Source organism: Arachis stenosperma, chromosome 5 (genome assembly GCF_014773155.1).
Source record: "Arachis stenosperma cultivar V10309 chromosome 5, arast.V10309.gnm1.PFL2, whole genome shotgun sequence".
NCBI classification, from domain to species: Eukaryota; Viridiplantae; Streptophyta; class Magnoliopsida; order Fabales; family Fabaceae; genus Arachis; species Arachis stenosperma.
In genome coordinates this window covers 108,145,126-108,217,214 of record NC_080381.1, presented here as the reverse complement: position 1 = coordinate 108,217,214, position 72,089 = coordinate 108,145,126, and the positions used below count along the sequence as shown (strand labels likewise).

The following is a 72,089-nucleotide window of genomic DNA, read 5'->3' as shown; positions in this document are numbered from 1 at the left end:
AATTGGATTAATAAAAAATCGGTCATCTGGACAGTTCGATTGATGCTAAGAACCGTTTGGCGAAAAATTGGCATGAGAACCGGCTGAATTTGTCATTAACTGATGAATTGTCAGAATTGGCCAATTTTTTAAGCATTTTCCAGTTTGGTGGATACCCCTCAAACGACGTCATTTTGCTTAAAAAAAAGTTGAAATAAGAATAAGGTCTCTCTCTCTCTCTCTCTCTCTCTCTCTCTCTCTCTCTCTCTCTCTCTCTCTCTCTCTCTCTCTCTCTCTCTCTCTCTCTCTCTCTCTCTCTCATCAAATCCAACCCTAAACCTGCTTGGAACCCAGCCACCATCCCTCATTCCCTCTTAAAGTATCGTCGAAGAGGAATCTTCTCCGGTAGAGAGTGCCATCACCATCGGAAGGGATAAACTGTGGGTACCGTTGTTGCCTGTGGAAGGTTTGCTTAGCCCTCTTCTCATCATTCCTCCTCTTTCCCATTGCACGAAGCTTTACGTTGAGCTCGTGGTGTCGCCGTTGCGTAGGGTGCCATCCTTGTTGTCTCTTTAAGAGCTCTCTCTCTCTCTGTCTTTATTCGATCTCAATGCTGCTCTTTAAGCTTTCTCTTGCTCTCTGTCCGAACTCACTTCCCATTTCTCCGTCACCGTCACTTTCCATTCCTTCGTTGTCATGATTTTCCTTCCTCACTCGTCACCAGTAAGGACTGCAACTTCAATTTAATTTTGAGTTTTTGAGTTGTCTGAGCTGCTTTAATTTACTAATTTTTTGAGTTGCTGATTTTCTGAAATAATGGTTGAATTGAATGATTCTGTTGAATATTTTGTTACTCCGAATTGTCGATTTTTTGAAATAATGGTTGAATGAATGATTTCGTTGAATATTTAACTCCAAGTTGTTGATTTTTTGAAATAATGGTTGAATTGAATGATTTTGTTGAATATCTGTTTATTTTGAGTTGCAGATTTTTAAAAATAATGATTGAATGAATGATCCCGTAAATAATTTTTGCCGAGTTAATTTTGTTGATGGTTAATTTTTTTGGCTATATGTTAAAGATAGAACAATCACAAAATGATCATCAACCACAAGAAAATGCTTTCCAAAAATCTCAAACGGGTTTTTATGTAGATTGAAATACTTTGAGTAGTGCCTTTGAGGCTTTGATTATGATTTGTGATGACTAGTCTTTGATTAGTTGAAAATTTGTTTGTTAATGTTGTCTTCTTTGGTGATACAATATTATGTATTTGTTATTTATGTGTGTTTTGATTTTTTGTAGTTTTAACCTATAAATTTTAATATTTGAAGTTGTTTGTGAACTTTTAATTATGTGAAATTATGAAAATTTGAATTTCATTAGTTTCGAAATTATTAAATTTTTAATATTTTTATTTTATATTTAATTAAACCGATTAAACTCCGATTAGACTGGACATGGCAAGTGGCAACACTATCCGAATTTGTAGGTATCTATTTCGTCCCTACCTGTTCGGAGTGGGTAATTACCCACTCTAATGTGGAGCAAATTTTCTGTGGAGCAGGATCTTAGACGCGGCGGGACAGGACTAGTCAGATTTAGGTAATACCACCCCCTGTCTGCTGTCAGTATATATATAATATATAAAATTTTAATATATAATATAATAATATATGTAATATATATAAAATAATTAGTAAAATAATAAATAATATTATATTATATTTAAATTTTTATCTTAATTTATGTTATGTATATGACGATAATTATATAAATTTTAAAATTTAATTTTATTTGTTAAATTTTAATAATTATAAAGTGGGTAAGAATATGACGAGTTAAAGTTTAACTTTTTATTATGAACAAATTCTATGCGAATTATTGTAAGATATTTCTACCCACTCTATTATCACTCCTTAGATTAGACTATTGTACCATTGAATTAGTCAGTTTTCATTGATAGGTTCGGTTCTTACAACCTTTCATATTCTATTCAGAATGAGGGTAGTTTTGAAATTTCAGAACGAAGTGTGGCAGAGTCCGTTGGTCTTAGCTGAATGGACGATGGTACCGGCGCACGTAATAAAAAAGCCACCCTCCATTCGAAGACAACAATCGTTTGACGGTGACCCACGTCATCGTCCAGTCCCTTATCTCCACGTTGTTCCCTCTCGTTCCCCCGAGTTGATCAAACGGCTCGTATATGCTTTCCAATTCCTATATCAACGGTCCAGATTACCAGTTCTAGACCCTTCCACTCACTCCAACACTCAGAGTAGAAAGAGAAAATGGTCAAGTTTTAACCAGGGTTAGTTTGTTAACCATCCTCAGCGCACCGGGTTAAAGAACGTTCGCAGCGCGTGAGCCAGACTGCCAGAGAGCAACACAACGAGAAATAGCCCAAAAGAAAAAAAAGAGAAAAAAGGAAAAGAAAATAGAAAGAGATAAAAGGAAACGAGAGAGGGCTTTGTCTCTTCGAGCCTGTTTCAGTGTTGTGTTTTGCTTGAACGAGAAAAGAGAAATCCCTCCGAGTCAACTCGGACGAGTTGCCTCACCCATTTTTACATCGTAGCTTACCACCTCGTACTCGGTTCTACCGTCCTCTCTTCGATAACCCTCACGAATTCGCCGTTGATTTGTTTTTCTTTTTTCTCTTTCGATATTTTTTTTTTCCGTTCAGATCTCGGCATTGGGGGGTGTTCGGATTCCAAGATTCAGCTCAATCGATTTCGGGGTATTTAAATTTATTTTCATTTGTTTCGATTCCTTCAAACATTGTTTCTGTAATCTTTTAGAAAGTTTTTGTAACTTTCATTCTGTTGAAAAAGGAAGTTGGTTCGAAGCATGTCTCTTCAGCTCTTTTTTTTGGGGGGGTGTGAATTAATTTTTTCATATGTATGTTCGTTATAGCTTTCCATTTATAACCTTAAGAAAAATCTTTCTAAACTGTTTTTGCTGGTTCATTACGTTACATTTTTAGCTCAGTAATTAAGTCATTGGTTCATTCATTTAAGTTATTGCTGTGGTGGTTTCTCAAAATTGTTATTTATTGTGATTAATTTCCCTGCTTGAATTTTTCATGCGTGTGAAAAATGCGTAGTAATGTTTACTTAATGTTAAAAAACCTGAAGTTTATTAACGTTCATATTTAGATAACGGTTGTAGCTGATTTACTTATACTGGAGATACATCGAACTCAGTACTCTGTGTTACATGTTAGTATAATATTTCTTTGTGAACATTTAACTTATCATATGGTCCATATTATTTGCATTTAACTATGTATTTTGTGCAGGTTTTGTTTGTGGTTTTTGCCATGTGGGCATGATGGCCTACTAGATGTTGCATTCACCTAGTGTTACTAGCTGTTTCCCTTTTGCTTGTTTGGTTATTCACTTGCAAGGTTGGACTCTGTAATTTTGGGGTTGAGTGTTAATGATCGTTGGGGTCCAAGGCATTAGTTTCACACAATCATCATTGTCTCTCGAGTTTGGAATTTACTGTGGAGGGAAAAAGAAGAAGAAGAAGAAGCTTTATTTCTTCCACTGCCACCACCTTTGTTCCTTCCTCTGATCTTTGCTCCGGTTCATGTCTCGGAAGCTAGAGAGTCCTGTTCAGACTCAGATGGCTGTTGCAGTGATAAGGAGCCCACTTAGCAGAGAGTACCATGGGAACCAGACGGTGGGAGTAGGAGGAGGGAGACAACCTGCTGGGAGGAGGCGGGTTTTCGTGCAGACCGAGAAGGGATGTGTCCTTGGGATGGAATTGGATCGTAGTGACAATGCACATACGGTCAAGCGGAGGTTGCAGATTGCCCTTAATGTCCCGATTGAAGAGAGCTCACTGACATTTGGGGATAAGGTCTTGAAGAATGACCTTAGCGCTGTTCGCAATGATTCTCCACTGCTTCTTACCAGGAATCTAATGCATAGGAGCTCGTCGACGCCCTGCCTGTCACCTTCCGGAAGGGATATCCAGCAAAGGGACAAGAGTGGTCCGATTGAGATATTGGGACAATCGAGCCACCTTGATAGAATGAAACATATGGTTAATGACATAAGTAAGGCCATCAAGATGGGAATAGATCCTGTTCCTGTTCATAGTGGTCTTGGAGGGGCTTACTATTTCCGGAACAGCAAGGGCGAGAGTGTTGCGATTGTGAAACCTACAGATGAGGAGCCTTTTGCCCCGAATAACCCAAAAGGATTTGTGGGAAAAGCTCTTGGACAACCTGGTTTGAAACGGTCTGTTCGGGTTGGGGAGACAGGGTTCAGGGAAGTTGCAGCGTATCTTCTTGACTACGACCATTTTGCTAATGTGCCTCCTACAGCGTTGGTTAAGGTTACTCACTCGATCTTCAATGTCAATGATGAGGTCAATGGGAACAATTTCAGCAGGAAGAGGCTGGTTAGCAAGATTGCATCTTGCCAGCAGTTCATACCCCATGATTTTGATGCGAGTGATCATGGGACATCTAGCTTCCCTGTTGCATCTGTGCATCGTATCGGGATATTAGACATTAGGATTCTTAACACGGATAGGCATGCTGGAAATTTGTTAGTTCGGAAACTAGATAGCACTGGTGCTTTTGGTGAAGTGGAGTTGATTCCCATTGATCATGGGCTTTGCCTTCCAGAAACCTTGGAGGACCCGTACTTTGAATGGATTCATTGGCCACAGGCTTCAATTCCATTCTCCGAGGATGAGCTTGCTTACATTGAAAATCTTGATCCTGTCCGAGATTGTGACATGCTACGAATGGAGCTACCAATGATTCGAGAGGCTTGTCTCAGAGTCTTAGTGCTCTGCACCATATTCCTCAAGGAGGCTGCTGCGTATGGTCTCTGTCTCGCTGAGATTGGTGAGATGATGACCCGGGAGTTCCGCAGGGGTGAGGAGGAACCCAGTGAGCTTGAGGTGGTCTGTTTGGAGGCGAGGAAGTTGTTGGCAGAAACTGAGGAATTATCTCCTCATAGTGAGCCAGGTGACATCGAATTCCAGTTTGACATAGATTATGATGAAGATGGGTCAGGTTGCAACACAAAGATGGCAACAGATGATCCCTTTACTCTTACTAGAGTGCCTTTTCAATCTGGAGGAAATGGGCATGCACGCATCCCACTTTCAAAGCTTGATGAGTGCATCGAGGAAGGAGAGGAGGAAAGTGATGGAGAATCTCCTCAGGAATTAGTCACTCTTTCTTCTCAGGAAAAGATCTCAACTGTTTCAAAACTCTCCATGTCACTGAAAGGTACCATGCTAGGCGAGAAATGCCCCCAGAATCACCAGAAGCATTCTGGAGGGAAAGCCGAAAATGGGTATTTTGCAAATTCATCATCCGGTCATAGGAGTGCCAGCGAGCAGCTTCCTGCGAGTGTTAGCTTTGTGAAGCTTGCGGATTTGACAGAGGATGAGTGGACATTGTTTCTGGAGAAGTTTCAAGAGCTGCTGTATCCGGCATTTGCAAAGAGGAAGTCCATAACCTTAGGTCAGAAGCAGAGGCAGAGGCTCGGTACTTCGTGCCAGTTTTGAGGTTTGAGCAAATTATGTTGGTATCATAGAAAGAGAGGATGAAGAATAAAGCTGCTTATGATTATATAAATTTCTGGGAATGAAGGATTTGTTAGGAGTATTTCTGGTTTTACGAGAGATTTGGATATAGGAGAACTGCTGTAAATATTGCTTGGCATCTGCTAAGTGGTGAGACATTAGAATTTGTTTGTATTTTTTTATTTTTGTTATTTCATTTTTTCTTTACTTTTTTATTCTCCCCTGCACTTTTGTCTGATAAATAATATGTAGGATTAAAAAAAAAAGAAATCATGAAATGAAATTTTATGTATATAGTGAATGACATGTTCAATCTTTCTTTTAATCATATTTTCTGGGGAATTCCGTAGCTTACTTTCCGGGGATGTGGTTTAGGTTAATGCATTGGTTGACATAATTGTGTTTTTTATTCATACCATTGATCAAGAAGGGGGATAAAGACTCAATTACGTGAAAACTTCACATTTTTTGGGTGAGAAAATGCACCAATCTGTTTGAGTTTCTGGATATAGCAAATATCTGCATGTTTTTTATGGTGCAGCTTGTCAGCTAATAGTAGCAACCAAAATCAGTCTTCTATCTTTCTTAAACTTGCGAATTTGGTTGCAAATCCTCACTTCGAGTGTGTTGTATTTTAGATTTTCTGTTCTCTCTACCCAAAGAAATGGGTTGTGATGGATGGACCCTGGATGGGAACAATTAATGCAGAATTTATTGGATTTTCAGGTTAGGTAGATCCATTTCTTCTAAGTAATTTCTGAAGGACGAAGGTTTATTAAATTTTCATTTCATATATACATTTTTCTAAAGTAATTGCCGAAAGTTTAGATTCTTGTTGCTTTTGTTAATACATATAATGATATAATGAGATTAATAGTAGCAAATAGTTCTGCACAGGACAATATCATCATTTGCCTCTTAACTTTTGCATATACTAATAGTCTACATGTGTTGGATTAGTATTTGGTTGTCTACTAACTTTATACGTTGGTCCAATCTTTCAATAATTACTTCTGCCCAACATGTTTTTTACTTTGTAAAAATGTCATTTCTCTTGGCTTTTTTCCCACTAGAATTTATATTGTCAGGAATTTAATTAATTCAATTTGAGAAATTGTGATTGGCTTTTTGCTATTATTTGACTAATTTAGTATTGGTTAATAAGCTATTTGATGTTAACAAATTAAATCATTGAGCACGCTGATATGACCCTTTTGTCTATATGAACACGTTGATGATGCATATTTTCATTTGATATATAGCCCCCTTCGGTGGAGGGTATGAAATGAAAGGGATCAAATGATCGAAATTTAACAAAAACCAGGGGCGTTTTTTGTTGCCTTGTGCGAAGCTTCTTCGGAGTCCTGCTAAACCGGCCACATTTACTTATTTTTCGCTGACATAAATATGTGCTATATTACACTGCTCAAGACGGCTTATTTGCTCTCAAGTGGATCTGTGGCTGAATTCAGTTATTGTGTTGTACTTATTTTTATATAGGATGAGGGGGCCAATAACACATATAATATAAGATGTATTACAAAAATATATCGACAGAGAATATATTTTAAAATAAAAAAATATGTGTATACTTTTTACTAACGAAGTGGTCGATTTTTCTTATCATAAAATTCACCGATAATGGAATTTGTGTCAAATTTTTCAATAATTTTCTTTTCAATATAATTAAAAGACAATTAGCAAGAAATTCATCTTTTATTTTTTTCTAAGTTATTTTTCACAATATTCATAGTTGAAAAAAATCTCTTAATTGTAACAGTTGAAACAGAGAGAATTAATACCAAATGAATAAAAAAGACAAAAAGAAAAAGAATTCACTTCGTGAGATTTAAAAATTTTTATTTAATTAAAAAATATTAGTAATAATATCTTTTTCAAATTTTTTTAATATTGTTACTTATTTTTTAGATATTAAAAATTATTAATATTTAAATTAGATTAGACTTTTATTTATACTAGATTAAATACTAAATAATTTTTTAAAAAAATTAAATTATACATAATAACTTATTACTATTAAAAAAAGTTTGGGGGAGCCAAAGCCGCCACTCGCTCCATCATGTCCGTCCCTGGTTGCATGTCTTACAATTTTAACTTATCATAATAGATAAATTAATAAATATTTCATATAAAATAATATAGTATTTGGTTAGATAGTGTAAGAAAGATCTGATAAAGAACGAGACATAAGCAAAGATACGGGCATATAAGATAGCGATTGAAATTTGAAAACACAATTATTTATATATAAAACAATTATGGTATGGGTTTGCTAACAAATAATCAGAATAAAATATATATTAAAATATAAAATATACATTAAAAATAAATTAAATAATATAAATTTATACATAAATATATAATAATTAATTTAATCACTAATTTTTTTTTGCAGATATAGCATTTTTGATATATAAATGTTGTTTTCATCATCTTTGTTTTAAATTTATTCTAAACAAGGTATATAAATGTTATGACAGAATAGTAGTTGGCTAGAATACACCCCTTTCTGAGGGCACGTTAATAGATATATGTGAGACTAATTCATATCAAATTCTGCTTAAATTTGACATTGATCAAGTTTGAATTCCATTTAGATTTTTCGTTATTTCAAATGATACAAAATTCGTTCGCTCAAGGTTTGCAATCTAACTCAACTTCTTAGTTCTTGAAATTCTACTAATTTGATTGTCAAGAGTCTCCTGTAAAAACCTTTTTTACAATTATTCTATCAATTCTACTAAGTAATTAATAAGGGATACAACTAAATGCAGTCAAATAATAACTTTTTAAAATTTTTTTTGGGAAAGAACGTAAATTCGAATTATCATAAAAAAATATCAAAAATTAAATAAAAATAAAAATTTAAAATTAAAAAAAAAATCTAAAATCAAATAAAAATAAACATCCAAAATTATTGTAAAAATAATATTCAAAATTTAATAAAAATAAATCTCACACGTATCAAAAAGAAATAATAAAAAATTTAACAAAAAAGAGATATAAAAAAACTTAATAAAATAAGACATAAAAATATTAAGAAAAAATTCGAAAACTAAAACAAAAAACATATAAAACTATTAGAAAATAATCCAAAACCTAAAAAAAAAAGACACATAAAAAATTATCCAAAACAAACATATAAAAGATCATCCGAAATCTAGGAGAAAGAAATATCCAAAACAAGTAAAAAAAAATCATCTAAAGCCAACAAGAATAAGAAGAAGCACATCGTTGTAAAATGAATATCCAAAACCTAATAAAAAAAATTTAAAACGTAACAAAAAAATATCTAAAACCTAAGAAAAATGAAATATTCAAAATTATTTAAAAAAAAGGCTCAAAACCTAACAAAACGAAACATCCAAAATTATTAAAAAAAAACATCTAAAGACTAAGAAAAAAACATATAAAATATTAAAAAAATCATCCAAACCTAAAAAGAAAAACATCCAAAATATAAGAAAAAAAAATCGAAAACTAGCAAAAGAACCTTAAAAACCACAAAAAAAAGGAATATCTTGCACAAAGCGATGGAGGGGAGGCCGTGGCTAGAAAACTATTGCAAAAATGTGGCGGAGCACGGCGTCTTTTTTGTCGTCCACCAGCATCGGAGCACAACATGGTTGGTGGCGGGTCTCACTCGCCAGGTTTATGAGGCGTCGCCGTAGCATGACCGCGGCCTTCCAATGCATCCAAACGCGTGCGGCGTTGTGACATTCGCGGGGGAGGCGATGCAGCGACCAGTGGCAGGAGGTCTCACTTGCTAGCATGTGACATGGCGCGGTGGCGTGATTCGAGGCCTTCCTTTGTGCCCAAACGCATGAGGCATTGCGGTTTGCGGTGGAGGCATTGCGGTGGCTGATGGCGGAAGGAGGTCGTGCTGCATTGGTCGGCAGCACAAACAGCGGCACGGATGTGAGGTGGATGGATAGTGCGGCGTGCAATTATAGAGAGAGGGATACATATTTGTGTGATTTTTTTTTACCGTGAACAGAAGTGAAAGTAAAATTAGATTAATTCTATGAGGGTGCTGTTTTTTATTTGAGTACTGCTAGGGAGCCATGGACTATTGAATTACAAAATGAACATCACCTATACTATCCAAAATAACCGTCTGAGTACTAGGGATAATAAACATCTCAGATAATGAAACCACTCATCTAAAAAATTTAAACTTATTTTGAGGTTTACCAAGGATCAAACTCTTGACCTTTCAAATATAAAGTTTTAATACCATGTCATGATACCACTCATCCCAAAAGCTTCAACTAATGAAAAAAAAAATAACACTAATGGTTATATCTCTAATACTCCCTAAACCTTCATTGTACACATTGTACAAATATTCCCTTAGCTCCGTATACTTTCTCTTTTTATTTTTTTTTTTCTAGTTAATTACGTGCACTTTTTCTTATTCTATTGGTCATTGCCAACTGGAAGCCTGCTCCTCTCAATCATGAAAGAATTAATTTAGCCAAAGATCGAAGTTAGCACTTTTATAACTATAAATAATATTTGAAAAAAATTTAGGAACTAAAATAATTCAGTTATAACTAATAAAAAATTTTTTAATTTGATTTTATTTATATAACTTTTTTATCTTTTAGTTTTTTATCTCATTTTCTTATCACTTAATTTATTACATTATATCCTTAACTATTAAAATGTAACATATTATATATTAATAAGACCTTTTATAATTTAATTTTTATATATATTATTTTATTAAAGACTAATCATAATAATATACTTTAAATATCATTAATGTTAATTGATTTTTCTTCGTAATAACTACTAATTTATTGTTTTTTCATTGTTTTACGGTACCTACATAATATTGTAGAAGTTGAAGTAATCTAAATTTTAATTATCATTAATTTTAATTAATTTTTTATAATCACTAATTTATTGTCTTACTTACGTAATATTTGTTTCATATTTTTTAAAGTGAAATAATAATTTATTCTAATTTTTTAACACAAATATTTTTAAATTTTATCATAATTTGATTTAAAAATATCAAATACTTAAATTAATTTATTCAATTGACAAATTTACTCATAACATCCATAAATTTATACACATAACATTTATAATTTTATACTCATAACTTTCATAATTTCATATATATGATGTCCATTATTAATAAATATTTATAATTAATATTACCAAATTTCAAACTATATGTTCTATTATATTTTTTAAATTATTATCTCATATGTGTACTAATAGATTATGATTTTAATTATTTTAATATTTTTTATTTAATATTTATATGTATGCTTATTTATTGATTTTAGTATAATGAGTTAATAATTATTTTTAAAAATTTATTTCTTAATTTTTGTTTATATTTCATTTTTTATTTTTTATTTTCTAGTAGTATATATGTAAAATATGAGTTGTATAGTAGAATTTGTTAAATTTTTTTAATTTAGCATCCATAATTTTATATGTATAACATCTATAATTTTAAAAACATAATATCTATAATTAAAGAATTAGTGTTAATTTATTATTTATTATTTTATTTTGTAGGTCAAAAATTAATAATTTTAGACGTTTTTGATTTTCAATAAGTAGAAACTAATCAAATTTAAGATGTTTTATTCTTTTATAAAATGTATTGAGGTGATTTGAGATTTTTTTAGGATTAAAAATATCAAAATTTAAAATTTTTATTTGAAAAAAATCATAGAATTATGAATGTAATAAAAGAGCATTTTTGGAGATTTAATTCACATTAAATTTAGAATTGACTTTTAGTTAATTAAGTAAGAGAAGATAGTTATAAAAAATTAATTGTGTCAAGAGAATGGTCTGAGAAGATCGAGTCCCCATTTTACAAACGGTCAAGAGGAAGTGATGCTAATAAGCTCTTCAGGAGGTGCCACATAAAAATTGGCATGCTTTTGGCAAGCAGACACTTTTTAACGAACTCGACTGCTTCTCTTTATAAGGTCGGTCAGAAGAAGCCGGCCTAGATCACCTTCTTGGATAGCGATCGTGCTCCTAAGTGATTTTCACATATGCTATTGTGTACTTCCTCTAAAACCTCCTTTATGTTAGAGGTTGGGATGCACTTTAATAGAGGTGTTGATATGCCTCTTTTATATAGGACATTGTGGACCAATGTATAATTTTGTGCCTCCTGTATAAGTCTTCGAGCCTCTTTTTCGTCCTTAGGGAGGACATCAAATTTATGATAGTTGACTATAGGGGTCATCCATCCTAAATTTTGATTAGATACAGTCATCACATCCGAGATGTTATCTCCCTTTGATATTGATGGTGCATGGAGAGTGTTCTGGATGAGGGTTCTGTTGTTGTCCCCTGGTTTGGTGCTAGCTAGTTTGGAGAAGGCATCTGCTCGGGCATTTGATTCCCGAGTTATATGCCAAACTTCTCCTTCTGAGAATATTGATAGTTGTTCCCGTGCTTCCGCTAAGTATTTTTTCATGTTGGGGTCTTTGGCTTGATAAGTACTGCAAGTTTTATTGGATGAACCGTCTACGTATAGGCTCCATGTTGTTGGGCTTCCCCGACTTTCAATGTATTTAGCTACAAAGTTGGCGAGATACTCAGATTTGATTGCTGTCCGAGCTTTGCATCCCAAATTGAACTCGGATAGTTCTACAGTCCATTGCAACATCCTTCCTGCTAGGTTCGTCTTTTGAAAAATGTGTTTCATTGGTTGGTTAGTGCGGACCTTTGGGCCTAAAAATAAGGTCGGAGCCTTCGAGAAGTGAGGAAAAGAGCATACGCAAATTTTTCTATCTTTTGATAGTTTAGTTCTGCTCCTTATAACGCTTTGCTGACGAAGTAGACGGATTGCTGTCCGTTCTTATCTTTTTTGATCAAGGCCAAAGCTATAGCTCGGCTCACCAATGCCAGGTAGAGGAAGAACTCTTCTCCTGCTGTAGGTCGGGTAAGTATGGGGGGTTGACCCAAAAAGGCTTTAAATTTTTGAAAGGCTTTTTCACATTCTGGGGTTTATTCAAATTGCTTCCCTTTTATGAGAATTGAGTATAGGAGTAGCGATTTCAATGCTAATTATGCTAATAATCTGGAAGAGCTGCCAACCTTCTACTTAGTTGTTGAACTTCTTTGAGGCAGGTCAGGCTCTTCATGTTTAGTATGGCTCTGCACTTGTCTGGGTTTGCCTCTATGCCTCTTTGAGTTAGCATAAAGTCTAAGAATTTTTTTGCCTCTACTGCGAAGGTACATTTTGAGAGGTTTAGCCTCATCCCATGCTTCCTGATTATAGAGAACACCTCGAAGAGATCGGACATGAGTGTTGAGTTAACCTTGGTTTTAACAAGCATATCGTCCAAATATACTTCCATAAGTTTCCCTATGTAAGGAAAAAATACTTAGTTCATTAGTCGCTGGTACATCATGCCGGCATTCTTTAATCTAAAAGGCATTATTACGTAACAATAGTTAGCTTTTGGAGTGACGAATGAGGTATTCTCTTAGTCTGGTTTGTACATCGGGATTCGGTTGTATCCCGAGTAAGCGTCCATGAAGGATAGGTACCGATAACCTGAGGCTGAATCGACCAGAGTATCGGTACCTGGAAGGGGGTAGGGATCCTTAGGATAAGCTTTGTTGATGTCGGTGTAATCTACACACATCCTCCAGTTTTTATTCTGTTTCTTCACTAGGACCACATTTTCCAGCTAAAGTGCGTATTTTACCAAACAATTGGCCGATCTCACAAGCAGATGGAGAGAAACCAAGTTGCAGCAGTCAATACTCAACCACCAGCTCAAAAAGGGGTGAAAGCAGAGGAAGGAGATGATTGGGAGCAAGCCAATTATGTTGGAAACTCATCAAGACAACCCTATGATCCACACTCTAAAACCTATAATCCTAGTTGGAAGAATGATAAACCACTATTTCATAGTTTATCTTGTGCTCAATTGAGTGGATTTTATCAACTCTTTACCCACTTATTCACACTATTTGCATGGTTTTACATTTGCCTTCCTAATTATGTGCTTTGATTGAAAACATGCTTCTTTGGCCTTAAGTTCCCTATGTTTAATCCTCTCTTATTACCATTAGATGCCTTGATATGTGTGTTAAGTGATTTCAGGGATTACAGGGCAGGAATGGTTTAGAGGATGGAAAGGAAGCATGCAAAAGTGGAAGGAATACAAGAAGTTGAAGGAACTGCAAAGCTATCCAGCCTGACCTCTTCACACTCAAACGGTTATAACTTTTGCTACAGAGGTCCAAATGACGCGGTTTTAGTTGCGTTGGAAAGCTAACGTCCGGGGCTTCGATTTGATATATAATATGTCATAGTTTCCCTGACGCTAGGCGACGCGACCGCGTGATTCATGCGGCCGCGTCGCAGTGACGAAAAACCAGCGTGGCAGATTTCTTCTCCAGCGATTTCTGGGCTGTTTTCGACCCAGTTTTCGGCCCAGAAAACTTATATTAGAGGCTATAAAGTAGAGGGATTGCATCCATTCATAATCATGCTCTCATAATTCACAATTTAGGTTTTAAATGTAGTTTTTAGAGAGAGAGGCTCTCTCCTCTCTCTTAGGATTAGAATTAGGATTCCTCTTAAAGGACTTAGAAATATTTTCATCTTCTTCAATTACAGGTTCAATGTTCTTTTATTTATTTTCCACTTTTATTTATCACTTTAGTTGATTATCTGATGTTGCCAATTTGGCTTATGGATTTCTATGTTCAATCTAACTTCCTATTTGATATAATTTGAGGTATTTCAGACTTATGATTGTTTTCTCTAATTTATGTTATTGATGCTTGTTCTCTATCCAAATTATTTTTATTCAAGTAGATTTTATTCCCTTTTGGTCTTGATTAAGGAATCAGTAACTCAGGAGTTATCTTAGCTCAACATATTTGATAACTATTATCTTTGCTAATTGAACTAACTTCAATAATCCCAACCTTTTCTTAGGAAATAAATAGGATTCGAAGGTCAAACTAATTAGTCCCTTGACTTTCCTTTGCTTTAGCAAAGGTTAACTAAGTGGAATTAAGATTTAACTTTCATTATTATTGATAAGAATAACTAAGTCTGGACTTCCAATTTCTCATACCTTGCCAAAGGGTTTGCTTTACAGTATTTATTTATTTTAAGGGAGAGTCTATGGTGTGGATGTAAATAATATCTACATGTGTGGATCCTACATGGAATAAATGACATTCAAACACGTGTGCAGAGACTTTAGTGTGACAAGATGGTGTTGCATCATCTCTGCTGACAGCCACAGAGAGGCTTCAGAAGTTGTCCTTAAGTTAAATGTGATTAGCGTGCTAACGAAACAGTCTGCCATTTTATTATCATGGTTAACTTTTTTTTGGGCTTTTGGGCTTATAAAGAGATTTTGTTTGTAATGGGAGTAACGGACTTGGATAGATTATTTTGTTTGTTTTTGGTTTTCGTATAAGGTTTATAGTAGTTTTCCAAAAACATTTATATATAACCCAAATGAACCACAAGAAATACTCTGATAGAACAAAAAAGAATGTTGATAAAAATTTAGTTTGTGGTGGAAGAAAAAAAAGTTAATGCTAAAAAAAATCCTAGATACCAAAATCAAAGAAACATAGTGTGTTTCACCTCGTATACGGGAAAAAGAAACTCTATGTCACCTCTCACATGTGTGATTCACATCCTAAACGACGGGGCCTAACCTGAACCCTAGCGCCGCCCATCCCCTCCCTTTTCCATCGGCTAGTTATTGCCGTCATCCGAAAGGTGTCGTTGCTGCTGGAGTCGGCCCCAAGGAGACTTCCACCTTTAAGCTCGGCGTGGTCGCACAAAGAACGGAGCTGAGTTTCGTGTCGTCCCCAGTGGTAGTCATCTATCCTTCGTGCTTGTCTTGTTGTCGTCGATGAAGTGGTCTTCTTCTCGGAGGTGTAGTGATTGGTTCTCTCCTTGACATCTGCCGGTTGGTAAAGTCGCCCTCTCTGCAACTGTTTCGCCATTTGTGTGAGTCATTTCTATTAGTTAAATGTTTTATTAGTCACTGATTTCTGAGTTAATTGTGATATTTTTCATCTTTAATTGTCGGAGTTAATTTGTTGTTGATGTTAAGTATGCTGAGTTAATGGCATATGTTGTTGTTAATTTTCCTAGTTAGCAAGGATATGATTTTGTTTTGAGGTAATAGGGATCGACATTTGTTGTGAGTTAATAGACTTGAGTATTCTTTACTGATTAATTGATGCTCAATATGTTTCGGTTGAATTCATAGAACATGGTTTCTGGTTTGTTGTGTCCGTAAGGAAAAAAAAAAAAGAAACAATAGGGGCAGATGAGAGGCACGATTTTATTTAGGGGATCTGTGCGTGCTTTTAAAATAACTAAAGGGGATATTGTGGTCCGTTCGTAGTACAAGTAGCATAGATTTTTCTAGTGGTGGAGACGTTGCTTGTGCGGTTGGTTTTTATGGTTTAAAGTTGGAGTATGATATCATTGTGAGATTAATTTGCAGATCTGATTTTTTAATTGGGCACTCCATTGTGAACACTTAGATGGACGTCCCCCAAGTTGATGATGTAGTAAATATAATGTGTGAAGATGGAGTTGGTGATACGGAGACAGTTGATTATGGAGATGTTGTGGAACTAACGGAGGATGATATTTTAAGGAAGGTTTTTCGCAGCAAAGATGATGCTTACGAGTTTTATAAGAAATTAGGAAAATTTTATGGATTTGGAATTAGAAGGGGAGACATGTTCAAGGATGAGGAGGGTAATTTGGTTCGGAGAAGATTTTTTTGCAATAGAGAAGGACAGAGAGATAAGAAACATTATAACAGGGTCGATAGAAAGAGGCCGCACAAGCCGAAGACAAGGACGAATTGTGAAGTGAGGATGTGTGTGTATCTAGATAAGGAAAGGTCGCTGTGGAGGGTGAAGAAAGTCATTTTGAACCACAACCATGAGATGACGCATCACGAAATGGTTCATCTAATTCCAAGTTTTCGTTACATGACGGATGCTACGAAAGCACAAATAGAGGGATTTCAAGGATGTGGAATCTCAACATCGAAGACAATGCGGTATATGGCAGGCATATCTGGAGGGTATTCACTTGTAGGGTTTTTGAAGAAGGACGCCTACAACTACGTTGATAAGAGACGTTGTGCAAGGATAGCTGATGGAGACGCGAACGCAGCCATAGTGTACTTGGAGGGTAAAGTTGATGCAGACCCGACTTCGATGGCAAGGTATAATGTGACGGAGAATGAAATGCTAGCCAATTTATTCTGGGCGGATGGTGGCAACAGGATAGATTACCAATATTTTGGAGACGTATTGGAATTCGACTCAACTTACAGGAAAAACAAATACAAGAGGCCATTGGTGATTTTCTTAGGGTGCAATAACCACAAGCAAACATGTATTTTTGGGTTTGGTTTGGTATTAGATGAGAGTATTGCTTCATATACATGGCTTTTGGAGAATTTCTTGGAGGTCATGTGTAACAGGCAGCCGTCTGTTGTTGTTACGGATGGCGATGATTCTATTCGAGAAGCTGTACGAGTAGTTTTTCCGAATGCAACGCATAGGTTATGTGCTTGGCACTTTGAGAAGAATGTGACGTCAAATGTGAAGGATGAGAATTTGCGTCAGCTATTTAATAGGTGGATTTATGCCGATATGACGGTTGAAGACTTTGAAGCGGAGTGGGTCCAGGCTGAAGCTAATTATTGCTTGAAGGGTGCAGTGTGGTGGAACCAAGTGTATGGAAAGGAGATGTGGGCAAACACTTTCTTGTGTGAGAAATTTTGTGCTGGGTATCGGACAACTTCACGGTGCGAAGGGATAAATTCTGTGTGCAAGAATTTCCTTGAATCGAAACATAGTATGTTGGATCTTGTGCAGAATCTGGAACTTCTTGTGCGTGAGTATAGGAATAATGAATTGATGGCACAGTTCAGGTCCATTTATAGTGTGCCGGTTATGACGACCTCGTTGGAGTCCCTTGAGCATCATGCGGCTTCTATTTACACAAGAGCGATATTTGGAGATGTAAAAAAGGAGATTGAGAGTGTAGCTTCAGTTAACTTTGTACGTGTGAAGAGGTCGTTGACCACCAAGGTTTACACAGTTGAGGAGTATGGTCGTCCTGGCCTTAATATCATGGTTTTATGTGATAAGAATATGGGAAAATTGGAATGTCGTTGTAAGTTTTGGAGAATTCAGGGGTATCCATGCAAACATATGTTTTTTGTAATGAAGCATGAACACTTGTTGGCAATACCTGGTAGCCTAGTGTTGAAGCGTTGGACAAAAGAAGCAAAAGCATTGGAGGCATACGTTGAGAAAACTGATGATAATTGCGATAGAGGCTTCTTGCTTCGCCATGGAGCACTTCATTCAGCATCACGTTGGTTGTTCTTTTTAGGTGCTCAGAAGATTAGTTTATTCACTGTTGCTTTGGATGGGATTCGTAGCCTTTGTGCAACCTTGGAATCAGAATTTCTCAACGGTGTCGATGCAACGAATTCAAATGCATGCGGTGAACTTCGAGATCCTATAGTCGTGAGAACAAAGGGAGCACCAAAGCGTCAAAAGAGGAAGGCGTCTAAGAGAAAGTGTGCCACGTGCAACAAGCCGGGGCACACTAAAAGAACTTGCAGAGAGGGAAGACCTCGTAAGGGGAAAAGGCCTCGACAAGATGAGTTGCATTCGGATCTATCTAAAGCAGTACAACGTGATGAGGTAATTTTGTTATCTATATAAAGTGCTTTTCTATAAATTGTGATGCCTATTAAGTAGCTCCAATAATTGGTTATAACGGCTATTTCTTGAATGTTTTTGTTTTTTTAATATTGTTTTCATTATTTTGGAGTTGGTAATTCGCCTTTATTTTGTAGTGTGCTAATCTGGACGTCATTGGATCGGATGACCAAAGGATTGTGGAAGAAGAAGGGTTCGCAGGTAGGTCTGTTGGAATGTCCCGGGTAGATTCCATGACGACTGTAGCGTTCGGCAAACATTATGGGCAGAATTCGTTCAGTACTGAGGATGTTGTTGGTCCATGTCAACAGGTGCGTATATGAATGCATAAACAGTTACTATGTTAGGCTAATATGGTTTGGCATGAGGAGTGTTATGTGCTAAGGAGTGTTTTCTGACGAATGACATAATTTTAGGTGCTGGAAATTTTACACAAGAAGGGCAGAATAGTTTAGCCGAATGAGTATTTGGTTCGAGGTTTCGTTATTGTGTCGTGGCATGTTGTCTCCGTAAGAAAAAGAAAGGATAAGCGATGGTACGAAGAAGCCTGTTTAGCTAGTTAGATATTGTGTTCAACATGTTTGGAATAGTTACTTTTAATATTGGTTGATATGAACTACAGCTACGGGTATGATGTTGTCGCGTTGCTTTTTCCTGTGATGTGATGATATTGTTACCAGGATCATGCAAACTTCATTGGAGAGTCAGCTGTTTGAGTTTTATTCCTGTTTTTCTTATTGACTCTGTTGGCGTTGCATCAGATAGAAATCTAAGTTTGAATATGCTTGTGGTTAATATTGTTCATCACAGGTGTTTAAAACTTGTTTTAGGTTTACTCACACACATATCTTTATCACTATGTAAGTTTACTCGAAGAACCTTATGCAACCTCATTTATCTGCTGTTAGGATAACGTGTTCAAATGAATACTTAAGCGATTATAAAAATAAAATAAAATTACCCCTGTACGAGAGGATGTTAAAATCTTTTTCGGGTGCGGGAAATCATTGTAGTAAGGGTTAGGGTGTGTACATGTGTATAAACGAGTTACGCGGCAAAACTCTTGAAAATTATTCGTCGGTTCCATTCCACTTTATAAGAATTTATCCTATTAAAGGCCCTCTCACACCAACCACCAGGGACGGATCTAAGAACAACAATAAAGGGGCACTTGCCCCCACTGTATTTTTAATTTTTTTTTAAAAAAATATAACTATATAAATGTATTTTGCAAATTATAAATGCCAGTGTATTATTAGTCGTTAATGTGCCAATTGATTCATTCCTTTATTATTACATGTGTACAAAATTTATTAGTTAGGATAATAAGTTATCTATAATTTAATTAAAATATTTTAAGTTCCGGTGTCATTCTTTTATTATTAGATGTGTATAAAATTTATAATTAGGATAACAAGTTATCTATAATGTAATTAAAATATTTTAAGTTATGGTGTCAGGAAAAAAAAAATTCTTATAAATTATATATAATGGATAGTATTTTAGGAATAATAGTATTCACTAACTCTTTTTAATTTGAATATCTTCATATAATTAATAATACGTAACCAAATTTATTTGACTATATATGTTGTTTCCCCTAATTCTATAATTTTTCTAGATCCGTCATTACGAACCACCGTTAATGATTTTTACGAACAAGGTATCCAAACTGAAACAAAGCAGATATAATTGACGACGGAAATTGTTCCCGTGATATTAGTTACGCATCCATCTTTTTCAAAACATCATAACGGCCTAAGGTAGTAAAAGGTGCTTCCTCCCAATGGAGGAGCAGGATACAACAATGAACCTCATCAAGTGCGATGAAGTAAACCAAAAGAGATAGACCTAACATAGCCTCTTTATACCAACCAATCAGCCCATTGGTGAGTGCATGCTGGTTGGATTTAAAGGGGTATTCAAGAACCTATAGTCTTGCTGTATTATCAAAACAGCCCATCACTGGAAATCAAAAAACAAAACAGAGTTTATGCCTACATTCTATATGGTAGGACTTGCAGTTACTTCCACTTGGCCAGTATTCTTCTTGGTCTTCCTGTCTGAGCTTCTACATCTTTTATCCCAATACTCCACCGCCTTCCGACCAACTTCAGCTCGAATGGGGTTGTGTCTCCCCACAACAAGATCAACCGCAAGCTTCATTCTTGTATGTGCATTAACCGTCTAATAACAAGGCAAACATTCCATGCAAAAAATGTATTATCAACTGTTTCTTGCACCCGTAATCATGAGACATTAATTGTGTTAAGCTTTTACCGGAAGAACATAGTCACTCCATAAGTGGGACTGAATCATCCATTGGGCGACCCACACCCCGCAGTCGTTCCTGCCATTCATTAGGCATCATAGGCTCGAGATTGATTAGTCCAATAATAAAATATCTTGGCTACTGCATGAAATTTTACAGGAAAACATGTACTATTCCGAAAGGCATTTACATTGTCAATGATATTAATGGATGTATATGTTGCAATGTTGTTCCGGCGACCAGAAAATTTTTTAACTGTTAAGCTTAAGGAAACAAATATGTTGATATAAGTAAATTTAGAAATTAATGAAACAGAAGCATTATAAACACATTCTATTTCAAAGAAAGGAGTAGATTCACATGTAAAAACTTGACCCGATCTCGTCCAACATCTCTAGCAACGTTAAATACGTGGGGAGAGAACTAAATAAACGAGACGCAAAAAAACTTACGATCCATCAGCTTGTTGTCCGATCTCCGGATCCACTATTTCGTACGTTGACGGCTTGTGCATTTCATCCGGGGTTCCATCATAGAAAACCTTGTCAGCTAACAAATTCTCCAAGAAAAAGGCCTATTTCATCGAAAAGAGAGGGTGCATCAATTTATGCCAACTAGTTGCATCATTATCACCTTCAAAACAAACGGAGATTACTAACGCGTACCACGTATAGCATCTGATCTTTACGGGCCTTTGTAAGCCTTGAATCTTTCAAAGAGTTTAGATATATCAATTTCCAGTTGAAGAAATCAATAATCATAAGGTACCAATGATCGTCCACATGGAGGGGAACGTAAACCTGCAAACGGAACATGAAATCTAGGACGGTTGTTTCCGTTTAAGGAAAAAAATCATAAAATCATAACTAAGCCAGGTTATTTACCTTGAAAAGTTTGTCCGCCTTTCCCATGAATTTTTCCTTAATGTACTCCAAGGTTTTTGGGCAGTAATTTGTTGGATTCACCGCAATTTGCTGCAATTATAACAACTCATTTACAGATACTATATTACACATACAAGAACGGTCGTGCATTTCTCACCTGGAAAGAGGTGGGAAGCCACCACCTCTTGAGTACCGACTCGGACATAGCGCCTTCCGAGCACATGATTGCAACCAGGCTTATCACCTACCGACAGGGATGCCAAAAAACCCATGTTAAATCTCAAGCCAATCGGCAGACATTGTGATGTAGTAGTTTTTTTTTAAAATAGAAGGCTAGCATGAGGAAAAAGTGTCTCTATTACGTCGTCCATGACCCTTTCTCGAGGACAGAGTGTGTGCAGGGCACGCCTGTCTCCAAGGCAGTGCTCAGTTGACACGAGGACCTCGCTATTATCCAGATTGCCAGAATCGAAAACGCAGAAAATGTCAACGAAAAGGTTAGCCAAGACTTGATGCAGTTCCGGCAGCAGGAAAATCAACCGAAACTAATACAAAAAAAATAAAAAAAAGAAACAAATCGGTGCATGTGCATAACCTAACCTCTTTGGCAGATCTTTTGCAAAAATATATGCCGCGACTGCAAGTTCCATCCCCACGAACTCCATCCCCTCAGGCGGTTGGAATAGTAACTCCATACACTGAGAATGAAAACTAGTTAGGCAGCAAAGACCCCCAAGGAATCACAAAATGATGTCTAAATTTACTAATCATTTTACGATGACAATGGTCATACCCCAGGCGTCTCAGCACCATCCATATATGCATTAGAATGAGTGTAGTATGTGAATGGGGGTCCATGGCCATCTTGGTGTACCTCCGTCATGTCATCAGTTGCAGAATCCTCCTCAAAGTACAGCTTTCGCTAAACGACAACACCAACAATGAAAAACACATCATATAAATACACAAGGCCATATTCATGCAACGGTATCTACATAGAACATATTATTCATAATACATGACATGAGACCAACCATCGCTAACCTTAAGGGAGGTATCTGCCATCTTCGGCTTCTTCAATTTCAACTCCTGCGTCTTCCTTGATATGGAGCGGGTCTCTGTCTTCCTGCTTGCGTTGCTGGTCCTCCGCACTCTACGTGTATCTTTAGCCGAAACGGTCTTTCCATCGTTTGTATTAGTTGGCACCGAGTCCTCCTTGGTGGAGACGTTCTTTATCAAAGCTCCGAGAACATGGCTGTGACCCTCGACCACTTCTGCCAGTTTCTTGATCTGGTCTCCATGAGACTGCAGCGTAGTCTTCGTTGTTTCCTCCTCCCTATTCAGATGCTACAAGCGCAAGGAGTCAGTATCTCATAAGCACATGATGTAGCAATAAAAGATCATCCATGGTGCAACCCCCATGCCATGTACATGTCAGTAGTAAATAAAGTTGACAACGTAAGAACTCATACCTCCCTAATGCTCCAAAGGAGCTGCAACACTTTCTGGTCCTGTGTTGTTCCATGTGCGCTGGCATTCGTGGGTCCTTCCCTGCGGCAAAATTTGAAAAAAAGTCACACATAGAATCAACTTCTATCACAAGTCAACGTAACTATGCTTGTACAAGATAGAAATGTATACCGGTCAAGCTCAGATTGGGAGGCCGGAGTATCTTCGCTAGAGTTTATAACTTCCTTCCCCTTGCCACCGGATGGGACACTATTTTTCTCCATCAATGATATGACCAAGACGTGTAGCTGATGTGTGCCAATAGAGTAAGGTTGGCTGAAATTGGATTTAGTCCCCCAAACCCTGCATGCATTCTTGTACTGTCACGGTAAGTGAAGCAGAGTGAATGGGCTTGGACCTTGTTCTTCTTGGCCCAATGAAATCAAATGAGGCCCATGAAGAAGTCTGGCCTACGTATAGGGATACTTCATCCGTATCATCCTGCCTAATCCTTTGATGGTGTAGAAGTGATTTATTTATTTAATATGATTAATAATTTTAAAATCCATATGGCAACACTCTCTCAACTTTTGTATTACCTACCTACCTACCAGGAGGGTAAGGTTGCGTGTGAAGTGCCGTTCTTTTAAGTGTATTGTCCCATCAATCAAACTCACCCAGCTTCTGCATATGCGCCCCCATCAGTCAACAAATCACATCCATTCTTCACAAGAACGTGATGTAAAGAGCTCATCACCAAATCACTAATAGCACCCTATTATTAAATAAATAATCATGGACCGTTAACCATTGGTTCAAACTCATCAATCCGACCCTTTCATAACTTAATGTTGTCAAGTTAAGGCATTGTAATTCTTTCAATCTGCATCACTGATGCTAACGTTAACCAACTGTAGTTCCCACCATAGTCACTTCTTGAGTTAATATTCAGGTGGTTTAAATGAATTAATATTTTCAAAATAAAAAATTATAAAAAATATGATATATAATTATTAATAATCTCGAAAAGTAATAACTAACGATTTTTTGCTTCGCACTTCCTATAGCTTAATAAATTTAAATAATACGAGAACATAAAGATAATATGAAAGTCGCAAATACTGTTAGTTTTACATTGAAGGAATTAGTCAATTAATATCCAATGAAATACGGATAAGCAGTTGTTAACAATAAGCTGCGAATAAAATGATTAATAACTATATTATGATTTTAATAATATTTCACCAATAAACACTCAAACTTCTTGATAGATTTTATATTTTATGGTTTGTCTCAACTTATTTTTATTAAGGGAATGCCATAATTGATTGGAAATGATACACTATATTCGGCTAAGAAAGTATTTAACCGATATTTACCAACATCACTGAAAATTTTCTAATCTTCATAACAAGTGAAACTTGATTGTAATTACTAATCACGCAATAAGTATGTTAACATTCAACTTTCTTCTGCATCAAACTCTTGTCTGGAAACAAGTCATAATATTTTTTTGCCAACATAAACACCGACTAACACATGGACAGAATAACCACTAACACTCCAACCCTTTGCAAGATCTGATAAACACAAAAGGAAAGATTAAAAACAGCATACTATTCATCTAGCATTTCCCCAAACATTTCAACTTGTCCCCTAAGATCTTCATTTTCAATCTCCAACGAACGAATACGTTCATTCAATCTGTCAAATTTCTCTTTGTTGACTTCATTCAACTGCTCCGTGAGGCGTCCAACAACGCGATAATTGTAATCACGCACAGCATAACCCGTCGTAGACAGAATCTTCTCTACCATTGTGAATGAAACTTCTTGACGTGCAGAACGCTCGTCGTAGCACAACGGACCATGAGCCACAAGATCTAGACCTTTGCTATTGTGGGGAAGAAACACCGTGAAGCCAAAAAGTAGATTATCACCAGCTGAGTCGACTTCATGAGGAACAAAAGTCGGGACACCAATGTGAAAGAATACACACGCTCGCATCAACATCAGCTCCATGTCTTCTACATGCATGAATGAACTCTCTTTAACTGGCTCCATCACTGCACGGCCCACATCAATAACATGACGTTTCTTCCGGAAGTTAAAAATATCTCAATGAAACCCCAGGTACATGCATGATAAAAAAAACTTATGCAAAACAGCTCACCTCCCTGTCGATCGGGATTATCGGCCGCACCACCGTGCTGGCTGTTGGCTCTCGCTACTCCGGAAGATGTTTGTTGAGAGGAAGGGAAAGAACAGAAGGCCCCTTCTAACAATCTTGATGATTTTTTTTGACCGGTTGAATCAGGCATGTTGGCTGACGGGTTGGAGGATCTGAGGCGTTTCGCAACCATGCAACAGCCTCCGACAAATCACGGAAGCCACGATGTTCACTGTTCCGGTAGCCGTTCACCTGTTAGTCACACTCCTGCCATGATCTATACACCCCGGGAACACGACCCCGGCGCACCGCATAGAATGGAAACCGACCACCGTCACTGCTCATCTCCAAGAACGGGTACAATCCAAAATATCTATCTAAAGAGGAAAGGGAGAACAGGGGAGGAAACAACACCGGCACAACTTATCCCCTCACTCTCAGCCAATATTAAGTCATATATACTGCAAAATAAAGGCATTTACGTGTTTTTTGAAATAAAAAAAAAGGAAAAAAATGTTCCGGAATTAAATTTCTCCATACTTTTGGTGTTAAGTATCCTTTAAAACTGTTCCAAAATATTATATACTTACCTATATCATTTAATTTAATTTATTGTCTTCATAACTTCATAATTTCATATGGGTTACAATTAAGAAAAAACTACAATTGAAAGAATGCACTTATTTTTAATTCTTTCTATACAAATCGAATTATTAAAGAAAAAAACCATCTTTTAGTGAGAGAAGAAACGTAAAAGAAGGAAATAATAACTAACCATGATATTTGATTAAAAAGTTCGGGAAATTTTATGTTTTTAAAATTTAAATTAATCTTAATTATAAATGTCTCTCCTAAAGAATGGGAATATCTTTCAATTATAAATTTATTAAACAATATTTAAGGCTGATCAAAGGTTGAATTTTGTTGTACAAGTAGAATTTTCATAAATTATTTATGTACTCTCATTAAATTATTACATTTGTTTTCCTTCTAACACAAACATATAATTTTTTTACTATCTATTCATAATATGATTTCATGATCCTGTTAACTAAAGTAAATTGAACAAAAGTTTATAATAATAACAGTAAAAATTACAGCACACTAAAAAGGAGTACTAAAGGTACTAGAAATATACTATATAAAGAACATTATAAAAAATTATTTGATTTTTTCCAATCACTAGCAAGGCAAGTATTTACTGTTTTTTATAATTGTTAGTCAGTGGTGGAGCTTACTTCAGCCAAGGGGGCCATGGTCCCCCCAAAATATTTTATAAAAAATTTAGTAGTACTTTTTCAAAAGATAAAAAATAGTTCAATTGACTTAAATACTTTACTATGACTTACAGTATCTAATAAGTTCAATAAACAACACCCTCTCTATCTTCAAGTTCAAATATAAAAGTATTAGATATTTCTTATTTATTTAATTTAATATTATTTTATATTTTACTATTTATTTAATTTAATTTTCTATATGATAAAAAGTAATAGAATATTCAATAAGTATTAATATTATTCTATTTGTAAAAATTCATAAAAAAAATTCAATAAGTATTATAAATTTTAAAATTTGACCTTCTAACTTCTTCTTTACATATTTTACAGGATATATATTCAAATTTTTATATAAATTAATAACGAAAAATTATAGAATTGATACATTTTTTAAGAGGAAGGCTAATATTTAAGAAGGAGAACATATAACTTTTACAATATCAACACCTGTGGATAGTTCTTCTACTTTAATGAATCATGAAGAAAGTGAGATATAACCTTTAAAAGTTAAAAAATTACATCTTATGACTTTAACTTTAACTTTTTGGAACGACATCTTCAAAAACGGTTTTAAATTTGGCAATATCACCCAAACCAGAGAGACGAGCTTAGACGAGCTTATCTTAAATGGAATCCATATAAAAAATATTTTGACAATTATTTTCTATCTGGCCCCTCCAAAATTTTGTTTCAAAGTTCCGCCACTGTTGTTAGTGCTAACCTCATTTACATTATGTAAATTTTTAATTAAAAATATACTTTACCAATTTTTATGTATAATTTTTATTTTACAATATACCTATTCATTTCATTATAAAATTAATTAATAAGATCTATTCTAATATCTAAACTTAATGTGATCAGATAATGTTCTTGATTAGTTTTGCCGGTGTCCTGCTAGTCTGTCCATGAATGTCTTCAAGCTTCTCGTCGGGATGAGTTATACATCCGCAAGGAGAGAACAAGGGGGTGGGTACCTGCAAAATACACTCTGACGCTCAATAATTACAGAGGTCAATAATTACAAAACCTCGGGTGAGTTATTGGTTCATTGTCAATGTAAGCACTGCTCATTCCTTAATATAGCAAACAAAATCCTATTTTTCATTACTCTATGCTATTTTTGAAGACTGCAATCAGACTTCATTCGTATACACAATCCACATTTATCCACAAATATTTTTTTATTTGACAAAAAAAATTTAACTTTTAACCCATTCACCACTAATAGTCCTAGCCTGTTAGTCCAGCACTCCAAAAAAGATTACATCTCAGTCTAGTAAGATTTAATTTACGTAGCCTATTATTCCATTCTATCAAAAAAATTAGACCTTTTCTCTCCAATAATTAATCTACGTTAGTGAGATTATTACCGTTCACTAATCCAACCAACACTGGAAAAAACAGCACATAATTACTGGTTGGGTTAGTGAACGGTAATAATTTAACTTACGTAGATTAATTATTAGAGAGAAATGGTCTAATTTTTTGGGTAGAATAGAGTAATACGCTACGTAAATTAAATGTTACTAAACTAAGATGTAATTTTTTTGGGAGTTTGGAATAACAGGCCAGGACTATTAGTAGTGAATGAGTTAAAAATAAAGTTTTTTCACAAGTGAAACAGAATTTGTGGATAAACGTGAATTATGTATATTACGGAACAGAAAACAGGATTCGTTTGTTATATTAAGAAATGAGCAATGCTACATTAATAATGAACCAATTGAGTAGAATTTTTTAATTATTGACCTCTGTTATAATAACGAAATGAGTTTTTTTATTATGATATTCATACTAGAAAATAATTTCAACTATACTTAATGTGAAAATTGAAGTTAATTTTAAAAGAAGGAAAATCGACAAATAAATATATCTACATTTTCACTTACATAAAGAAAAGAATACGACTTTTATTATAGTAAGATAATTGGTATTGAAGTTACATGTAGATGCAAGAAAAAATATGAAGGTAATTACAAATGACTCTATGCCAAACCTAAAAAAAATTATATCATTAAAATCGAAGTAGTTAAATTCTCTTATTGTGAAGTACCAAAAAGAAGTCTCTTAAATTAGTGCATGATATGTAAAAATAAATTTAATATTAACTTTCATCAAATTACTGTGGAGAGATGATATTTTTATGTGTGTGCTTGTATTAGGTTATATAAATTCGCATAAAATTGATTTTACAAAAATGATTTTGATGAAAAATTTATGTTAAAATAATTTATGTTTGGTAATTTTTATGTGAAAATAGATTATAGTAAAAAAAATTATTTGAATTACGACCCTGAAAATCACTTTTACATAAAAAATTATTATAACAGACCTCAACTTAAATTAATTTTGTATATTATCTGATCATATTAGATTTAGATATTTGAATAGTTTTTATTAATTATTTTTATAATGAAATTAATATTTATATTCTAAAATAAAATTAATACATAAAAAATGGTAAAATATATTTTTAATTATAATTAACATAATTTAAATTTCAATTATAAAGAAAAATTAAATATTTACCTTCGTTGTCATTGGAATAAATCAAATAATTTTTTACGATGTCTTTTTTATAGTATATTTTTAATACTCTTAATATTCTTTTTTACTATGTTATAATTTTTTTCTATTATTATTATTTACAATTAACTTTTTATTCCATCTACTTTATTTAGTAGGATCATTAAATTATTTTATAAAAAATTAATAAAAAAATTATACGTTCGTCTTAGAAGAAGAACAAATTTAATAATTTAATGAGTGTGAATAAATAATTTCTACTAGGGGTGTAATCGGTTCGGTTTGGTTCGGTTTTGGACCGAAAACAAACCGAACCGACCTGATCGGTTGAATGTTAATATCAACCATTCGGTTGGCTACTTTTTGGACAACCGAACCGAACCGAACCGAACCAACAGCGGTTTGGTTCGGTCGGTTTTTTCGGTTTTTTTATACCTAATAAATAGAATTTAAAATATCATAAAATAAAGTTTAAAACCTTCAATAAACCAGAATAACAAGAGTATATCACATCCAAATTCAGTACAAATTCAACTTAATTAAATATAAAACAAAGGCAATTAAAAATGTCTAGCAAAACAACAAAAATAAACACTCTTTAAACCACAACAGTCACTTTAAAACAAATAAAAACCAAACAGCCAATCAACCACCATGCTTAATCTGAATCCACACTAGACTCATCCTCATCTTCACCGGTTGGTGCAATTTCTACAAAAATAAAACAAGAAAATCAATATAGATTATAAATATAATATAGATTATAGATTATAAACATAAACCATGAAAGGAACTACAAATTTTTAACATCCTTTTCAACAATTCCAAGTAGCAATATGAAATAATATGCAATTTCACTTTTAAAACCATGACAGATAAAAAACAACTTTCAAAACCATAATGGAGTACAAAATTAGATGATAGATAATTTTAAAAGATGTGAAAAGAAATAAATTTAAATCTTTTAAGTTTATTTATCTTGTATCGAGTACATATTAAAATTATAAATTATAAATTTTTAATTTTTTTATTAAATAAAAAATTTAAAATTTTCAATTAATAATAAATTTATCATGTGCTTTAAATTATGTACTCTTCAAAAATTTATTTACATTACATGTTTATATACAACGAAGATTAGTTTCAAATACTTGTTCCTAATAAAATTTCGAATCCTAGCGAGGTCTTTTTAGAACAACCAGCTTTGAAAGTTTTAGAGAAATCATAAGGAACTATATTCCCATCTTTAATGATCAAATAACAGCCAAATAACTTCAGCGTAAACAAGCTCTTTGATTATTAACATAAATATTTTTACATTTTAATCAATGTAAGGATGTTGAAAAGACCAAAGGAACCAGTAACACTTCACCCAATTTAATTTGTGTTCAAAGTGTTTCAACAATCATATATAAAAGGGCTTCAAAGTTACTACTTTTCTGTTCATATATTTGATAGAGTACACAATATTTTTGCAATATAGAAATGGATTCTACTATCTTTATTCAACCACATAGTCATGCAAAAAGTAAATTCTTTATCGCCAACTACAAAAAGTAAAAACAGATACCAAGATCAGATTGCATAATAACAAAGAATTTTCTTGGAATTGAAGTTCATAGAACAGATTCTATGCAGTTTGTCCCAAACAAAATATATAATAGACCTTCTATCAAAATTGGGAATGAGTGAAGCTAGTCCAATGCCTATCTCAATGATTTCATCCCTAAAATTACTATCAACTGCCACTTTTAGCCAGTTCATGCATAGTCCACTAAAACTGAATTCTAAAGCTTGACAGCTGGTGAAGTAGAGATCACATGGGTTTAGAATCTACTTCAAAAATTAAACATCAAACTTCATATTACCTCACAAGCAATGTATTCAATGAATGTCTTTATTTTTCATCCAGGAAAAAAATTAAAATAAAAAAATAAAGCGATGCATTATCTGATTATCCTGTGAGTTCTTGATGCAGCCAATACAAACAGAATTTCTAGCTACATAATTTCTAAAAAACATAACCACAAAGGCACAAACAGAATTTCTCAAAATCATAACTACAAACAGAATTTGTAAAAACAATTGTTCAGTTTAAATCAAGCACAATATCACTAAACAGAATCTCTAACAATAATTGTTCAGAATTTCTAACCTCTGAAGAAGACATTGTGGAGTTGCTTTCTGCAGGAGATGGCTTGGTGACAGGAGTGCTGCTCGGCGCTCGATTTGAACTGCGACGGCCACTGGAGTCTTGCTTGGCGACTGGACTGCTGCTCGGTGACAGGACTGCTTCTCGGTGAATGGATTGCTCCTCGACGATGGCGACCCAGCGAGGCAGCGACGGCAACCCAGCGACGGCGACCCTGCGAGGCAACCCTGCGACGGCGATGACTGAAGACAAGAAGAGAGGAAGAGAAGCTAGGGTTCTCCTTCAGGGTCTCCTTCTCTCGAGCATGGTGGAATCGAAGGTGGAACTGTGGAAGTGTGGAACCGTGGAAGAGAAGAACAGAGGAAGAAAGCTAGGGCTTCAGATTCATTCGCGTAAAAGAGAGGAAGAAGGCTACGGTTGTGTGTAAAGTTGCCCTTTTATACCTAGGTTAAAGGGTAACTTAGTAAAAACACACTATTGAACCTTCATTTTTCGGTTCGGTCCGGTTCGGTTCGGTTTCTGCCGAGTCAACCGAAAACCGAACCGAACCGATCGGTTTGCTTCGAAAAAAACAAAAAAAAAACCGATTTTTTCGGTTTTCTAATCGGTTGTTGTAAAATTCGGCTCGGTTCTGCGGTAATTTTCGGTCTGGTTCGGTAATTTACACCCCTAATTTCTACCATGCATTAACTTTTTTTTTCTTCCGGCACATACTAAACTTTTATCACAATTTTTTTTTTGTTCTTCCAAAGCATTTCTTATGAATAATTTGGGTAATATGTAGATGTTTTTACTAAAGTATCATAAGACTTATACTAAAAACAAAAACAAACAAAATAATCTACCCAAGCCCGTTAATCCCATTACAAACAAAATCACTCTATAAGCCCAAAAGCCCAAAAAAAAGTTAACCATCATAATAAAATAGCAGACTATTTCATTAGCACGCTAATCACATATAATTTAAGGACAACTTTTCGAGGCCACTCTGTAACTGTCAGCAGAGATGATGCAACGCCATCTTATCACACTTAAGTCTCTGCACACGTGTTTGAATGTCATTTATTCCATGTAAAATTCACACATATGGATATTATATACATCCACACCACAGACTCTCCCTTATTTTAATTACCATTTAAATTATCTGCTATATTCATTCCTCACTCTCAACCCCAAAATACACTTTTTCATAACCAACAATAAGGACATACATCCCTGCAATTCCTTGAGAAGACGGCCCGAGGTTTAAATACTCGGTTATCAATTTATTTAGGGGTTTGTTACTTGTGACAACCAAAACGTTTGTACAAAGGGATTTCTGTTGGTTCAGAATCTATACTTACAACGCAACTTTATAAAATTCTTTACTAGCAAAAATCCTAACGTCAAAATGGCGCCTTTGCGGGAGAATTGCAAACGTGTGCCTTATTATTGGTTATTGTAAATATTTTTTATAGAGAAAAAAATATTTTTTTTACTTGTTTATTTGTTTTCTCTCTTCCCTCTTTTTTCTGATAGCTATTATGAATTCTCACCCCTCTCGCTTTGAGTTTGGTTCTAATTTTGTTTTAAGGAATGTAAGCTATAACAGGACTATGCATCAAGGTCTAAGCAATCAAAGATGGATAGAGCCACGGGGATCTGATAAACCCTTTAGGCAACAACATCCTCCTAGATATCACGGACAAAGACCATTTTACAATGCATGCCCAACTGATAGATTTGGTGGACCGCCTTGTAGCTACCAACAAGCCCCACCCTGTGCTCAGAGACCATCCTTTCAACACAACCTCAATCCACCATACTCACAAGCTTCTTTTCACCATTCACTACCACATGATCCTTATCCACCCCAACGCCAATCCAATTACTCCCAAGAACCACCACTCCCCATACACCATGCCCATGTCCATCAAAGCCAGAATCACAAGTTCGCCTGGAAGAATTAGTAAACCGATTTAATGCAACCCTTCATCAACTGGAGCAAGCAATAAATCAATTATCTTTCAGACGTTCGGACACTCAACAGACTCCCATGGCTTCATGTAGAGAATCTAATGAAGAATGTATTGTGAAGAAGACAAAAGAGACTCCAGTGGACAGCATAGAGCATAACTTCATACTGGAACAAGTAGAAAACGCTGTCATTGTAGAAGAAGAAGAGTTGGTTGAAGATTTAGGAGATGCTGAACCTCCATGGGAATACAGAGTCATGGAAGACCCCGTCAAGGATGTTACAACTGACGCTAAAAAGGATGTTGCACAACCTCCAATGTGGATATCTTATGTAGAACTGGATGGAGTAACTCAAGACGCATGTTTCTTTGATGATGATAGTCACCAGTCAAGTCCTCCTAGTGATGAACTTGCAGCCGCGAGTGAATTCTCTGAGACAGAAGAATCTTCCCCAAGTGAATACGAAGATGATGTAGAGGTCGACTTTTCTCAACCTCCTATTTATGACTCAAGTGATGAGGAAAATATGGAAGACTTTGACCAGGACATGGCTGGAATGGAAAAGGTTTGCAAGGAAGTGGAGGAATTCACTGAAGACCACAAAGGAGTAGAGCTTGCAGAACCACTAAAAACATTGATCCCAAGGCCACTACCAACCAACACAGACTTCAAGTGGGTAAAATCCTTGACTCTTATCTTTATTTTTCCATTTGAATACGGTTTACTTGAAACAGATGGCCAGCTTAGAGTTCTCTGCAGCTTTAAGAGTAAAAGGGAAATGGCTCGCACTCAGAGCTGGTATACAAGGTTCAATAAGGTTCCACGCTTCAACTCGAAGTGCACGGATTGGTATCATGTTCAATCGAATGGATCTCGGAAAACGTTTGGTCATCTTGGTGAGAATCTAATTTCCAAACCGCCCGGATGGAAAAGTATAGATCAAAACGAAAGCGGATTTGGAACCAAAGTTTGGGATCCTGAAATATATTATGATATTCATCACCCCGGGAGCCTGAAAATCTATTTGAAGCTGCTCAGAAGCTTCACATGCCTAGTTTGGGACCCCGGAGGCTATTGGCATTCCAAGCATTGGTGGAGATTTCTGGACGAATTCAAGCATAAGCCACCATAGCAGGAAGCTCATCTAATGTCCAACTTAAGGACTTTAACTAAAAGTGCTAGGTGGGAGACAACCCACCATGGTATGATCGTTTCTGTTTCCATTTTATTTCATTTTTGTTTATTTTATACTGTTTATTTCTATTGAACCTGGATGCTATTCATAACATTTGCATTTAGCACTGCATACTGCATAATTACATACCTGCATAAAAAAAAGCCACGCGACGCGACCACATCAGCGACGCGTCTGCGTCGGAAGGAGAGGGGAGAAAATAAAAACGAACAGAGAGTCACGCTGGAGCATGGCTGGAGGCGTGCCAGTGGCACAAATCGTCCCACACGACTGCGTCGCTGACGCGTCCGCGTCACATGGGAATAATGGCCTCCCACGCGACCGCGTGCCCCACGCGGCCGCGTCCCCAGATTTTCGACGGAAAAAGGGTGCACAACAAATTATTGTGCGAGAGTGGTGCTGGATTGATGCTGGACGCACAATCCCTATCACGCGACCGCGTCGCCGACGAGTCCGCGTCATTCCTTTCTGAAGCCCACTCACACAATTGCATGCCCCACGCGATCGCGTCACCCCAAATTTGGCAAAAATAAAAATTCGAACAGAGAGTTGTGCGAGCGCGAGGCTGCCCTCGCGCCAGCAGCATAACCTTAGTCACGCGTCCGCGTGACCGACGCGACCGCGTCGACTGAATTAAAGCGCAATCACGCGAACGCGTGCCCCACGCGGACGCGTCGCTTGCGCCGCACAGCTCAATCCTAATTTGCCAAATATCTTATCTTTTCTTCCCCAATCCTAATTTTCCCTCCCTCCTCTCTTACTCACTTTTTTCCTTCTCATTCTTCTTATCTTTCATTTTATTTATTTGCATATTTCATTCATTGCATTTTAAATTAGTGCATATTTTTCTTTTCTTTTCTAAATTTTTTATTTTTCCTTTGGTGTTGATTTTCTTATTTAACTGTTGCATCTTTTCTGGTATAATTTTTAGTGACTTGTTTTACAATGTTAGGTGATGCTATTTTTCTGTCAATGTCAATCTTTTATGATACCTATATTCCTTTTGCATTGACATGAACTTACATTGTCTTTCATTACCCACTCTCTTCCCCATTGTTGTACATTTTGTACCATTGGCATGCCATGGCTTCTATTGTTTTCTCACATACATGTTGAAGCTTCCATGTAAATGAGACCCTTATCATTTGGCATTAACCCATCCATACTTCATTTATTTTCTTATCCTTATTTCTGGGTTACTTTTCTTCCCTTTTTCGTTCAGGATGGCCACCCAGAGGGAAACCGGAAGACGTTTACATGGGGAGACAAGCCAAGTCCATCTGCACAATCTTTGGAGAGAAGCATCAGTTGGAACAACCTCCGCCCACCTGTACATCTCAGCATGCACCGAGGACGGTGCAACCTTAAGTGTGGGGAGATCGATACCGATCTCTATAAGTTAGTTAGTCCTTTCTCAACACCAATTTTTGTTTTTCATTGTTGTATTTCCATGTTTGTTTCTTTTTATGCATATTTTACCACTTGGTTAAAGTAATATTTTCTTTTTCAAGAAATTTTTATAATATTTTACTAATTTGAATAAAACTTTTTGAAAAACTTGTTTGAAGAAATCTAATTTTGGAACATAGTTTAGAGCTCGAACACACAAAACCAGTGAGATTTTGAGCCTATTTGATTGGTTGCATTTTATCAACCAATATTTTATTTTTGGTGTGTATTTTTCTCTCTAAAATTGTGATCTTTGTCTTGCTTAATTCTATATTTCCATTGTTTGATGTATGCATGCACTGATATGATTGAGGCCCTTGTTTTACTAAGCTTACATACCCATATGGCCTTACCCTTTCATTATCCATTGCAAACCAATTTGAGCCTAATATACCCATTTGTTCTTTACTCTAGCTCATTACTAACTTTAAGCGAAAAACAATAATGACCTTAATCTGAATCCTTGGTTAGCTTAGACTAGTAAAAGTGCTCATGATTTAAGTTAGGGGAAGTTGGGTTTGAAAATATTTGGTTTGAATAATTGGGTGTTGTATATTTTACTGAAAATGTGCAAAATAATGGTTGAGCACATATTATTGCATTCAATTCTTTAATCATATGCATTGAAAAAAAAAAGTGAAAAAAAAAGAAAAAGAAAAAGAGCAATTAATAAAAGGGGACAAAATGCCCCAAAATAAATAGTGAAATCAATGCATATGAGCTGTACTTAAAACTTGGAATGCATAAATATGTAGTAAACACAGTTAATGGGAAGTTAGATTTTGTATTTTAATTAAATGAATTGTCTTAAGTTAGGTGGAAAGTTTATGTTAATTAAGGATTCAGATTTTAGTCCACTTGGCCAAATACAATCCTACCTTGACCCTAATCCCATTACAACCTTTAAAAGGCCTCTTGATTTGTGTATTGGTACATTAAATTTTTGTTGATTGTTAGATGAAGAGCAAGCTATAGAAAGCATGATTAGTAGAGAATTGAGAGAATTGACCCTAGACACTTGAGAGTTAGAATGATATACACCACCAAGTAAGGGTTCAATGCTTAATTCTATGTTCCTTGCTTTCATGAGCTATCTTCTTACAAGTTTACTTGTCTTTTATTGTATAATTTGAATTAGCGAAATCTGATTTATGTTTGTCTTGAAGAACTTATTTATTTTTAACCAAGTAAGTAGAAGCATTGCACATCTAGTTGCATTCATATAGATAGGATTGTATTTCATATTTTCTATCATTTCTCTTCATCTTTATAGCTTCTCTTGAGCTTAGCATGAGGACATGCTAATGTTTAAGTGTGGGGAGGTTGATAAACCACTATTTCATGGTTTATCTTGTGCTCAATTGAGTGGATTTTATCAACTCTTTACCCACTTATTCATACTATTTGCATGGTTTTACATTTGCCTTCCTAATTATGTGCTTTGATTGAAAACATGCTTCTTTGGCCTTAAGTTCCCTATGTTTAATCCTCTCTTATTACCATTAGATGCTTTGATATGTGTATTAAGTGATTTCAGGGATTACAGGGCAGGAATGGTTTAGAGGATGGAAAGGAAGCATGCAAAAGTGGAAGGAATACAAGAAGTTGAAGGAACTGCAAAGCTATCCAGCCTGACCTCTTCGCACTCAAACGGTTATAACTTTTGCTACAGAGGTCCAAATGACGCGGTTTTAGTTGCTTTGGAAAGCTAACGTCCGGGGCTTCGATTTGATATATAATATGCCATAGTTGCCCTGACGCTAGGTGATGCGACCGCGTGATCCATGCGGCCGCGTCGCAGTGACGAAAAACCAGCGTGGCAGATTTCTTCTCCAGTGATTTCTGGGCTGTTTTCGACCCAGTTTTCGGCCCAGAAAACTCATATTAGAGGCTATAAAGTAGAGGGATTGCATCCATTCATAATCATGCTCTCATAATTCACAATTTAGGTTTTAGATGTAGTTTTTAGAGAGACAGGCTCTCTCCTCTCTCTTAGGATTAGAATTAGGATTCCTCTTAAAGGACTTAAGAATATTTTCATCTTCTTCAATTACAGGTTCAATGTTCTTTTATTTATTTTCCACTTTTATTTATCACTTTAGTTGATTATCTGATGTTGCCAATTTGACTTATGGATTTCTATGTTCAATCTAACTTCCTATTTGATATAATTTGAGGTATTTCAGACTTATGATTGTTTTCTCTAATTTATGTTATTGATGCTTGTGCTCTATCCAAATTATTTTCATTCAAGTAGATTTTATTCCCTTTTGGTCTTGGTTAAGGAATCAGTAACTCAGGAGTTATCTTAGCTCAACATAATTGATAACTGTTATCTTTGCTAATTGAACTGACTTCAATAATCCCAACCTTTTCTTAGGAAATAAATAGGATTCGAAGGTCAAACTAATTAGTCCCTTGACTTTCCTTTACTTTAGCAAAGGTTAACTAAGTGGAATTAAGATTTAACTTTCATTATTATTGATAAGAATAACTAAGTCTGGACTTCCAATTTCTCATACCTTGCCAAAGGGTTTGCTTTACAGTATTTATTTATTTTAATTGCCATTTAAATTATCTGCCATATTCATTCCTCACTCTCAACCCCAAAATACACTTTTTCATAACCAAAAATAAGAACATACCTCCCTGCAATTCCTTGAGAAAACGACCCGAGGTTTAAATACTCGGTTATCAATTTATTTAGGGGTTTGTTACTTGTGACAACCAAAACGTTTGTACGAAGGGATTTCTGTTGGTTCAGAATCTATACTTACAACGCAACTTTATAAAATTCTTTACTAGCAAAAATTCTAACGTCAAAGAACCACCCAAACTTTGGGTGGGGAAACCAGCAAAACCAGACCCAAGATCATAGGCCCCAAAACTTCAACTATTACAACAATTCCACTTACCAGCACTCCAATCAAAGACCATACCAATCCCCTCACAACAACTCTTACCAGCCTCCATATCAAGGACCAAATAGCCATCCTCAACCTCCAAATTCCAACATACCGCCACCATCTGAGGATAGACTATCCCGAATTGAGGCCCTGCTTGGAAAACTTTGCAAGGAGTTTCAAGACAACAAAACATTCAAAGAGGAAGTAAGGTCTAATATGAAGAATCAGGGAGATATCATCAAGAAGCTTGAATCTCAAGTAGGATACCTTTCTCAACAAATTCTCAAGTAAAAATTAGATTTCACGTATAACTACCGGCAAGTATATCGGGTCGTATCAAGTAATAAAACTCACTAAGAGTGAGGTCGATCCCACGAGGATTGGTGGATTAAGTAATTTTTAGTTGAATGGTGATCTAGTTAGGTAGACAATTTATGTGATTTCTTGACATATTCAACATGAAAGTAAAGTGCAGTAATAAAAATGAAAAGGAATTTAAATAGATGAAATTAAAGAGGAATGAAAAAAATGACTGGAAACGTAAGAGCTGAAACTTAAAGTGTAAGGAAATAAGAACTGAATTGTAAATGACTGAAGCTTAAATTGCAAGTAATTAAAGAATAAATGTAAATGGCAGAAATGGTAAAGTGTAGGAATGTGAAATAGGGAATTGGGTACTGGGTAATAAGAAATTCAAAAGAATAGAACTAAAGATTGATGATAGGTGAGATCACTAAGGATCAGAGATGTTGATTTCTCAAGAATTAATGGTGATTAATTCCTTCACAATCATGAAAGATAGATCCATGTCAGATTGTAAGTAATTGGGTCCCAATCTCTTGGTGACTCAATTTCTCTCAACACAATCAATTGCCACTCTCGTGATCTAATTGGTCATGAGAAGAGATGAAGTTCAATAACTAATTCTCAATGCCACACAACTCTCAAGATCTCAATTCAGAGTGGTTACATCTCACATACCAACCCAGAATGTATTAATCAAGAGAATTATAAGAGGATAAACTCTAAACTGATTTCTGTGACTCCTTTCTCAAGTTCATCACATAATTCAAATAGATTCAATTCCTCTCTCGATAGTAATTGAATCTATGAAGAACAAGAGTTCCCTCTTAGAATAATCCACTTGAATTGAGAGGAAAAGAAGAGTTAATAATTCATTGAAACCAACAGAGCTCCTCCCCCTAGTCAAAGTGGGGTTTAGTGATTCATAGCTCTAAGTTCAAATTGAAAATTGGATTCAGCATCAAAAAGGAAAAGAGATTCAAACTCTAACAGAATTGAAGCTAAAAAGTAGAGCAGAGTCTCAGCAGAAAGTAAAATGTAAGAAGTACAAAAGAGATCTAAAAGAAAAAGAGACTCAAAAGAAGATCTAGAAGAAGTCCTTTTTGATTCAATATTCCCCCTTTTATACTGGTTTAGTGGCTTCTTCAATTGTACTTGAAAATTGCTTTAATTGGGCCTTTTTGTTTTTACTTAGACCGATCCAACTCCAGGAGAACGTAGCATGCTTTATGAGAGCGGAGCATTTGCACACCCACGCGTACGCGTTTCCTACGCTTGCGTGTCGATGACATCTCAGTACTTATCACGCGTATGCATCCTATATGCATACGCGTCTTTGCAGCGCTCTCCAAGAGAGCATAGCACTCACGCCACGAATGCCCTTCCACGCGTACGCGTGAAAATCTCACTTCCACGCCGGTGCTCCATCCACGCGTTTGCATGTCTCTTCCTAGATATCAAATCCATGCGTACGCGTCGATGGCTAAATTTGAAATCCAACTTTCAAAATTATTGCAGGCACTCTTGGTTGAAGAACGCTACTCCTACCCACGCGTACGCATGGCCTTCCAAAAATCACCACTTCTATGTGCACGCCCTATCCATGCGTTCGCGTGTTCCTTCAAAAGTGCAACTTTCACGTGTACGCGTCACTCACGCGTACGCGTCGATAGTAAAACTTCCTTGGGTGAAGAACGTAGTGCTCTTTGAAGGAGAGCGTAACATTAAGAACCATGCTGCAGGAGAATATAGCGTTCTTCAAGCAAGCGTAGCGCTGAGTTATTGAGCCCTTTTCCCCTGTCTTGGTCATAAAACAAAATAGCAACATATCAAAGCTCTGCCTCTTAAGCTATTGCATGAAATTGAGCATAAAATCACTTAGTCCTTGACATATTAGTGCATAATGAGAACTTCATTCAAGTGCTTGTTTATTTTGAATAAAATGCATGAAATTAAACTAAAACTAAACTAACTAGCTAATCTAACAATAATGCGAATGCATCACAACACCAAACTTAAAACCTTGCTTGTCTTCAAGCAAGAAAATAATTATGCACAAAGGTTTCTTTTAATTGGAATGGGTTGAAGAAAGTTTTTTAATGCCTTTGTGAGTGAAGTGATCAAGTGATAGTGTGGTGAACTCTGAATGATATGCTCATGCAAGGATTCTAGTGATTGTTAGTCCCTACATTTTGGAAGTATTAGATCTTAGGACTTTCATTCAGATGATATCATGGAAATCTCTCTATAGATAATCACCTTGAGGTAGCTTTTATTTTCTAGCATTTTTTTTCTTTTTCTGTATCTTGGCCTCAACTCTAGGTGTCATGTCTCAAAGTGGCTTTTTAAGATAAACTTTCAATCAATACTCCCAAACCAGTTGGTCTAAGGTATTAGGTGTTGAAGCACCCCTTAGGATTTACTTGCTCAAGCCTCTCTCTTTGATACAAATCCACCACATGCATTTAATTAGGACATTCTTCCTAGTAATTGATGCTTAGAGCCTTGGACCTTTTTCTTTGTTTTTCTATTTCTTTTTGTTTTTTTTTGCTGCTTCTTGAATCAATGGATGTTTGGGACTTTCCACAATACTTTTCTAAACTTTATTTCCTGCCTATGAGCTCCCATGCAAGTTTTCACAAACATGCAACCTCAATACACAATCATACAATCAGAACCACCACTTCTCTTAATCTTTTGCTTGCCTCAGCATTTTTAAAATTCTTTAACCCTTCTTTTCAAAGAAATGTTCTCTGTTTGCAATTTTTTAAGATATTGTGTGCAAGCAATTTTTTTCAAGAGTATGGTGCTGTGATATATCAAGCATCATGGTTATTGAACTATAAAGAACTATGCTAAACACACATTTTAAGTAGATGAGTATCACACAAGTAACACAACCAATCAGCAAAATACAAAACATAAAAAGCTTAATTGAACATAGAAGAACATGAAAACTTGGAAGGCATATCATTTTTCAGATATGCATCCTCCTTATTTACTAAGATTATGAAAGGAGGTTCACCACCTCTAATTTTTATGGTCCTTCCATTTGCTTGACTCTCCTTTCTTCCCTTTGTTCTTTGACTCCTGCTTTTTCTTCCTCCTTGCTTCTTCTTGTTTTTCAATTCGTTCTACTTCATCCCAGACTCCAGCATCCATCATGTGTTGTTTCATTCTCTCCTGATTTCTTTTTGCTTTGGCTGTTTGTGACTCTCCTAATTCAGGACATTGTGAAAATGGTCTAATCTCCTTATTTAACACTGGCATGTTGGTAGTCAGGTAGTTAAGCTTGGCTTATGTATCTATCTCATATTCCACTCTATCCAAGTGCCTGGCCTATCCAGCTGTGTGATATATATTTTTTCAGCACAAAATTTTTTGGAGATATCCTTCAAGCTGATCCTGTCGTTCAGATATTTTATTGAAAGACTCTTGGAACTGGTTGGCTTGTACCCTGTGCTGATCTAGTAGTCTTACTTGAAAGTCTCTTTGTTGATCCATTGTTTTTAGCTAGAAATTCTCTTATCGCTCCATCATTTTCAGCTGGAAATTCTCTTGTTGCTCCATCATCTTCATGTATTGCTCTTGTTGTTGCTCCTGAGTCCTCATATATTGCTGAGATAATTCTTCAATGGCACCCTGGATTTGGCTTAGATCAATTGTGCTAAAAGCTTGTCCCTCTTCCATTTGTGTTCTCCTCTTTTTTCTTTGAGGTCTCCTTTCACTCTGAGTGTCAGTGGTTCCTTCCATCCTCTGCTTGGTAATTGCCCTGCCTTTCTTCACCCAGTCTGTGTCTGCATCCTCAAAAAGCACCCTTACCCTATTGCACAGACGCAATATGGTGCTTGGGTGGCCAAGTCTTATTGATTTGCTGCTGTCTTCAGCTAATTCTTGAATGTTGTTTGCTATGAGCTGTGGGACATTTATTTCTCCCTCTTTGAGTATGCAGTGTGTCATGATCGCTCTCTTTACTGTAACTTCTGAAGTATTTCCAGTGGGAAGTATTGATCTTCACACTATTTCATACCAACCCTTGCCCTCAGGTGAGAGATCAATCCTCTTTAAGTGGCTTGTATCTCCATTTAAATTTCTCTCCCAGTCTTTGCCTTCCAGACATATACCATTTACTAACTCATCAGGGTCATTCTCGCCCTTCATTCTTTCATCAAAACTGAGCTTTCTGAAAGGTATTGCTCTTATTTGTTGAACCCTCATGATTGTTGCTAGGCTGAAGTCTACATCTACTCCCCTCACATAACTCTTGTAGGGGGGAATGGTTTTGCTTTGCCTTACTACATTTGCATAGAACTCCCGTATCATAGTTACAGTTATGTCTGTGAGAGGTTCTCACAAGAGTTCCCATCTTCTCTTTTCAATTACTTTCCTTATTATGGGTATTCACCTTCCTTCAATTTGAATCCAATCTCTAGAATGAATTCTTTCTCCTCCATCCACCCATGATATTGTAACTCATGAAATTGAGATTTAAATATCTTTTTATCATAGTTAGGTGGTTCAGCTTCAGCCGGTTGCTTCCCTTTTCTTCTTTTAGAACTTGGTGAGGCCATTGAATAGAGAAGGAGGAGGCCGAATCCACAACACCAAACTTAGAGTGGTACTTGTCCTCAACCACAAGAAGAGTTATGAGCAAAAGTGAGAAGAAAAGGGCTAGAAAAATGAGGTGTATGAACATTGTTGGCAGTGGTGAAGTGGGATTAAGAAGAAAATCTTGGACAAAGCAAAGCTTAGAAAGAAAAGAGGTGGAATGGGCACGGTGTCATATTCTTGGTTTGGAAGAAAAGTGATTTAGATTGTATGAGGAGATTGTATGAATAAGGTGTAGCCATCTGCAAGCTCAGTCTTTTCTAGTTGCTCCCACAGTCTTCTCCAAAATCTTCTTCAGCTTTCTATTTGCAAGCTCAGCTTGGCCATTTGTCTGCGGGTGATAAGGTGTAGCCACCTTATGAGACACTCTATATCTATGAAGAAGGGTGTTCAGATGTTTGTTGCAGAAATGGCTCCCACCATCACTTATGAGCCCCTTTGGTACTCCAAACCTGGTGAAGATGTTCCTTTTGAGAAATTGCAAGACCACATTGGCATCACATGTAGCGGTAGTGATGCGCCACTATTTCGTGGCACATCTTGTGCTTAATTGAGTGGATTTTATCCACCATTCTCACACTTATTCATACAATTCGCATGTTTTACGTTTTCTTTCCTAATTTTGTGCTATGATTGAAAACATGCTTCTTTGGCATTATATTTGCTAATATTAATCCTCTCTTATTACCATTCGATGTCGTGATATGTGCGTTAAGTGTTTCAGGCTTTACAGGGCAGGAATGGCTTAGAGAATGGAGAGGAAAGCTTGCAAAAATGGACGGAACACAAGAAACTAAGGGGATAACCATCGAGCATCGACGCGCACACATGGTTCACGCGTGCGCATGACATGAAGAAATTTGCATCGACACGTGTGCATGCCTGATGCGTACGCATAGATTGGAGTCTTGCAAGATGACGCGTGCGCGTGCTTGACGCGAACGCGTGAAACGCCAAAACGACCAGCGACACGAACGCGTGACTGATGCGTATGCGTGACATGCGCGATCTGTAGAATTAACAAAAATCACTGGGGGCAATTTCTGGGCTATTTTTGACCCAGTTTTCGGCCCAGAAAACACAGATTAGAGGCTACAAAGTGGGGGAATGCATCCATTCAATAATACAACTTTCATTCACACAATTTTAGGTTTTAGATGTAGTTCTCTAGATAGAAAGACTCTCTCCTCTCTCTTAGGTTTTAGGATTAGGATTTCTATTAGTTTTAGGCTATTTCCTCTCAATTCTAGGTTCAATGTTCTTTTAATTTAGTTTCTCTTTTATTTGTTTATGAACTCCATGTTAGATTTGATTTCTTTATTTAATGCAATTTAAGGTATTTCATATTTATGATTTTAATTTAGCTTTTTACATTCTTAGCTTGTGTTGAGTAATTGGAGACACTTGAGTTATCAAACTCCTTGTTGATTGAAAATTGGAATTTTTTGCTGATTGATTTGAATTCCCCTAACTCTAATAATTTCTTAGGAATTGACTAGGACCTGAGGAATCAAATTGATTTATCCACTTAACATACCTTCATAGTTATAGGTTGACCAAGTGGGAGAAAAAGCCAATTCTCATCACAATTGATAAGGATAACTAGGATAGGACATCCAGTTCTTATACCTTGCCAAGAGTTTTTCTAGTTATTAATTTATTTTCTTGCCATCTAAATTCCTTGTTCAAACCTTTCAAAAAACCCAAAAGATACTTTTCCATAACCAATAATAAACACACCTCCCTGCAATTCCTTGAGAGATGACCCGAGGTTTAAATACTTTGGTTATTACTTTTATTAGGTTTTGTTACTTGTGACAAACAATCTTTTGTACGAAAGGATTCTTGTTAGTTTAGAAGCTATATTTACAACGTAATTATTTTTGTGAAATTTTTTACCGGCAAAAGTCCTCTTGTTAGGTAGTTATAGCCTCTACCCATTTGGAAACATATTCTACAGCCACCAATATGTATTTAAATGTGTAGGATGGAGGGAAGGGACCCATGAAGTTAATTCCCAATATGTCAAATAGTTCCACCTCCAAAATGTATTTCTGAGGCATTTCATTCTTTCTTGTCAAGCCCCCTATCCTTTGGCATTTGTTGCATTGACATACAAACTCTCTGGCATCCTTGAAGATAGATGGCCAATAGAATCCACTTTGAAGGACTTTTGCAGCTGTCCTCTCAGCCCCAAAGTGTCCACCATAGCTTGAATTGTGATAGTGCCATAGAACATTTCTCATTTCCTCTTCTGGTACACACCTCCTGAACATTCCATCCGGGCACCTTTTGAACAGAAATGGCTCATCCCACAAGAAAAATTTGGCTTCAGTGAGCAGCTTCTTCACTTGCTGCCTAGTGAAATCTTGTGGAATACTTCTTCCTGCCTTGTAGTTTGCCATATCTGCAAACCAAGGAGCTTGTTGCACTTGGAAAAGATGCTCATCTGGAAATTTCTCATTCACAGATTATGGTGCATATTGATTGATCTCTTATGGTAATCTTGACAAATGGTCTGCAACTTGATTCTCACTTCCTTTCCTGTCCCTCACTTCAATATCAAACTCTTGTAATAATAGCACCCACCTGATAAGCCTTGGCTTGGCATCCTACTTAGACATAAGATACTTGAGGGCAGCATGGTCAGTATACACTACAACTTTTGAACCAATCAAGTATTGTCTAAATTTATCAAATGCATATACAATTGGCATGAGTTCTTTTTATGTGGTGGTGTAATTTTTTTGTGCTTCATTTAACACTTTGCTTGCATAATAAATGACATGATGCAACTTATCCTTTTTTTGTCCTAATACAACACCAATGGCAAAATTACTTGCATTACACATAAGTTCAAAAGGTAATTCCCAATTTGGGGGTGTGATGATTGGTGCTGTAGTGAGTTTACTTTTTAAAGTTTCAAAAGCATGCTTACAGCTATCATAAAAAACAAAAGGATTGTCAACCACCAACAAGTTGCTTAGTGGTTTAGCTATTTTTGAAAAGTCTTTGATGAATCTCCTATAAAAACCAGCATGCCCCAAGAAACTTCTCACTGCTTTCACATTAACTGGCACAGGAAGCTTTTCTATGTTCTCTATCTTAGCATTGTCAACTTCTATACCCTTGTTTGAAACCTTATGCCCAAGAACAATTCCCTCAGGTACCATGAAATGGCATTTTTCCCAATTTAACACTAAATTAGTTTCTTGGCATCTTTTCAAAACAAGGGTTAGATGATGCAGGCAAGTATCAAAAGAGTTACCAAAGACAAAAAATTCATCCATGAAAACTTCTAAAATTTTTTCTACCATGTTAGAAAATATGGAGAGCATACACCTTTGAAAGGTTACAGGGGCATTGCAAAGCCCAAAGGGCATCCTTCTGTAGGCGAAGACTCCAAATGGGCAGGTGAAGAAAGTCTTTTCTTGGTCCTTGGGATCCACCACTATTTGATTGTATCCAGGGTATCCATCCAAGAAGCAATAGTAAGCATGGCTAGCCAATCTTTCAAGCATTTGGTCAATGAAGGGGAGAGGGAAGTGGTCTTTTCTTGTGGCATCATTCAGCCTTCTATAATCAATACACATCCTCCACCCTATCACTGTCCTTGTGGAAATGAGTTCATTCTTCTCATTAAAGATGACAGTCATGCCACTTTTCTTTGGCACCACTTGAACTGGGCTCACCCAAGAGCTATCAGAAATTGGATAAATGATTCCAGCATTCCATAATTTCATTACCTCCTTCTAAACTACTTCCTTCATGGTTGGGTTAAGCCTCCTTTGAGGTTGCACCACTAGTCTTGAGCCTTTTGCTAGCAAGATCTTGTGCATGCAAATAGCAGGGCTTATGCCCTTGATGTCATCAATTGTCTACCCTAAACATGTCTTGTGGGTTTTCAACACCTTAATCAGTTTGGCTTCATCTTGTGTGCTTAAGGATGAATTAATGATCACTGGAAAGTTATCCCCTCCACCAAGGAATGCATATTTGAGATGAGGAGGGGGAGAGGTTTCAACTCTTGCTTTGGTGCCCCTACTTTCTTAACTTTTTTTGAATTTTCCAATGGTTATGTCTCTTTTGAGTCTTCATCTTGTATGTCTTGAACTTCCTCCTGATCTTCATATTGGTTTGCTTCAAGTGCTTCTTTAACTAGAGTATCCACCATGTCAATTCTCATGCAATTATCTTTCTCAGTAGGGTATTACATTGCCTTGAAAATATTGATAACCATTTGCTCCTCATACACCCTGAGAACTAACTCTCCTTTCTTAACATCAATGATTGCTCTATCAGTGGCCAGAAAAGGTCTTCCAAGGATGATTGAGTTATTCCCTTCCTCATCCATGTCCAAGATCACAAAATCAACTGGAATATAAAATTTCTAACTTTCACTAATAGGTTCTTCACTATTCCATTTGGTATCTTGAGAGATCTGTCAGCAAGTTGTAATGACATCCTTGTAGGCTTAACCTCTTCTATCATCAATTTCTTCATCATGGCAAGAGGCATTAGATTTATGCTTGCTCCCAGGTCACAGAGTGCTTTATCAATAGCCATGTTTCCAATGGTGCATGGTATAAGAAAGCTTCCTGGATCCTTGAGTTTTGGTGGAAGTCCCTTTTGAATGATTGCACTACACTCTTGGGTAAGGACCACAGTTTTTTTCTCCTGCTAGCTTCTCTTCTTGGTAATCAATTCTTTAAGAAACTTTGCATATAATGGCATCTGCTCTAAAGCTTCATCCAATGGAATGTTCATTTCAAGTTTTCTAAATATTTCTAAAAATTTAGGGAATTGTTGGTCCCTCATTTCTTTGTGTAGCCTCTGTGGGTAAGGGAGTTTGGGTACATGGGGCTTCACTCCTCCTTTCTTTTCCTCTGGTTGTGGCTTCATGACTTCCTTGCCTTTCTTAGAGGTTTGTGCCTCTTTATCATTATTGTGGTCCATTTTGTCCTCTTCTATTGGATCTGTTGAATCCCCATTGATGTCCTTTGTGTCTTCTTCAACTATTTTGCCACTTCTCAACTGCAAAGCTTTACATTCCTCCCTTAGGTTGGGGATTGTATCACTTGGAAAGGAATTAGTTGACCGTTTAGCTTGTCTGGCCAATTGTCCCACTTGTCTTTCAAGATTCCTCATCGTGGCCTCTTGTCGCTCTTGTCCTTTGATTAGGCTCTCTTGTCCTTTGGCTAAACTTTGTGTGGTCTGAGCAAGTGATTGTGTGGTTTGGGTAAGGGCTTGCAAGGTCACTTCAAGATTTGAGATACTGGTTTCATGATGGTCAATGGGTGGAGGTATGTTGGGGTATGATTGTTGTTGCTGGAAGTTGTTTGGGACATATGAGGTGGGTATTTTGTAAGTTGAATGATGGTGTGGAGAAGTTATTCTGATGAGCTTGTGAATTATTGTGGGCTTGTTGATATGTGTTTTGTGGTTTCTTGTATTGGTTAGTGTTATTGGATGAGTGATTTTGGTTGTTTGTGCTGCAGGAGTGGTTTGAATTGTGGTTTCTCTGCCATTGATTTTGATTATCACCCCACCTCAAGTTAGGATGATTCCTCCATGATGAATTGTATGAATCATCATGAAAGTCATTTTGAGAAGAACCTGTGGTGTTATACATGTACTGAACTTGCTCTGGTTGCTGCTCAATGTTCCCTTCTTCACTTTGGCCCCACTCATTTGAAAGTTGACTTGCTGTGTTCACTGCAGCTAATTGAAGTCCATCTATTCTCTTGGCTATCATTTTTATTTGTTGTTGAATTTGTTTGTGCATTAGTTTGTTCTGTGCGAATATAGTGTCTACACCCTCAAGCTTTAATACACCCTTCTTTGAAGTTGGGTTGCGTTGCCTTTGAGAAAATAGAAGTACTGATTATTAGCAACAATGTCTCTGGGATTCTGAGCTTCTTCGGCTGTCTTCATCAACTGGAGAGACCCTCCTACAGAGTAATCTAAAGCCTTTTGTGCTTCTAGAGTCAGGCCTTCATAGAAATTCTGAAGTATTACCCACTCATTAAACATATCAGGTTGGCATCTCCTTATCAATGTTTTGTATCTTTCCCATGCCTCATAGAGTGACTCTCCATCCATTTGTGTGAAAGTCTGCACCTCTGTTTTTAACTTGATGATTTTCTGAGGTGCGTAAAACTTAGCTAGGAATTTGCTCATCAAATCTTCCTAATTATTGATGCTCTCTTTGGGAAAGGTCTCTAGCCATTGAGATGCCTTATCACTCAAAGAGAATGGAAACAGCAGTAGCTTGTATATGTCTGGATGCACACCATTTGTCTTCACAGTTTCACATATCTTCAAAAAGACAGACAAATGTTGATTTGGGTCTTCAAGAGGACCCCCCTCCAAAAGATCAATTGTTCTGCACTAAAGTGATGAATTGAGGTTTTAACTCAAAATTATTGGCATGGACATTTGGAGTGAGTAGCCACAGTTCCTTGGGTTAGGAATGGTATATGAGGCCAATACTCTTCTAGTAGGTGGTCTGTTGTTGTTAGCAACCTCCTCAGCTGGGTTATGCATATTATCCTCCAACAAACCAAGTAGAAACTGTACACTCTACTGACAGAGTGTTGTTAGATAGTTAGATGACACAAAGTGTTGAACATTTAATGTGCTTTAAACAAAAGGAAAGAAAAGTGCCTAATCTAGACTACCATTCTCTTAATCATTGTTAATCATTACCAATCCTCGGCAACGGCGCCAAAAACTTGATACGTAAAAATTAGATTTCACGTATAACTACCGGCAAGTATACCAGGTCGCATCAAGTAATAAAACTCATTGAGAGTGAGGTCGATCCCATGAGGATTGGTGGATTAAGCAATTTGTAGTTGAATGGTGATCTAGTTAGGCAGACAATTTATGTGATTTCTTGACATATTCAACATGAAAGTAAAGTGCAATAATATAAATAAAAAGGAATTTAAATGACTGAAATTAAAGAGGAATGAAATAAATGACTGGAAACGTAAGAGCTGAAACTTAAAGTATAAGGAAATAAGAATTGAATTGTAAATGACTGAAACTTAAATTGCAAGTAATTAAAGAATCAATGTAAATGGCATAAATGGTAAAGTGCAGGAATGTGAAATAGGGAATTGGTACTGGGTAATAAGAAATTCAAAAGAACAGAAGTAAAGATTGATGATAGGTGAGATCACTAGGGATCAGAGATGTTGATTTCTCAAGAATTAATGGTGATCAATTCCTTCTCAATCATGTAAGATAGATCCATGGCTGATTGTAAGTAATTGGGTCCCAATCTCTTGGTGACTCAATTTTCTCAACACAATCAATTGCCACTCTCGTGATCTAATTGGTCGTGAGAGGAGATGAAGTTCAATAACTAATCCTCAATGCAACACAACTCTCAGGATCTCAATTCAGGGTGGTTACTTCTCACATACCAATCCAGAATGTATCAATCAAGAGAATTATGAGAGGATAAACTCTAAACTAACTTCTGTGACTCCTTTCTCAAGTTCATCACATAATTCAAATAGATTTAATCCCTCTCTCGATAGTAATTGAATCTGTAAAGAACAAGAGCTCCCTCTTAGAATAATCCACTTGAATTGAGAGGAAAAGAAGAGTTAATAATTCATTGAAACCAACAGAGCTCCTCCCCCTAGTGAAAGTTGGTTTAGTGATTCATAACTCTAAGCTCAAATAGAATACTCAAATTGAAAATTGGATTCAGCATCGAAAAGGAAAAGAGATTCAAACTATAATAGAATTAAAACTAAAAAGTGGAGTAGAGTCTCAGCAGAAAGTAAAATGTAAGAAGTACAAAAGAGATCTAAAAGAAAAAGAGACTCAAAAGAAGATCTAGAAGAAGTCCCTTTTGATTCAAATGTTCCCCCCTTTTATACTGGTTTGGTGGCTTCTTCAATTGTACTTGAAAGTTGCTTTAAATGAGCCTTTTTGTTTGTACTTGGACCGATCCATCTCCAAGAGAATGTAGCGTGCTTGATGAGAGCGGAGCATTCGCACACCCACGCGTACGCATCTCCTATGCTTGCGCGTCGATGACATCTCAGTACTTATGACGCGTACATGTCCTATACGCCTACGCGTCCTGGCAGCGATCTCCAAGAGAGTGTAGTGCTCAGGCCAAGAACGCCCTTCCAGGCGTACGCATCATTCACGCATACGCGTGGATTGCACAATCTTACTTCCACGTCGCTGCTCCATCCACGCGTTTGCATGCTTCTTCATAGATATCACATCCACGCGTACGCGTCACTGATGCGTACGTGGCGATGGCTAAATTTGAAATCCAACTTCCAAAAGCATCGCAGGCGCTCTTGGTGGGAAACGTAGCGCTCTTTGTTGAAGAATGCTGCTCCTACCCACGCGTATGCGTCATCCACGCGTACGCGTGGCCTTCCAAAAATCACCACTTCTACGCGCACGCCCTATCCATGCATTCACGTGTTCCTTCAAAAGTGCCACTTTCACGCGTACGCGTCACCCACGCGTACGCATCGATAGCAAAACTTCCTTGGGTGAAGAACATAGCGCTCTCTGAAGGAGAGTGTAACATTAAGAACCATGCTGCAGAAGAATGTAGCGTTCTTCAAGCAAGCATAGCACTGAGTTATTGTGCCCTTCTCCCCTGTCCTGGTCATAAAACAAAATAGCAACATATCAAAGCTCTGCCTCTTGAGCTATTGCATGAAATTGAGCACAAAATCACTTTGTGCTTGACATATTAGTGCATAATGAGAACTTCATTCAAGTGCTTGTTTATTTTGAATAAAATGCATGAAATTAAACTAAAACTACTTAAACTAACTAGCTAATCTAACAATAATGCGAATGCATCAGTATTCATCCAATCATTCTGGGGTGACCATTCTTGGCCACAGCTAGAGCACTCATTGATGTTGAGCAAGGGGAGTTGATATTGAGAATACATGATGAGCAACTCACATTTCATGTCTTCAAGCCCTCACACGAATCTGAACAAGAGAACAAAAGCCTAAAGGATGATCACAATGATGTATTCCCAGAGGAAGCAAGTAATGAATCACAAGCAGAGTCTCTAAAGACATCCTTGTTGGAAGAACAAGAAGCCAAAATGGTACAACAATCAAAGTAGTCCAAGGAGGAGTAGAAACCACAAGATTCAAAAAAGACAATCAACAAGGACCCTCCTGACATAAGAAGTGCTGAAGTACTACTTGAAGGAGAGAAGAGAATCGGGAAGAAGGTGCCAAGGGGATGAAAAAAAAAAGAACATCCCTACAGAGAATTTCTCTCCAGGGGACAAAGTGATATCGATCCACCTGCCACTAATCCCACCTTATCTTCCTATAATTCCTTCTCAGCTACCTCAAGTGTACAAAATCAATAAAGTCCTCTCATTGGAGCATGTAGAAATTCTCAAGGAAGGAAGTGGTGATAGATTCACCATGAGAGGGGGAGGACCTGAGACATTATGATTATCTTCCTCCCTGACAAACAACCACTGTCAAGCTAATGACGTTAAAGAAGCGCTTGTTGGGAAGCAACCCAACCAGATGTAACTCTCTTTTCTTATCTGTTTCAATAAAAGATTTAAGTAGATTTTCCCTGTATTGCAAGGAGTAAAGTTTGGTGTTGCACACCAAGGTGATTATGTCATGAGTCAGCAATTCAAGAGGGAATGCGTGATACTAAGTTTGGTGTTCCACCATAAATTTTAATTAACCACATGATGACCCTCAACAGCATAACTAATCACCAACTTCAAACAATCATATAAGTCACTTGACTTTGCAATTCTCTTTTAGTTTTATCTTTTTTTTAGAAAAATGAAAGCACATGATGTTGCATTGCATGCATACAATTCATTGCACACGGAACTAAGAGAAGAATTAAGTTTGGTGTTCACACACCAAATTGAATTCAGAAGGTCACAAATATACATGCATGCTAACCATCTCTCAAGTGCTTGGGGAACAAGCAACTTTCAATATCTTTGCAGGTAGTCATTTCATCTCTTGGACGGAATATGCACCATCATCTAGAGAGACAAGAGAAAGAAACAAAATCCAAGGAAGATGATGACAAGGAGTGAGCAAGTGAATACCAAGAGGTTGTGTTGTTACTTGACTGTCTCTAGTCTAAACATGTTAATTGGAAGTCTAAATGTACCCCTGCTGATTACTATACCTGTGTTTACATTCTGTTTGTTTACTTTCTTTTATTGTCATTTAAGTGTGCTAGTCTAAGCGCTTGTTTCATTTTCATCTTGCTTAAATGTATGCTTTGTCCCCTTTTGATTGAATAAAAGAAAATGATTGTAAAACAGAAAGTGTAATAGTCCAATTTGGTCGGAAACAGAATAAGGGTAAGTGGTAGTACATGTTTGATTATTTAGCAAGTTTACTAATAAAGATGAAGAGTAGAATGTCCCCTTTAAGTATAAACTTAGCTGCTGTATGTGAAACCTTAGTGAATAAACATCCTTGGAAGAAAGAAAGAACAATAAAGAAGGGAAGAAAAGCCAAAGTTGGTGTCAAAGTTGGGCCACCAACGGCCAGCACCAACGTTGGCAATAAAAAGGAAAGAAACATATAATAAGCTAGGCACCAATAGCTTAAACCTTAAGACAGATGCCTGTGGTGTTTTTGTACTAGGATCTGCTTGGATGATTAGGTTCTAAGGAGTGTTTTAACGCTTGGTAACTTGGGTTAACTAACTCGGGATTATCAACCAAAAGTCCACTATCAAGAGCAACCAAGTTACAAGGCACTTAGTGACCCAAAGAGGTGCTGGGCATCAATGTCTCTAGAATTGATTTGTGAGCCAAGTGTCTGTGGTGTGTATATGTTAAGGAGAGGCTTGAGTTAGTAGGTCTGAGGGGTGCTTCATCACCCAACACCTTGAGCCATCTGGGTCAGGAGTGTTGACTAAAAACTTATCTAAAAAGCTGCCTCAACAGAGAACACTAAGCTGCAAGAAAAAAAAAGAATAAGTTTCTAAGAAAAATAAAAGCAAAAAAAAAAAAATCAAACACCAAGGATCAATGAATAACAAGGTTTCATAGAAGCACATTAGTTAGCACTTAAAGGGACATCTCACATTGGAAACCAATAAGAGTTGTGCTTCAAATATGTCCTGCATGAAACCCCATGAACCAAGATTGATTGCTTTCCAATAAGTATCTGTACGCCTATCTGTTTTCATTCATTTTTCTCATGTTTTACTGCGCGCACGCGTGGCTAAACGAACGTTGGTGCACCAATGTTGAGTCAAACGTTAATGATAATGCTCAAGAGAAAATTTTGCAACGTTTGACTCAACATTTTCTCACAAATGTTGGTCACCAACGTTCCTTCCAACTCCAATATAATTGAGCACCCATGCAAGCAGGAACGTTAGTTGCCAAATGCCCCTCATCAACGCCACTAAAAGCCACTTTCAACTTGCTTCAACAAAGGTCAAAGACCAATCCAAAGACTTGAAGACTGAATGAAGAAAGTGTATAAATAGCATAGAGTTTAAGTTAGAAAGAAGGCTGGAAAGTAGGGGATCCTAATTGGACAACCCTTGAATTGATTTCATTTGTACTTTTCTTTTGGTTTATGTACTTTCTTTTACTTTTCCTTTTCTGTTTGAATTGAGCAATGATGAACTAAACGCCATTTCATTGGGGTAGGGATCTCTTTTGTAATTCAATGGATCATTAATAGTTCTTATTTTTCTGCTTCTTTCCTTTCTCTTTGTTTTGCTTGAAAGCTTTCGATCTTCATCCAATTAGGTAACTGTCTTGGAAGAGAAGTTGCTTATACTTGGATTTCCTCTGAACGTTAGAAGAGGAATGAGGAAATCATGCTAGAAATTCTTTCTCATGTTGGACTAGATTGGAGGTTGGATGGATATAGTGCCATATAATCCTACCAATACTTTGATTTAGAAAAAAATGTGGTATAATCAGTGATCGTACTTCATCTCTTCTCCATGAGCAATTAGATTAAGGAATTGGGCAATTTTTCAAGCGTAGAGAGATTGAATTGCCAATGAATTGGGATTCAATCACCTAAGATTGCCAAGAGATTAATGAGTTGCATGGATTGAGGAGGAGATGAGAATGAACTTGATCCGGAGAATACAATATCTCCTGAACCCAATGAATTTCTCATTTCTGATCTCCCCATTCTTTACATTCTTTTATTTACATTTATGTTTAATCATCCCCGTTCCCATTTAAGTTTCTGCAATTTACTTTATGCCCTTTACATTCTGCCATTTACTTTTAGTTATTTACATTTCTTGTTATTTACTTTTCCCGCCAATTAAATTTCTACAATTCTCAATCCAATTTTGCTTAGTTCAACTAGAACACTCCTTTAATTAAAGTTGCTCAACCAATCAATCCCTATGGGATTCGACCTCACTCCATTGTGAGTTTTTACTTGACGACAATTCAGTATACTTGCCGAGGGAAATTTGTAGCGATACAAATTTTCGTGCATCAATGAGTCATTAACCTCCTAGGTTAAGGTTAGGAGCTCTGCTGAGCCTTATGGATTAATAATATCACTATTCTATTTCAACCTATGCCTGATTCCATTTTAAGATGTATCTTCGTTCTTCATCCTAATGAATTGGGAGTGTAACTTGACCGTCATCCCTATTTCACATGGGTTCTTGCGAGTCCTTGACGGGATTGTACTAAACCACAAGCTTTATTATACATCTCTTAGAAGGCTAATCCACAATTTCGTTGGGTACTTGGAGACATTAGTGCATCCGAGGTATGGGGCAATTAGGAACTTTGTGGTATAGGCTAGAACCAGGACGCATCATTCTCTGATTTGGAAGATCTGACCTTGTCTGTGGCGCTTTGAGTAGGATCACCAAGGTTATGGACTACAGGAGCTTCACCCCTGTTCAGATTGCATGACCGCTGACCCGGTGTTTGATCTAAAGCAGAGGAGGCTAATGACCACTGATCTGGCGTTAGTCATTTACAGTCTACCATGGAATGAGTCATCAGAAGTTGGAGTAGATGGTGAGAAAATTTGATCCAGAAGGAAGAAGCATCTCCGAAGTCTCAACCGTTCTCTCATTATTAATTTCACATCTATCTAGTAACGTTTCATTTATTTATCTATTTTATGCATTTTTCACAACAACTATCATCTTTTTGAATAGCCTGACTAAGATCTACAAGGTATCCATTGCTTGTTCAAACCAACAATCCTCGTGGGATCGACCCTCACTCACCTGAGGTATTACTTGGGCGACCCAGTGCATTTGCCGGTCTATCTGTGCAAATATTGTAGAGTCAATTTTGTGCACCATGTTTTTGGCGCCGTTGCCGGAGATTTTTCGAGTTTGACAAACTACCGGACTATCTTGTTGCTTAAATTAGGTACTTTTAATTGTGTCTTTTGTTTTCTTTTTCAAAAACTTTTTCAAATTCCATCTTTTCTTGTCTTTTGTTTGTGTCTAGTGTCAGTTCTTAAGTTTGGTGTCCTTTGTGTGTTCTTTATTTTCTTCAAATTTTTGAATTTGTTCTTGAGTGTCCTGCTTAGTATTCAAGTTGTTCTGGTTTCTTGTTTTGATCTTAAATATTTTTAAGTTTGGTGTCTTTTGGTGTTTTTCTTTTTAATTTCGAAAATTAGTATCCTTTGATCTAAAAAATTTTAACTTTGGTGTCTTTTGGTTGTTTTTCTCTTTCTTCATTAATTTGAAAAAAAAATAAAAAAATTTTCTTTTATCTTTATTCAAATTTCGAAAATCATGCTTTCTTTTTTTTATCTTGATTTAAAAATTTATTTTTTATTTTTGTGTTTTCTTGTTAGTAAAATCAAATTTAAAATCTTATCTTTTTAAATCTTTTCAAATCTTTTTTATAATTTGATTCTTTCCTAATCTTATCTTTTTTTTTTAATTTTAAAATTCAAAACTTTTTCAAATCTTTATCTTATCTTTGGTGCATCTTTTCTTTTAAAAATTTCAAATCATTATCTTATCTTATTTTAATTTCAAAATTCAAAATAAAATCTTTTTCAAATCTTTTCAATTCTTATCTTATCTTGTTGACTTTTCCTTTCCATTTTTAAATTTCAAAATTTTTAAAATTAAATCTTTTTCAAGTCTCCTATCATATCATAATTTCAAATCTTTCTTAATCAGTTACTTGTTTTCTCTTCCCTCTTTTTCAAAACTTCCTAACTAATTTCTCTCTCTTCTTTTTTCGAAAATCATTTTTCAAATTTCAAATCTTTTTAATTAATTAGCTTTGAATTTGCTTCTTGTTTTCGAATTCAATAAATAAATAAAATAAAACAAAAATATTTTAATTTTTGTTTCCCTTTTTACTTCTTAATTTTTGAATTCTTCTACCCCTCTATTCGAATTCTTCTTCCCAGTCCCCTATCTTTATTCTTCTTTCTTCTTCACATCTCACAGGGAGTTCTCTGTACTTTGACATAGAAACTCCCATTCTCTTTCTTTCTTGTTTTTCTTTTTCTTGTTTATGAGCAAGAACAGAGATAAAGAACGTCTCTTTGATCCTGATCCTGAACCTGAGAGGACCCTGAGGAAGCGTTTACAACAAGTTAAAACACAACACTCCGGAAGAGACCCCATAGAACTTTTCAAATACGAAAATGAAAATACAAACATGGCAGTCGATCAAAATAATGGAGGAGATGCACGAAAGGTTCTTGGTGACTTCACTGCACCCACTTCTGACTTCTATGGAAGAAGTATCTCCATACCTGCCATTAGAGCAAATTAGTTTGAGCTTAAGCCTCAGTTAGTCTCTCTAACGCAATAGAATTGCAAATTCTATGGACTTTCGCTAGAAGATCCACATCAATTCGCATATGAATTCTTGCAAATATCTGATACTATTAAGACCAATATAGTGGATTCTGAAGTCTATAGGCTTATGCTTTTCCCTTTTGCTGTTAGAGATATAGTTAGGATATGGTTGGATTCTCAACCCAAAGAAAGCCTAGACTCTTGGGAAAAGTTGGTCAATGCATTCTTGGCCAAGTTCTTTCCACCTCAGAAGATGAGCAAGCTCATGGTGGAAGTTCAAACTTTCAGACAAAAAGAGGGTGAACCCCTCTACGAAGCTTGGGAAAGATACAAGAAACTGATAAGGAGATGTCCTCCTGACATGCTCTCAAAATGGACTATCCTAGGTATCTTCCATGACGGTCTATCTGAGATGTCTAAGATGCCCTTGGACCATTCTGCTGGTGGATCAGTCCACTTGAAGAAAATGCCTGAAGAGGCATAGGAACTCATTGAAATGGTTGCAAACAACCAATTCATGTACACTTCTGAAAGAAACCCTGTGAATAATGGGTTAGCTCAGAAGAAAGGAGTCCTAGAGGTTGACACTCTAAATGCCATATTGGCTCAGAATAAGATCTTGACCCAACAGGTCAATATGATCTCTCAGCATTTGATTGGATTGCAAGTTGCAGGTGACAGCCCTCAAAACACCTCTTATGATGAAGATGCTTATGATCTAGATCAACCCATTATGGAAGAGGTGAATTACATGGGAGAACTGATGAGCGGATAATTTATACGCTTTTTGACATTATTTTTAGGTAGTTTTTAGTAGTATTTAGCTACTTTTAGGGGTGTTTTTATTAGTTTTTATGCAAAATTCACATTTCTGGACTTTACTATGAGTTTGTGTATTTTTCTGTGATTTCAGGTATTTTCTAGCTGAAATTGGGGGACATGAGCAAAAATCTGATTCAAGCTAAAAAAAGGACTGCTGATGCTATTGGATTCTGACCTCCCTGCACTCGAGATAGATTTTCTGGAGCGACAGAACTCTAAATAGTGCACTCTCAACTGAGTTGGAAAGTAGACATCCAGGGCTTTCCAGCAATATATAATAATCCATACTTTATTCGAGTTTAGATGACGCAAACTGGCGTTCAACGTCAGTTCCATGCTGCATTCTGGAGTAAAACGCCAGAAACACGTCACAAACTAGAGTTAAACGCCAAAAACACGTACCATAGATTAAGGGTGTGGAGCTCTGCTGTTCCTCGAGTATTAATGCAATTACTATTGTTCTTCTATTCAATTCAGCTTATTCTTATTCTAAGATATTCACTGCACTTCAACATGATGAATGTGATGATCCGTGACACTCATAATCATTCTCACCTATGAACGCGTGCCTGACAACCACTTGCATTCTACCTTAGATCGAGCGCATATCTCTTGGATTCCTTAATCAGAATCTTCGTGGTATAAGCTAGAAACCATTGGCAGCATTCTTGAGAATCCGAAAAGTCTAAACCTTGTCTGTGGTATTCCGAGTAGGATTTAGGGATTGAATGACTGTGACGAGCTTCAAACTCGCGAGTGTTGGGCATAGTGACAAACGCAAAAGGATCAATGGAACTTATTCCGACATGATCGAGAACCGACAGATGATTAGCCGTAATGTGACAGAGCATTTGGACCATTTTCACTGAGAGGACGGGAGGTAGCCATTGACAACGGTGAAACCCAACATACAGCTTGCCATGGAAAGGAGTAAGAAGGATTGGATGAAAGCAATAGGAAAGCAGAGATTCAAGAGGAACACGGCATCTCCATACACTGATCTGAAATTCCCACCAATGAATTACCTAAGTATTTCTATCTTTATTTACTTTTATATTTTCGAAAACCATTATAACCATTTAAATCCGCCTAACTGAGATTTACAAGTTGACCATAGCTTGCTTCATACCAACAATCTCCGTGGGATCGACCCTTACTCACGTAAGGTATTACTTGGACGACCTAGTGCACTTGCTAGTTAGTTGTGCGAAGTTGTGACAAAGTGTGATTCACGTTTGAGAGCTCCAAGTCTTTGGCGCCATTGTTGATGATCACAATTTACGCACACCAAGTTTTTGGTGCCGTTGCCGGGGATTGTTCGAGTTTGGACAGCTGACGGTTCATCTTGTTGCTCAGATTAGGTAATTTTCTTTTCAAAAAGTTTTCAAAAATCTTTCAAAATTTTTCTTCTTTTTCGTTTTTCCAAAATAATTTTCGAAAAAAATAAATAAAATACAAAAAAATTAATAAAATCATAAAAACCAAAAATATTTTTGTGTTTCTTGTTTGAGTATAGTGTCATTTTTTATGTTTGGTGTTAATTGCATGTTTTAAAAAACTTTTGCATTTTTCGAAAGTTCATACATGTGTTCTTCATGATCTTCAAGTTGTTCTTGGTAAGTCTTCTTGTTTGATCTTCATATTTTCTTGTTCTGTGTCTTTTGTTATTTTTCATATGCATTTTGCATTCATAGTGTCTAAACATGAAAAATTTCTAAGTTTGGTGTCTTGCATGTTTTTCTTTTCTTGAAAATTTTTCAAAAATAAATCTTGATTTTCATCATGATCTTCAAAGTGTTCTTGGTGTTCATCTTGACATTCATAGTGTTCTTGCATGTATTAGTGGTCTTGATCCAAAATTTTCATGTTTTGGGTCATATTTGTGTTTTTCTCTCTCATCATTAAAAATTCAAAAAAATCAAAAAAATATCTTTTTCTTATTTCTCTCATAAATTTCGAAATCTTTGGGTTTGACTTAGTCAAAATTTTTTAAAATAAGTTGTTTCTTGTTAGTCAAGTCAAGATTTTAATTTTAAAAATCCTATCTTTTCAAAACTTTTTCAAAAATCAAATCTTTTTCAATTTTCTTTTATTATTTTCGAAAATTTTTTAAATTTTTCAAAATCTTTTTGTTATCTTTATTTCAAAATTGAAAACTTTACTAGCAATTAATGTGAGTGATTCAAAAATTTGAAGTTTGTTACTTTCTTGTTAAGAAAGGTTCAATCTTTAAATTCTAGAATCATATCTTTTAGTTTCTTGTTAGTCAAGTAATCAATTTTAATTTTAAAAAATCAAATCCTTCTCAAAATATCTTTTTAATCATATCTTTTCAAAAATATCTTTTTCAAATCATATCTCTTTCAAAATCAATTTCAAAATCCTTTCTAACTTCTTATCTCTTCAAACTTGATTTTCAAATCTTTTTCAACTAACTAATTAACTTTTTGTTTGTTTCTTATCTTTTTCAAAACCACCTAACTACTTTTCCCTCTCAAATTTTTGAAATTCCCTCCCTCTCATCTTCTTTTATTTATTTTTTCATTTACTAACACTTCTCTTCATCAAAAAATTCGAACCCTCTCTTCCCCTTTTGTGTTTGAATTTTTCTCCCCTTTCTTCTATTCTTTTCTTCTTCTACTCACATAAAGGAATCTCTCTACTGTGGTAAAGAGGATCCCTATTATTATTTTCTGTTCCCTTCTTTTTCATATGAGCAGGAGCAAGGACAAGAACATTCTTGTTGAAGCAGATCCTGAACCTGAAAGGACTCTGAAGAAGAAACTAAGAGAAGCTAAATTACAACAATACAGAGAAAACCTTATAGAATTTTTCGAAAAAGAAGAGGAGATGGCAGCCAAAAATAATGACAACAACAATAATGCAAGGAGGATGCTTGGTGATTATACTACACCTACTTCCAACTTTTATGGAAGAAGCATCTCAATCCCTGCCATTGGAGCAAACAATTTTGAGCTGAAGCCTCAACTAGTTGCTTTGATGCAACAGAACTGCAAGTTCCATGGACTTCCATAAGAAGATCCCTATCAGTTTTTAACTGACTTCTTGCAGATCTGTGATACTGTTAAGACTAATAGAGTAGATCCTGAAGTCTACAGGCTCATGCTTTTCCCTTTTGCTGTAAGAGACAGAGCTAGAACATGGTTGGACTCACAACCTAAGGATAGCCTGGACTCTTGGGATAAGTTGGTCACGACCTTCTTGGCCAAGTTCTTTCCTCCTCAAAAGCTGAGCAAGCTCAGAGTGGATGTTCAGATCTTCAAGCAAAAAGATGGTGAATCCCTCTCTGAAGCTTGGGAAAGATACAAGCAGTTGACCAAAAAGTGTCCTTCTGGCATGTTTTTAGAGTGGACCATTTTAGATATATTCTATGATGGTCTATCTGAGCTTTATAAGATGTCACTGGACCATTCTACAGGTGGATCCATTCACCTAAAGAAAATGCCTGCAGAAGCTCAAGAACTCATTGACATGGTTGCAAATAACGAATTCATGTACACATCTGAGAGAAATCCTGTGAGTAATGGGACACCTCAGAGGAAGGGAGTTCTTGAAATTGATGCTCTGAATGCCATATTGGCTCAGAATAAAATGTTGATTCAGCAAATCAACATGAGTTCTTAGAGTCTGAATGGATGGCAAAATGCATCCAACAGTACTATAGAGGCATCTTCTAAAGAAGAAGCTTATGATCCTGAGAACCCTGTAATGGCAGAGGTGAATTACATGGGTGAAGCCTATGGAAACACCTATAATTCCTCATGGAGAAATCATCCAAATTTCTCATGGAAGGATCAACAAAAGCCTCAACAAGGCTTTAATAATGGTGGAAAGAATAGGCTTAGCAATAGCAAGCCTTTTCCATCATCTTCTCAGCAACAGACAGAGAATGCTGAGCAGAGCCCCTCTAGCTTAGCAAACATAGTCTCTGATCTATCTAAGGCCACTTTAAGTTTCATGAGTGAAACAAGGTCCTCCATTAGGCACAAGTGGGTCAGCTGAGTAAGAAAATCACTGAAACCCCTCCTAGTACTCTCCCAAGCAATACAGAAGAGAATCCAAAAGGAGAGTGCAAGGCCATTGATATAATCAATATGGCCAAATGCACAAAGGAGGAGAAGAACGTGAATCCTAGTGAGGAAGACCTTCTGGGACGTCCTTTGAACAAAAAGGAGTTCCAAACTGAGGAACCTAAGGAATCTGAGGCTCACCTAGAGACCATAGAGATTCCATTGAACCTCCTTTTACCATTCATGAGCTCTGAGAACTATTTTCCTCTGAAGAGGATAAAGATGTAACTGAAGAGCAAGTTGCTCAATATCTAGGAGCCATCATGAAGCTGAATGCCAAGTTGTTTGGTAATGAGACTTGGAAAGGTGAACCTCCCTTGCTCATTAGTGAACTAGATACATGGGTTCAGTAAACTCTACCTCAAAAGAAACAAGATCCTGGTAAATTCTTTATATCCTGTACCATAGGCACCATGACCTTTGAGAAGGCTCTATGTGACCTAGGGTCAGGTATAAATCTTATGCCACTCTCTGTAATGGAGAAACTGGGGATCTTTGAGGTACAAGCTGCAAGAATCTCATTAGAGATGGCAGACAAGTCAATAAAACAAGCTTATGGATTGGTAGAGGATGTGTTGGTAAAGGTTAAAGGCCTTTACATCCCTGCTGATTTCATAATCTTAGACACTGGGAAGGATGAGAATGAATCCATCATTCTTGGAAGACCCTTCCTAGCTACAGCAGGAGCTGTAATAGATGTTGACAGAGGAGAGCTAGTCCTTCAATTGAATGGGGACTACCTTGTGTTTAAAGCTCAAGGATCTTCCTCTACAACCATGGAAAAGAGGCACGATAAGCTTCTCTCAATACAGAGTCAAACAAAGCCCCCACAATCAAACTCTAAGTTTGGTGTTGGGAGGCCACAACCAAACTCTAAGTTTGGTGTTGGGAGGCCACAACCAAACTCTAAGTTTGGTGTTGAACCCCCACATTCAAACTCTAAGTTTGGTGTTGGGAGGTCCCAACAATGCTCTGATGATCTGTGAAGCTTCATGAGAGCTCACTATCAAGCTATTGACATTAAAGAAGCGCTTGTTGGGAGGCAACCCAATTTTTATTTATCTATGTTTTCTATTGTTCTTTTATGTCTTCTTAGGTTCATGATCATGTGAAGTCACAAAAATAACTACAAAAATCAAAGAAAAAATAAAAAATATCATAAAAAATAGCACACCCTAGAGGAAGAGCTTACTGTCGTTTAAACGCCAAAAGGAGCATCTGGCTGGCGTTTAACGCCAGAACAGAGCTTGAAGCTGGCGTTAAACGCCAGAAACATGCTACATATTGGTGTTGAACGTCCAAAACAAGCATGAAAGTGGCATTTAACGCCAGAAACATGCTGCAGTCTGGCGTTAAACGCCAGGATTGCATACAGAAGGCATTTTACACGCCTAAAGGGTGCAGGGATGCGATATCCTTGACACCTCAGGATCTGTGGACCCCATAGGATCACCTCAGGATCTGTGGACCCCACAGGATCCCCACCTACCTTCTCCCTCTCTCTCACACCTTTTTATAACACTCTTCCCCAAAATTCATTCACGAATCACTCTTCCCCATCACCTCTTCACTACTCACATTCATCCACTCTTCCCCATAAACCCCACCTACCTTCAAATTCAAAATCCTTTCCCTCCCAAACCCAACCCCTAATGACCGAAACTAACCCCCTCTCCCACTCCTATATAAATCCCTCTTTCCTTCTTCATTTTCACACAACACAACCCTCTCTTCTCCCTCTTGGCCGAATACACCTCTCTCTCCCTCTCCTCCCTTTCTTCTTCTTCTTCATCTATTCTTTCTTCTTTTGCTCAAGGGCGAGCAACATTCTAAGTTTGGTGTGGTAAAAGCATAGCTTTTTTGTTTTTCCATAACCATTTATGACACTTAAGGCCAGAGAAACCTCTAGAAAGAGGAAAGGGAAGACAAAAGCTTCCACCTCCGAGTCATGGAAGATGGAGAGATTCATCTCAAAAGCCCATCAAGACCACTTCTATGAAGTTGTGGCCAAGAAGACGGTGATCCCTGAGGTCCCTTTCATGCTCAAGAAAAATGAGTATCTGGAGATCCGACATGAGATCCAAAGAAGAGGTTGGGAAGTTCTTACCAACCCCATTCAACAAGTCAGAATCTTAATGGTTCAAGAGTTCTATGCCAATGCATGGATCACTAGGAACCATGATCAAAGTATGAACCTAAATCCAAAGAATTATCTTACAATAGTTCGGGGGAAATGCTTAGATTTCAGTCCGGAGAACGTAAGGTTGGCGTTCAACTTGCCTATGATGCAAGAAGGCATACGCACCTACACTAGAAGGGTCAACTTTGATCAAAAGTTGGACCAAGTCCTCATGGACATATGTATGGAAGGAGCTCAATGGAAAAGAGACTCAAAAGGCAAGCCGGTTCAATTAAGAAGACTGGACCTTAAGCCTGTGGCTAGAGGATGGTTGGAGTTCATCCAACGCTCCATCATCCCCACTAGCAACCGGTCCAAAGTAACTGTGGATCGGGCCATCATGATCCATAACATCATGATTGGAGAGGAAGTAGAGGTTCATGAAGTCATCTCTCTAGAACTCTACAAAGTAGCCGAAAGGCCCTCCACCTTGGAAAGGCTAGCTTTTCCACATCTCATTTGCCATCTATGCTACTTAGCTGGAGTTGCCATAGAAGGAGACATCCTCATTGAAGAGGACAAGCCCATCACTAAGAAGAGGATAGAGCAAACAAGAGAGCCCATTCATGGATCTCAAGAGACGCATGAGGAAGCTCATCATCAAGGAATCCCTGAGATGCCTCAAGGGATGCATTTTCCTCCAAACAACTATTGGGAATAACTCAACACTTCTCTAGAAGGATTGAGTCATTACATGAACCAATTAAGGGTGGAACACCAAGAAAACTCTATCATTCTCAATGAAATTAGAGAAGATCAAAGAGCTATGAGGGAGGAGCAACAAAGGCAAGGAAGAGACATAGAAGAGCTCAAGAACACCATTGGTCCTTCAAGGAGAAGGCGCCACCATCACTAAGGTGGACTCATTCCTTAACTTCCTTGTACTTATCTCTTTATTTTTCGGTTTTTGAACTTCATGTTTGTCTATGTTTGTGTCTTTATTACATGATTATTAGTGTCTAGTAACTATGACTTAAAGCTATGAATAATTCCATGAATCCTTCACCTTTCTTAAATGAAAAATATTTTTAATACAAAAGAACAAGAAGTACATGAGTTTCGAATTCATCCTTGAAATTAGTTTTATTATATTGATGTGGTGACAATACTTTTTGTTTTCTGAATGAATGCTTGAACAGTGCATATTTTTGATCTTGTTGTTTATGAATGTTAAAATTGTTGGCTCTTGAAAGAATGATGAAAAAGACAAATGTTATTGATGATCTAAAAAATCTTGAAATTGTTTCTTGAAGCAAGAAAAAGCAGTGAAGAAAAAAAAAGAGAGAAAGAAAAAGAAAAAACAAGCAGAAAAAGCCAATAGCCCTTAAAACCAAAAGGCAAGGGTAAAAAGGATCCAAGGCTTTGAGCATCAATGGATAGGAGGGTCCAAGGAAATAAAATCCAGGCCTAAGTGGCTAAATCAAGCTGTCCCTAACCATGTGCTTGTGGCATGCAGGTCCAAGTGAAAAGCTTGAGACTGAGTGGTTAAAGTCATGATCCAAAGCAAAAAGAGTGTGCTTAAGAGCTCTAGACACCTCTAACTGGGGACTTTAGCAAAGCTGAGTCACAATCTGAAAAGGTTCACCCAGTCATGTGTCTGTGGCATTTATGTATCCGGTGGTAATACTGGAAAACAAAGTGCTTAGGGCCACGACCAAGACTCATAAAGTAGCTGTGTTCAAGAATCAACATACTTAACTAGGAGAATCAATAACACTATCTGAATTCTGAGTTCCTATAGATGCCAATCATTCTAAACTTCAAAGGATAAAGTGAGATGCCAAAACTATTCAGAAGCAAAAAGTTACAAGTCCCGCTCATCTAATTAGAACTAATATTCATTGATATTTTGAGATTTATAGTATATTCTCTTCTTTTTATCCTATTTGATTTTCAGTTGCTTGGGGACAAGCAACAATTTAAGTTTGGTGTTGTGATGAGCGGATAATTTATACGCTTTTTGGCATTGTTTTTAGGTAGTTTTTAGTAGGTTCTAGCTACTTTTAGGGGTGTTTTTATTAGTTTTTATGCAAAATTCACATTTCTGGACTTTACTATGAGTTTGTGTATTTTTCTATGATTTCAGGTTTTTTCTGGTTGAAATTGGGGGACATGAGCAAAAATCTGATTCAGGCTAAAAAAAGGACTGCTGATGTTGTTGGATTCTGACCTCCCTGCACTCGAGATGGAGTTTCTAGAGCTACAGAACTTCAAATGGCGCGCTCTTAACTGCGTTGGAAAGTAGACATCCAGGGCTTTCCAGAAATATATAATAATCCATACTTTATTCGAGTTTAGATGACGCAAACTGGCGTTCAACATCAGTTCCATGCTGCATTCTGGAGTAAAACGCTAGAAACACGTCACAAACCAGAGTTAAACGCCAAAAACACGTTACAACTTGGCATTTAACCCCAAGAGAAGCCTCTGCACGTGTAAAGCTCAAGCTCAGTCCAAACACACACCAAAGTGGGCCCTGGAAGTGGATTTCTGCATTTAGACTTATTTTTGTAAACCCTAGTAACTAGTTTAGTATAAATAGAACTTTTTACTATTGTATTCAGTGTCTTTTGGACCATTGGTCTTTTTCCCTATTTTTGAATTCATATGTCATTTGGGGAGGCTGGCCATTCGGCCATGCTTGGACCATCACTTATGTATTTTCAACGGTGGAGTTTCTACACACCATATATTAAGGGTGTGGAGCTCTGCTGTTCCTCGAGTATTAATGCAATTACTATTGTTCTTCTATTCAATTCAGCTTATTCTTATTCTAAGATATTCGCTGCACTTTAACATGATGAATGTAATGATCCGTGACACTCATAATCATTCTCACCTACGAACGCGTGCCTGACAACCACTTCCGTTCTACCTTAGACCAAGTGCATATCTCTTGGATTCCTTAATCAGAATCTTTGTGGTATAAGCTAGAAACCATTGGCAGCATTCTTGAGAATCCGGAAAGTCTAAACCTTGTTTGTGGTATTCCGAGTAGGATTCAGGGATTGAATGACTGTGACGAGCTTCAAACTCGTGAGTGTTGGGCGTAGTGACGGACGCAAAAGGATCAATGGATTTTATTCCGACATGATCGAGAACCGACAGATGATTAGCCGTGCTGTGACAGAGCATTTGGACCATTTTCACTGAGAGGATGGGAGGTAGCCATTGACAACGGTGAAACCCAACATATAGCTTGCCATGGAAAGGAGTAAGAAGGATTGGATGAAAGCAATAGGAAAGCAGAGATTCAAGAGGAAGATAGCATCTCCATACACTGATCTGAAATTCCCACCAATGAATTACATAAGTATTTCTATCTTTATTTACTTTTATATTTTCGAAAACCATTATAACCATTTGAATCCGCCTAACTGAGATTTACAAGATGACCATAGCTTGCTTTATACCAACAATCTCCGTGGGATCGACCCTTACTCACATAAGGTATTACTTGGACGACCCAGTGTACTTGCTGGTTAGTTGTGTGAAGTTGTGACAAAGTGTTATTCATGTTTGAGAGCTCCAAGTCTTTGGCGTCATTGTTGATGATCACAATTTACGCGCACCAAGAACCTTATAGAAACACCTACAATTCCTCATGGAAAAATCATCCTAACTTCTCATGGAAGGATCAATAGAAGCCTCAGCAAGGCTTCAACAATAATCAAGGTGGAAAAACCAGAATAGGTTTAATAATAAACCATTCCTATCTTCTCAGCAACATATGGAGACTTCGAAGCAGAGCCTTTGTGACTTAGCAACTATAGTCTCTGAACTCTCTAAGATCACTCACATTTTCATAATAGAAACTAGGTCCTCCATCAGAAATCTGGAGATACAAGTTGGTCAGCTGAGCAAGAGAATCCCTGAGACCCCTCCTAACACTCTCCCAAGTTATACTAAAGTAAATCCAAGAGAAGAATGAAAGGCCATCATTGTAGATGCTAAGGCTGAATCTGAAGGAGAAGCTCTGGAGTTGAACGCCAGTAAGGGAGTCCCTATTGGGTGTTCAATGCCTAAAGAGGAACCATCCCTGGCGTTGAACGCCAGTAAGAAAGTCCTTACTGGGCGTTCAATGCCCAAAGAGGAACCATCCCTGGCGTTGAATGCCAGTAAGGAAGTCCCTACTAGACGTTCAACGCCCAAAGTGGCACAAAAGCTGGCGTTGAATGCCAGTAATAGGGTAGCTGGGGGTTTAACACCCACAAAACACTTCCCTATTGAAGAATTGAAGGGGACTAAGGCTCATGAGGAGACCATAGAATTTCCATTGAATGCCTGCAAATTATGGATTATGAGGATCACTCCTCCTTTGATGAGGAAGAGGAAACTAGGGAAGAGCAGGTTGCTCGTTAACTAGGAGTTCTCATGAAGCTAAATGTAAAGTTATTTGGAACAAAGACATTAGAGAAAGAATATCTAATGCTCACCAAGGAACTTAATGCATTGGTTCAACAGAAACTACCTCAGAAGCTGCCGGATCCCAGACGCTTCCTAATTCTTTGCACCATAGGCACCATTACCTTTGAGAAGGCTCTGTGTAACCTAGGGTCAAGCATAAATCTCATGCCACTCTCTGTCATGGAGAGGCTGGGAATCTTTGAGGTACAAACTGCAAGAATTTCACTAGAGATGGCAGACAAGTCAATGAAAAAGGCATATGGTCTAGTAGAGGATGTCTTAGTAAAGGTTGAGAACCTTTACATCTCTACAGATTTTATAATCTTGGATACTGGGGGAGAAGATGATGAATCCATGATCCTTGAAAGACCCTTCCTAACCATTGCCAATGCCATCATTGATGTAGTAAGGGAAGAGCTAGTCCTGCAATTGCATGAAGACTGTATCTTATTCAAGATGCCTAGCACTAACTCTCCCTTTGACAAAAGAGAGACAGTTGTGCAACACCTAGTGTTCCAACCCTCTCTCTCAGTGCAAAGTTATACAGAGCCCCCAGACACCAATTCTAATTTTGGTGTTGGACAGTCATCATCAAGTACCTGAAATACTGGTACTAAGAAGAAAGTACCTAAAGGCTGGAGGGACAAAAAGATCCCCATTGAAAGCCTCTCACCTGGCATGAGAGTTGTCTTCACTAATAATCCAGTCATTCCATATATTGTGAACAAGATCCTGTCTCTAGAGCATGTGGAACTCATCCATGAGAGCACAGGCAAGAAGTTCACTGTATGGGGCAAAATTCTGACCCCCTATCCATCTTCTTAAGGAGCTAACCGTCAAGCTAGTGACGTTAAAGAAGCGCTTGTTAGGAGGCAACCCAACCATAATTAGTTATTTCTATTTTTCATTAAATTTATTTCAGTTATATCAGTTTAATTTTCATATTTGTTACTTTAAGCTTGTGATCATGTTCAGTAGTTAAAACAGAAACAGAGACAGTCAGAACTGGAAACAGAACACCCTAGAGCAGGTACCTTGCTGGCGATGAACGCTAGACAAGGGGCCAGAATGGGCGTTCAACGCCCAAAAAGAGCAGCCAATTCTGGTGTTGAACACCACATAGGGTATCCCTATTGGGCGTTCAACGCCCAAGCAGAGAAGCATTGCTGGCGTTGAACGTCAGCCAGGAGGCAGAGTCCTAGCGTTGAACGCTGATGATCGGATTTTTGATGGTTTAAAATTTCACTAATGAAATCTCGTTGTAAAGTATAGTTTCTAAACCAACAATAATCCTTTCATACAAAAATTTGTTTGTCATAAGTACAAACCCCTTAAATCTATAAACCGAAGTATTTAAACCTCGGGTCGTCTCTCAAAGGAATTGCAGGGTAGTGTACTTGTTATTGGTTATGAGTTTGTATATTTTGGGGTTTTGATGTGAGAAACAAGAAAAGTAAATGACAACAGAATTCAAATGATAAAACGGTCTTGGCAAGGATTGGTGATCAAGGATCTCTATCCTTATTACTAACCACAACATGATAATTGCAAGGATCAATCCAACTAAGTCATCCTCTAACTAATGGTAAAGGAAAGTCAAGTGAGCTATATCAATCCAAGTCCATAAGTCCTAGCTTTCCACTAATTGAATTAGTGAGAACTAAAGTTAATGGCTATCAATCATCAATCACTTGGACATTAGCAACTCAAGAATTCCTAAGTCACCTTCCTAAGCCAAGAACATAAAATTCTATCCTAAAATCCTTCTGATGACTTGCATCATCTACCCTTCTTTCTTGCATAAAAAGGACCACAAAAGAGCATAATCTCATTTGATCATTGCAATTCATGCAATATTTGATGAATAGTATAGTACATTGCTTTAAAATGAGGTTGTGCTGAATTTTAGGTGAAAAAGACATCAAAAATGGGAAGAAAACAACAAAACAAACTGGGCATGTGAAACGGGGGTGCCACTTGGAGCAAACGCCACAAAAAGTACACTAAAGTGGCACGCCAGGAGCTGGGCATGGCATGCCAGTGCTGAAGTCCAGAGGGGTCTCAAGCATTTACATGGGCATGGCACGCTAGAAGCTGGACATGGCACGCCAATACATTTTGCCAGAGAGCAACATTGAAGGCTATTAAAGGGACGTGGCACGCCAGGTTGGGCGTGGCATGCCTAGCCCATCACTTACTATAGGGCGTGCTACTTAGTGTCAAAGGCGTGTCACGCCAGCTTCAAAAATCACTTGGGCATGCCACTTGAGGAGTTAGGTGTGGCACGCCAAGCTTGAGGAACCAACAAATGAATGGGCGTGCCACTTGAGCAACATGGCATTGC

The 72,089-nt window shown here is 36.8% G+C and overlaps 3 protein-coding genes and 1 non-coding gene across 4 annotated transcripts; 3 read left to right on the top strand and 1 right to left on the bottom strand.

Annotated features, from left to right (window-relative positions):
• Positions 1-2,352: 2,352 nt before the first annotated feature.
• LOC130979877 (phosphatidylinositol 4-kinase gamma 5-like) lies at positions 2,353-5,875 on the top strand. The gene is made up of 2 exons (XM_057903418.1): positions 2,353-2,717; positions 3,279-5,875. Exon 2 carries the CDS (start codon positions 3,572-3,574, stop codon positions 5,513-5,515), a length of 1,944 nt encoding a protein of 647 aa, XP_057759401.1. The 5' UTR covers positions 2,353-2,717; positions 3,279-3,571; the 3' UTR covers positions 5,516-5,875.
• A 10,209-nt stretch (positions 5,876-16,084) lies between these two features.
• LOC130981036 (protein FAR1-RELATED SEQUENCE 5-like) lies at positions 16,085-18,963 on the top strand. The gene is made up of 3 exons (XM_057904674.1): positions 16,085-18,280; positions 18,436-18,609; positions 18,889-18,963. The coding sequence occupies exons 1-3, from the start codon at positions 16,085-16,087 to the stop codon at positions 18,961-18,963; spliced, it is 2,445 nt and encodes an 814-aa protein (XP_057760657.1).
• Positions 18,964-33,248: 14,285 nt separating this feature from the next.
• LOC130981034 (uncharacterized) lies at positions 33,249-38,833 on the top strand. Its single transcript, XM_057904673.1, has 2 exons — positions 33,249-33,447; positions 38,442-38,833. Exons 1-2 carry the CDS (start codon positions 33,249-33,251, stop codon positions 38,831-38,833), a joined length of 591 nt encoding a protein of 196 aa, XP_057760656.1.
• Positions 38,834-62,323: 23,490 nt separating this feature from the next.
• LOC130983940 (small nucleolar RNA R71) lies at positions 62,324-62,427 on the bottom strand. Its single transcript, XR_009087907.1, has one exon. It is a non-coding gene; the product is annotated as a small nucleolar RNA R71 (small nucleolar RNA).
• Between the last annotated feature and the right edge of the window lie 9,662 nt (positions 62,428-72,089).

Bases quoted from the DNA above. Each gene is read 5' to 3' on its own strand.
- LOC130979877 (XM_057903418.1), top strand. From the start codon at position 3,572: ATGTCTCGGAAGCTAGAGAGTCCTGTTCAGACTCAGATGGCTGTTGCA.
- LOC130981036 (XM_057904674.1), top strand. From the start codon at position 16,085: ATGGACGTCCCCCAAGTTGATGATGTAGTAAATATAATGTGTGAAGAT. The intron at 18,281-18,435 runs GTAATTTTGTTA...TTTATTTTGTAG, and splicing joins AAGCAGTACAACGTGATGAG to TGTGCTAATCTGGACGTCAT. The intron at 18,610-18,888 runs GTGCGTATATGA...TGTTTGGAATAG, and splicing joins TTGTTGGTCCATGTCAACAG to TTACTTTTAATATTGGTTGA.
- LOC130981034 (XM_057904673.1), top strand. From the start codon at position 33,249: ATGGAAGACCCCGTCAAGGATGTTACAACTGACGCTAAAAAGGATGTT. The intron at 33,448-38,441 runs GTGAATACGAAG...ATTCTTTACTAG, and splicing joins GACAGAAGAATCTTCCCCAA to CAAAAATTCTAACGTCAAAG.